Consider the following 58,922-nt stretch of genomic DNA (forward strand, 5'->3'; position numbering starts at 1 on the left):
CCTGTCCTTCTTGACTGGGACTGGGTATGTCTGTGTGTTCCTAGCACATCCTGAGTTCAAAAAAACCAGGTCAGGGGCCCAGAAAGGAGATGGTGGACAAGGGGTGGAGAAGTGGCTCCCTCTTTGCAGGCTGTCAGCACCAACAATACCGCACATGTTGAAGATGTTTCCAGAATTTCAGTTTGGGAAGATGAGAAAATTCTGGGGATGGATGTTGGTGACAGTTGCACAACGTGAATGTACTTAAAGCCACTGACCTGTCTGATTGAAAATGGTGAAAAAGGTAAATTTTATGTTATGCATATTTTATAATTTTATTTTTAGGTTATTTCTTGTCTTGTTTTTTCTTTCTTTTTTTTGTGTGTGGAAGAGACAGAGAGAGTCAGAGGGACAAATAGGGACAGATAGGAATGGAGAGAGGTGAGAAACATCAATTCTTCATTGCAATTCCTTAGTTGTTGTTCATTGATTAATTTCTCATATGTGCCTTGACCAGGGGGCTTCAGCAGACCGAGTAACCCCTTGCTCGAGCCAGTGACCTTAGGTCCAAGCTGGTGAGCTTTGCTCACACCAGATGAGCCCACGCTCAAGCCAGCGACCTCGGGGCCTTGAACCTGGGTCGTCCACATCCCAGTCCGACGCTCTATCCACTGCGCCACCGCCTGGTCAGGCTTTTCTCTTTCTTTCTTTCTTTCTTTCTTTCTTTCTTTCTTTCTTTCTTTCTTTTTTTCTTTCTTTCTTTCTTTCTTTCTTTATTTATTTCTTAACTAATTTAAAAAATATTTTACAGTTTTAAAAAATAATGTTTCATAAGAAATAATATCATCTGGAAAGTTTCAAAATATAAAATAAGGGGAGAAAAGAAAACCTACTTAACAAGGAAGCAAGTCTTTTTTAAAATTTTTATTTATTTATTTATTTTTGACAGATACAGAGAGAGTCAGAGAGAGGGACAGATAGGGACAGACAGACAGGGAGGGAGAGAGATGAGAAGCATCAATTCTTCGTTGCAGCTCCTTAGTTGTTCAGTGACTGCTTTCTCATATGTGCCTTGACCAGGGGGCTACAGCAGAGCGAGTGACCCCTTGCTCAAGTCAGTGACCTTTGGACTCAAGCCAGCGACCCCTCACTCAGGCTGGTGAACCCGTGCTCAAGCTGGATGCTCAAGCCGGCAACCTCGAGGTTTCGAACCTGGGTCCTCTGTGTCCCAGTATGACACTCTATCCACTGCGCCATTGCCTGGTCAGGCTCACTGGTTGATTCTTGTGTGTGCCCTGACCAGGGATCAAATCCACAACCTTGGCGTATCAGAAAGATGCTCTAACTTGGCCTGGCTACCCCGTCTCAGTTTGGTGAACAGAATAAATTTAAAAAATAAAATTCAAAGTTCCTGCTCAATGTAACACCCTCTAACACACTAACACTTGTTCCCTCTGGATTATTGGGGACATTTGTTTCCTCTTCAGCTCTGTTTTTAAATGTTTTGCTATACTAATGTGGGAAACTAAGTTGGTTGTTAAATGCAAAATACATCATGGAAAAATGAATACAAAAGGCCTGAGAACCATTTAAAACTCAAAGGATAAAAGATGCATAGCAGTTGGGAGCCATCTTACAAAACATAAAAATGACTGTATCCCCCCCTACTCCCCACCCCCTCCACCCTCCCCATGCACTTCAGTTGTGGAAAATAGGCCTGGAAACTTCTGGGAGCAAACAGCATGAACTTGAAACAGCAGGAATATGCAAGAAATAGGGCTGAGAAGCTTTGCATGTTCATTTTATATTCTTCCAGGGGTGCATGAATTGGTTACAATGATACTAAGTTTTTAACCAATGTTTAAAAATTATTAGCATTGGTATTATATATGTGTATATATATCCCTGGCCAGATAGCTCGGTTGTTTGGAACATAATATCCAGACATGCCTGTGGTGGCACACTGGATAAAGAATTAACCTGGAATGCTGAGGTTGCTGGTTCAAAACCCTGGGCTTGCCTGGTCAAGGCACATACAAGAAGCAACTACTAAAAAAAAAAAAAAAAAAAGAAGAAGAAGAAAAAGCAACTACTATGAATTGACGCTTCCCACTCCTCTCTTCCTTTCTCTGCTCTCTCTCTCCTTCCCCTTTTTCTAAATAAAATCAATAACAAACCAACAAACAAAACTTGAAATCCAAAAAAACCCAAACCTGAAATCCTGAGACACAGCCTGACCAGGCAGTGGTGCAGTGGATAGAGAGTCGAACTGGGATGCAGAGGACCAAGGTTCAAGACCCCGAGGTCGCCAGCTTGAGCGTGGGCTCATCCGGCTTGAGCAAAAAGCTCACCAGCTAGGACCCAAGGTCGCTGGCTCGAGCAAGGGGTTACTCGGTCTGCTGAAGGCCTGCGGTCAAGGCACATATGAGAAAGCAATCAATGAACAACTATACTAAGGTGTCACAGTGAAAAACTAATGATTGATGCTTCTCATCTCTCTCCATTCCTGTCTGTCCCTATCTATCCCTTTCTCTGACTCTCTCTGTCTCTGTAAAAAAATTTTAAAAAGCTCACCAGCTTGGACTCAAGGTCGCTGGCTCGAGCAAGGGGTTACTCAGTCCGCTGAAGGCCCACGGTCAAGGCACATATGAGAAAGCAATCAGTGAACAACTAAGGTGTCGCAAGGAAAAACTGATGATGGATGCTTCTCATCTCTCTTTGTTCCTGTCCGTCTGTCCCTATCTATCCCTCTCTCTGACTGTTCCTGTAAAAAAAAAAAAAAAAATCCTGAGACACAAAGGTTGTGGGTTCAATGCCCATCAGGGCACATATCGGAACAGGTCAATGTTTCTGTCTCTCTTTCTCTACCTTCCTCTTGTTCTAAAATCAATGAATTAAATTTTTAAAAAAGTTAAATGTGTAGACCCTGCCTGGTTGCCTCAGCGGTAGAACATCGGCCCAGCATGTGATTCCCAGTCAGGACACACAGGAGAAGTGCCCATCTGCTTCTCCAACCTTCTCCCTCTCCTTCCTCTCTGTTTCTTTCTTCCCCTCCTGCAGCCAAAGCTCCACTGGAGCAAAGTTGGCCCAGGCGCTGAGGATGGCTCGTGGCCTCGCCTGAGGTGCTAGAATGGCTCCAGCCGCAACGGAGCAATGCCCCAGATGGGCAGAGCATCGCCCCCTGGTGGGCATGCCGGATGGATCCTGATCGGGTGTATGTGGGAGTCTGTCTGACTGCCTTTCCGCTTCTTACTTCAGAAAAAAATACCAAAAAAAAGTTAAATGTGTATATATAAATATGTATATGGTATACATATATAGACAGACATGTACATATACACATACCTACATTTACATGTCCACTCATTTTCCACACAAGATAGACATAGGAAATATAAAAGGAAGGCCTCTGATATTAAAGGTGGTTATTGCTGACTTGCAGGGGGCAGAGTTTACAGGTAATTTTTAGTTTTATTTAGTTATCTAATTGTGTACAATGGGAATTTAGCATACATACATTTTAAACTCAGTAAGAAAAATATGTATAAATGCCTCAGGAACAAAAAGAAATCTTCTACCCTGGCCTGATAGCTCAGTTGGTTAGAGAATTGTCCCCATACACCAAGGTTGTGGGTTCCATCCCCGGTAAGGTCAGATACAAAAATCAACCAAGGAGCCTGACCAGGCAGTGGCGCAGTGGATAGAGCGTCGGACTGGGATGCAGAGGACCCAGGTTCGAGACTACGAGCTTGCCAGCTTGAGCACGGGCTCATCTGGTTTGAGCAAAGCTCACCAGCTTGGACCTAAGGTCGCTGGCTCGAGCAAGGGGTTACTCGGTCTGCTGAACGCCCGCGGTCAAGGCATGTATGAGAAAACAATCAATGAACAACTAAGGTGTCGCAAGGAAAAACTGATGATTGATGCTTCTCATCTCTTTCTGTTCCTGTCTATCTGTTCCTATCTATCCCTCTCTCTGTCTCTGTAAAAAAAAACACAAAAAACCAAGGAATGCATAAATCAGTGGAACAACAAATCAATGTTTCTTTCTATCTCTCTCTCAAATCAATAATAATTTTTTAAAAAGTCCTCCTTCACAGATAATAGCAAATGTTGGAGAGGCTGTGGAGAAAAAGGAACCCTCATACACTGTTGGTGGGAATGTAAAGTAGTACAACCATTATGGAAGAAAGTATGGTGGTTCCTCAAAAAACTGAAAATAGAATTACCTTATGACCCAGCAATCCCTCTACTGGGTATATACCCCAAAAACTCAGAAACATTGATATGTAAAGACACATGCAGCCCCATGTTTATTGCAGCATTGTTCACAGTGGCCAGGACATGGAAACAACCAAAAAGCCCGTCAATAGATGACTGGATAAAGAAGATGTGGCACATATACACTATGGAATACTACTCAGCCATAAGAAATGATGACATCGGAACATTTACAGCAAAATGGTGGGATCTTGATAACATGATACGAAGCGAAATAAGTAAATCAGAAAAAAACAGGAACTGCATTATTCCATACGTAGGTGGGACATAAAAGTGAAACTAAGAGACATTGATAAGAGTGTGGTGGTTACAGGGGGGAGGGGGGAATGGGAGAGGGAAAGGGGGAGGGGGAGGGGCACAAAGAAAACTAGATAGAAGGTGACAGAGGACAATCTGACTTTGGGTGATGGGTATGCAACATAATTGAACGACAAGATAACCTGGACTTGTTATCTTTGAATATATGTATCCTGATTTATTGGTGTCACCCCATTAAAAAAATAAAATTATTATAAAAAAAAAAAAGTCCTCCTTCAGAAAGATCTCTATCCCCAACAGCAGTCACCCATGCCCCTCCCCAGACCCCAACAGCCACTTATCCACTTCCTTTCTCTGTGGGATTGCCTGTCCTGGACATGTCACATAAAGGGAATCAAATACTGTGTGGCCTTTTGTGTCTGCTATCTCTCACTGTCTTGTTTTCAAGGTTCATCTATGTTGGAGTGTATGTACTTGTAAAGCCAGCAGGCAGGGCCGGGGCCACTATCACAGCCGCCTGGCCCATGCAGGTTCGCATTGGATTCGGACAGTCGGTAAAGAAACCATGGAGCCAAAAACTGGTGGGCCATAGCCTTTAATCCTAGCTTGCACCCGGCGGGCAAGTAAAAAAAATACACACTGGGCTCCAAAACCCAGTCACACTCAGTGCTCACAAAGCCACTGACTTATCCGAGTTTCCTAGAATCAAAGGTTTCTAGCTCACCAGCCTTCTTCTCCTCAGTTCCCCATCTCCTTCCTTATCCCAGACACAAACTCTACACAAACTGGCATCTCACTCAGCTCTCCGCCATCTTGGCTGCTTTTCCTGGCCTCCTCCACGTGGCCTCCTCCCGCTGCTGGCTCTATTCTCTCTGCTCTCTCATGCTAACCTCAGGAACCAAGAACCAAACTCCCGCTCCGTTCCCATTTTATAGTGTAGAAATCCAAAACCTTAATCCAATATACATAATAGGGAAGTCTCTTAATACAAAGTCACTTCTCTGAGGCATGATAGGATTGTACCACCTTACACCAAAAAGGGTAGGAAAGGCTTAATCCCAAAACCAAGCCCCAGGCTACAAGGATTCTGCCTGCCTTTAGCCCACCCCAACACACATTAATATCACCTGGGCAACGGCCTCTTTAACAAAGTGAGCATAATACATTTTATCTGCCCAACAGTACTTCACTCTTTTTCACAGCCAAGTAATATTCCAATGCATGGACTGACCACATTCATCCATTGATAGACATCCATTGTTCTCACCTTGTGGCTGTTGTGAACCATGCTGTTGTGAACGTTGGGTAGTTTTATGTGGATGTGTGTTTTGATTTCTCTTGGAAGATGAAATTGCTGGGTCAAACAGTGAACTACATGTTTACCCTTTGGAGGAACTGCCATTGTGGAAAACAGTTTCCCAGCCCAGTAGCTGTGGACTAGGGATTCAACCTCTCCAAATCTTTGTCCACCCCTATGACCAACATGCGAACAGTGGCTATTCTATGGGTATAAGGTGCCATATCACTGTGGGTTTGGCCAGCATTTTCTCCATGGCTCATGGTATTGAGCATCTCCTCATGGTCCTGTAGGTCATTTGTCCACCTTCTCTGCAGAAATGTCTATTCAGAACTACAAAGAAACTTGGAGCCAGTGGCCACAGCCCCTTATCCTTCCTCCTACCCTCCCAGGCTGCTATGAGCAGAAACTCCTCTTTGGATTAGCACCTAAGCAGCCTCCACCCCTTGGCCCATCAAAACAAGAACAAATTGATGACACAGTGTCTCCATTCCGAGAAAAGGTGGTTTCTGTGGAGCCAGGGCACCAAATGCTTGTGTGTTCAGACTGGGATGAGGGACTGACCCCAGGTGGATTGTCAGGAGCCTCAACATGGCAGGTGGCTCTGAGGCCATCCAAACCGGCTGACTGAGACTCGAGATTAAGTGTCTGTTCCTGTTATAAACTATTGATGCCGGCAATCTCACCACCATGAGGCTGGCTATCTTGGGTTTCATATGTTATCTGTTATGAAAAGCAAGGCTGCTCCTTCCTTACGTCTTGAAGTCTTATTTCCCTGCCGGTGACACATTCTTTCCTCTGTGCCTGGATCTTTCCAGAATTAGCTTCTAACCAGGATTCCAGGTCCTCCCACAGTGTGGTCTAATTTCTGGGGGGTTATCTGCAGAGAACTGAGGGTTTTAAACTCAGCTGACACTGGGCCAGTCACTCTCTGTGGGTGGCCATCCAATGGTGGGATGTTGAGTAGCATCCCTGGTGCCCACCCAATCCGTGCCAGAGCACCCTCCAGTGTGACAAACACAGATGTCCTCAGACATCGCCCAGTATCCAACGGGGCAAAAAGAATCTCCCAGTGAGAACAGTTGCTTTATTGTATGTAGTAAAGGTTCCGCTGCAGTGACTGGGATGGGGCTAGGGTCCCTACTCCCTGGTGAGTGAGGACTGGGGTCTGTGCACCTGCCCTGGTCAGGACACACTGGGTAGCCCAGAGCCCCTGCTTGGCCCCATCTTGGCCAGTGTTCATGGCCCCATGACCCTGTGGACAGGCGGGTAGTCGAGTGAACAGATGGTCATGGGATCATTTACAGCCCAGCTCACGTTCCCTCTCCCTATCAAGACATCTTCCTTTTCATAAATTTTGCAAGGGCCATGGAAGCAAGCCAACTTTCCTGTCAACAGGGGAAGCTGCCAGCCCGGGCGGGACAACCACTGTCTACCCACCTGGCCACACTTCTTGAAAGCAGAATGAGTTTCCTGTGGCTGCCATGACCAAGAACTATGAATTGGGTGACTTAAAATAATATACATTTACTCTCTCCATGTTCAGGCCAGAAATCTGGGACCAAGGTGGTAGCAGGCTGGTTCTTTCTGGAGTTGTGAGTGGGTATCTTGCTAGTGTTGCCGGTAACCTCGGTGTCCTGGATGGGTGACCTCATCACTCCAGCCTCTGCCTCCCTTGTCATGTGATCTCCCCATTTGTGTGCAAATTTCCCTCTTCTTATAAGGACACCAGTCATTAGGGCCACCCAACTCCAGTGTGACCCCATCTTAACTAATTACACCTGCACAGACCCTATTTCCAAGCAAGGTCCCATTCACATGGATGCTGGGAGTCAGAACATGGACATGTCCTTCGGGACCTGACTCAACCCATGACAGGGCCCTTGTGGTTCTCTCCTCCACGCTTGGCTTAGCTCTCCAGTGGCCAGCCCGCCCCCCTCAAATTAAATGAGGCTCTTCAGCAAGGCTGCCCTAACCCGTCCCAGCCCCTTCCTACTTTACTCTCTGGCCATTTCCTGCAGTGCCCATTGCAGTCGCCTGCTGATGTTTGTTGCCCTCAGTTTTATGTTTATTATCCATCTTCCCTGAGGCCTAGCCCAGTGCCCAGCAGGAGCCCTAACATGACCTTGGGCCATTTGGGCCCATGGTCTGTGTCTCCACTACGACCACTTGAAACACCTCTGGCCCACCCCTCTTCATAGGCTGCACATGGCAACCCCCTCCTAAGAGAACAGTTTGGGGAGGGACTTCCCAATGGAGAAGGCTGATCAGCATAGTGGCCAGGAGATCAGGGTCAGTGTCAGCCCTGAGGAGTCATAGGGACAAGGGCCCTGAAGACTGTATGGCAAGTGTCAGTTCTTCATTCTTTCTCATGCCCAAGTAATATTCCACTGTGAGGATGGACCACATTGTGCTTGTCCATTCATCCGTCCACACTCAGGTTCTTTCCACTTTTGGGCTGCTGTGAACATGCTTGTACAAGTGTTTATGTGAATGTGAGTTTTATTTCTCTTGAGCACATACCTAGGAGAAGTCTCACTCGGTCAGATGGTCACTCTACAATACATGAACCCTCTGTTGGACAAGTCAGATTAATAGCCCCCAGGAAAGCAGAGCAGCCTGAGTCAAACCCTGCGGGCATCCTACAGGCTGAGAGGCTCAGGCAGTGGACTCAACCTCTCTGGGCAGGAAAAAGAAAGTAATAGTACTTTACACTCAGAGGATTAAAGAGTTAAAACTGGGAGACTCCCAACACTAGCTGAGCTCCCAGCAAGTGTGGATCAGGCTGGGGGTGGGGTGGCATTAGAGGTGGAAACCAGGTCTAGCTCAGGGACAGGGCCCAGGGAGAGGGTGGGTTCCTGGGGGGAGGGGCAAGCCAGGCTGGTTTGCGTGGATAAGGGCTAGGGAGTTTGTAGATGGCCTGAGGGCCTAGGGCTGGGCCAGGGGAAAGGCTGAGCCCAGGATGTTGGGTCTAGGATAAGACCCTTAGAGGTGACCATGACAATTCAAGGGAAGCACCTTGAGGATCCTCCTCCCCAGACAGGGTCCTGCTGGCTGGACAGTGCCTGGCAGGGATGGTAGAGGAAGAGGCCTGGGGCTAACTGGAGGATGGGGACTGGCTCAAAGTCTTGGAGCTGGGAGTCTGCTATTCCATGATGGACCTAGGCTAGAGGCAGATTCAGAATATTCTTAGGCCAGAGGGAGTTTCAGAAAGTCCAGGAGTGGCTCCAGGTCACCCAGCTGGGGTGGGGGGAGGGGCTTCAGTGTGGAGGGGCTGGGAGTAGCCTCTTTGATCCCACCTCCCAACTCTCCAGCTCAGCTAAAAGAAATGTGGAAAAAAGGTCAAAGATAATGTAAAGCCTTCAAAAGGAGGGGAGGTGTGGAGTTACTTGTCCAAGGCCTGGAACCCCCTCACATGGCTTTTGTAATCAAGGCAATGAATAAACAAACGTGACTAGATCCAAAACTATTAAGCTATCTCCATTCACAGGAAGGTAAGTCCATGGGAGGAAAAGAAGGACCGGCCTAGACCTGTCCCTGTTTGACAAAGGGATAAACTGAGGCACTATCCCCCCAAATCCCATCTGATGTGAGGAGAGGACTGAGGCCCTGAAGGTCCCTCCCACCAGAGCCCAGGATACCAGCCCTCCACCCCCATCTGGCTCCCACCCACCTCCCTTGCTCCTGCCATGGAGTATCATTTTCAAAATTATCAAACAATTGCAAGGTGAGCACGTGGGCAGGCACTCTCATCCTGAATCATTCATGAGGGAAGCAGCTGGCAGGCAAGATTAGGATGGGAGAAAGCAGGAGAAGAAAAAGGAAGACAAAACCAGGAGGCTGGCCTGTCCCTAAATAAATGAGGGGCAAGGATCTGTCAATACCGAGCTCTAAGCCTTGTTGACCATGAAGCCCCTGGGGAGCCTGCTGCAATCATGAAGGCCTTGCCAGCAGCCTTTTGTCTTTTGTCCAAGTTTCAGATGGCGTCATGGGCTGACTGGGGGGCCCCAAAACATTATATTCACATTCCTAATTCCTGAGCCTGTAAGCATGACCTTATTTAGAAAAAGGGTTTTTGCAGGTATTAAGGGTTTGAAGCTAGATCTTCCTGGTAGGACTTAACTCCAATAAATGTCCCTTTTAGAGACACACAGAAAAGGGACAGAGAGGATAAGGGAGAAAATGGCATGTGATCACAAATTCAGAGACTAAAGTGATGTGCCTACAACTGAGACTTAGAGCCCCTAGAAACTGCCGGAGGCAGTATAAGGCTCCTTCCCTGGAGCCTCTGGAGGGCACATGGCCCTGTTGACACCTTGATTTCAGAATGCTTCAGAAGGTGAGAGAATAAAGGAGGGAGTTATATAGGCTTGGGGAACCTCCCAGAAGAGATCAGCCACACAAAGGAGGAGGCCTGTGGCCTGGCCTGTGGTGGCGCAGTGGATAAACCTTTGGCCTGGAATGCCAAGGTTGCCGGTTTGAAACCCTGGGCTGCCCTGGCCAAGGCACATACAACAAGCGAGCAATGAACAACTAACATGAAGCACCTATGAGTTGATACTTCCCAATCCATGCTCCCCTTTCTCTCCTGTCTCTGTAAAATCAATAAATAAAGTTTTTTTTTAAAAAAAAAAAGGAGGAGGCCTGTGTAAAAAAGGTCAGAAACCAGAAAAGTGGCCAGTGGTGTGGGGCCTGTGAGGCTGCAAGGTTGACTTGGGCTTTGTTGGGCAGATAAAATGTATTATGCTCACTTTGTTAAAGAGGCCGTTGCCCAGGTGATATTAATGTGTGTTGGGGTGGGCTAAAGGCAGGCAGAATCCTTGTAGCCTGGGGCTTGGTTTTGGGATTAAGCCTTTCCTACCCTTTTTGGTGTAAGGTGGTACAATCCTATCATGCCTCAGAGAAGTGACTTTGTATTAGAGACTTCCCTATTATGTATATTGGATTAAGGGTTTGGGTTTCTACACTATAAAATGGGAACGGAGCGGGAGTTTGGCTCCTGGTTCCTGAGGTTAGCATGAGAGAGCGGAGAGAGTAGAGCCAGCAGCTAAAGGAGGCCACGTGGAGGAGGCCAGGAGAAGCAGCCAAGATGGCGGAGTGCTGAGTGAGATGCCAGTTTGTGTAGAGTTTGTATCTGGGATAAGGAAGGAAATGGGGAACTGAGGAGAATAAGGTTGGTGAGCTAGAAACCTTTGATTCTAGGAAACTCGGATAAGTCAGTGGCTTTGTGAGCACTGAGTGTGACTGGGTTTTGGAGCCCAGTGTGTATTTTTACTTGCCCGCCGGGTGCAAGGTAAGATTAAAGACTATGGCCCACCAGCTTTTGGCTCCGCTGTTTCTTTACCGACTGTCCGAATCCAATGCGAACCTGCATGGGCCAGGCGGCTGTGATAGTGGCCCCGGCCGTGCCTGCTGGCTTTACAGGCTTGGTCTCTGAGCAAGACAGGTGCCTTAGGAAGGCCATGCTCAGAAGTGGGTTATAATACAATTCTGATGGTATAGACCTCCACCAATGTCAGCTGCCCCTCTTCTCCCTGGGGCTGTGACACTCACATGTCTCCTTCCCTCCCCCCTGCTGTCAAAAGTGGGAGAGGTGGGCTACCCTGGCACTGGTCACCAACAGATGAGCAGCTGGTCCTGATGGTACCTAAATCAGACCTTGGATGGGAGTCCAGGAGGTAGCAAATCCACGAATCCACCTGGACAGTGCTGATTAGTGATTCTGGGGCTTCAGATATCCCCGGGTGGGAAGAGGACCAAGGACCATAGGGCAAGAGGCTCTGCAAAAATCAGCGGCTGTCCCTAATCTGTGGCAGCCCTCTGGATCCAAGACTCCTGGGCCGTGTCCAGGGCTGCCAGGCCCTGATAGTGCTGTTGCCAGGACTACGGCACTTGCTGGTGAAATGAAACTAACCCGAGAGGCACGGAAAAGAGAAATGTATTGCTTTCCCCTCTCTAGGCTGGTTCCAATTAAAAATCCCTTTTTTCAGCACAGACACAATATAGCAAACTATAATCACAACAGCTTCCTCTGTTCATTGAACTTCTACTCCGCAATGGGAATCTTACAGAGCCTGCAATGCCCACTGACTCTTGGTGCTTCCAGCAAAGAGCTGGGGGACTCAACCTACACGCAGTCTTTCTGGCTCTGGTCTCTCAGATCTCAAGTGAACCACCCCTCCATCCAGCTGGCCCTGGTTTTCCTTCACCTCTCCAAGGGGCAACGCTGTCACCCACAACCTTGTTCAACTCTTGGAATCAGCGTTCCTTGGAAAACATTTAGGGTGTTTTTCCTGCTGCTGGGATGTAGACACACCCGGTTCTGAATGTCCCATGATGATAGGATTCTGCTCTCTGCGCCCTGGATTGTTTCCCCATGTGCAGGGTGGATGACGTCTCCAGTGCGCCTCACCCCGGCGTCATTTTCCTAGTGTGCTAGGTGGGCGGCATCCCTTCTGTGTCCTGGGACTCAGTTTCCTCATATGGAGGGTGAGAGAGGTCACCTTGCGCCCTGGGCCTCAGTTTCCCCATCTCTCCTGCCAAGGAGTCGACTGCACTCGGCCTTCCCAACTCTGAGACAAAGGACGGTCGGGCGATCCCTGACCACATCGCGTCTGCAGACTCACTGACCAGCAGTGGGAATTGAGCAACGGCGCTTCTGGGACGTGTTAAGCGTCCCTTGCCAAGCCCCCCACCCCCACCCCCCAATGCTAACCTGGGAATAATGTCTTAATTTGAATAAGACTTTTCTGCCACGTGCCCACAAACAAGATGGGACCTCATAGGAGTCCTGCCCGACTCCAAGATGGCAACGCACCTTCCTTTACTCTCACGCGGGAGGTGGACGAATACTGCCCGCTGCCCGTTTGCAAGATGGCGGCAGCCTGGGGGAAGCACGTTTCCCGCCGCCTGACTCGCCACGTACCCACTCTCAAGATGTCTTCTTCCGCAAAGCCCCCACACTTGAAGGCGGTTCGATTACTAGCTCAGGCTTTGTCACGTGATCTCCCCTTTTCTGCTTTTCCCCGATGCCAAGAGCCATTTCCGCCTTGAGCTCTGACGGACGGCCATTTTCTCCAGTGGTTGCCTGCCATTCCTCTAGGCTCCACCCCCTCGAGCGCCTCCTAGCCATCGAGAGGCGCTGGCGGGGGCCAGCAGCTATCTCCCCGCCTCCCTGAGCAGCGGGAGCCAATGGGCAGCGCGCGCGAGGGACGTGTTCAGGCGTCTCCGCCATTTTGTGAGTCTATAACTCGGAGCCGTTGGGTTGGTTCCTGCTATTCCGGCGCCTCCACTCCGTCCCCCGCGGGTCTCCTCTGTGTGCAATGGACGGGTGAGTCGTGCTTGCTCGGGCTTCCCGCTTGCCTTCTCGCGCTCCAGCCTTCCTCTGGCAGCCGCCTGGGCCTCGTCGGAACGACGACCAACCTGCCGTTCCACCCCAGGCCTACGGGCAACTACGGGTTCCCTCCCCTTCTCTCGGTCGCTGGGAAAGGCTGCTAGAGGCATGAGACTGCCCACATCTTCTGGGCCAGGGTCGGCCGAGACCAGCCTTTCCCTCCGCCATGCTTGTTTTCGGTCTCCGTCACTGATACCGAACGCACGCGGCGGCCGCGCGGCCCTTCCCGTCGGTCCCCGCCCGCGCCACCTTTCGCTCCTGTGGCCCTTCCGGCTACCCGTACCCCTTTCGCTCCTTGTGTGGCCCTTTCCGCTCCCCGTCCTGCCCCCACGCGCGCGTGCGCAGCTTTTCTCACGCTTTCTCTTGCTCCGGTGCGCGTGCGCGGCCTTTCCCGCCGTGCCGACTCCGCTCTGGGCCTCCCCCGCCCAAGGCCGTCCCGGGCGCGGCCGGGAGACGCCGCCCTCTTTCCCGGAAGGGCGCGGGCCCTCCCCCGCCTCCCACTGGCCCCTCCCCGGGCTTCCCACAAAGACCGGCCGCAATCCCAGTCCAGTCCCAGCCCCAGGGCCTGGGATGCCGAGGAGCCACCCTCGCGTCTTCTTTGTTAACGCTAGCCCAGGATTCTTGTCCGGGAGTTCTTTAACATGCACTGGTTCACCCGGGTCGTGGAACTCCAAGCCCTAGATCCCGCGGAGCGACCCACGTGGGTCGGAACGACCGGACCCTGAGCCTTCGGGCAGTGTAGTCGGCTGGCCGGCCACTTTGAAAGAGGGAAGGGGCCTTGGGTGTACAGGCAATCGGCTCCGGGACGGAGGCGAGAGAACTGGGGCGAGGGGAGGTGGGATAATCCACTTTTCGAATTGAGCTATCCCCGTAGTCTTGTTAAGTAGATTTTAAACTACAGAGACTTAATCATTTTAACGTTGAGATAGAGTGCCAACGCACAAAGCTGTGTTTTGTTAGCCAGAGACATGAGTTTGCCCAGTGTGGAGACACTTCTTGCAAATGTTTTTGGTCTGGGGAAAAATAATAGAATGTTAAAAATGAAACTAACTTTAAACGGTTTTTTCCTCTTGCGAGTTAGCCTAGTTTTCATTTCCCCTTGGAAGGGCTAGGTTTTGATTTTTAAAAAGCCTGAGAATTCTATAGACCAGGGGTCCCCAAACTTTTTACACAGGGGGCCAGTTCACTGTCCCTCAGACCGTTGGAGGGCCGGACTGTAAAAAAAACTATGAACAAATCCCCATGCACACTGCACATATCTTATTTTAAAGTAAAAAAACAAAACGGGAACAAATACAATATTTAAAATAAAGAACAAGTAAATTTAAATCAACAAACTGACCAGTATTTCAATGGGAACTATGCTCCTCTCACTGACCACCAATGAAAGAGATGCCCCTTCCAGAAGTGCTGCGAGGGCCGGATAAATGGCCTCAGGGGGCCGCATGTGGCCCGTGGGCCGTAGTTTGGGGACCCCTGCTATAGACAGTTTTGGTTAACTTTTCATATGTAGCTTTGAAAGCTCTCCTTCCCGAGGTCTGGAGGGAGGCTGGTCGAAATGCCTAGAGGGTCACTCTCTGCCTCTATGCCTTGGGTTTTAAAATGATAGGTTTTTTTTCAGTCTTTAAGAAAAACTGCTGGGGCATGAGGAATACAGTATCAAGTCCACCTCCGGGTTGGGATGGCTCTCCCAGAGAATCCCTTACCAAGCCACTGGGCCTGGGTTGTGGATGCAAACTAGTGGGTACTTAGGGGCCCTGTGGGGAAATCTTAGTGTTTGTGCATGGAAGGGAGCACTTCAAGGAAATATCGATGTAAAGTGGGCAAAAGCCTTTTCTCCATTGTCTAGCCCAGTGCTCCTGTTTTGCTTCCCTAAAGGGATGACTGTTGAGGGAGTGTTTCAATGTTTCACCCTCTAAGTGTGGCTTGGGGACTTAATTCCATTTGCAGCCTCTTTTGGATGATGTGGTGTTACCTAGGCAGCCAGGCCAAACCTGTTCTTTGGAAGGTTTGGGAACCTTTTTAAGAGAGGCCATTAAAGAAATTTATTTAATTAATTTATTTTAAAGACTTTTTTATTGGTTTTACAGAGAGCTTGCAAGAGTATCACAAGTCATAGTTGCTTCACTTTAGTTGTTCATTGTTTGCCTTGTTGCTTGTTGTATATGCTTTGACTAGGTAAGACCAGAGTTTTTAAACTGACCTCAGCGTTCCAGGTCGATGCTCTTGTCTACTATGCCACCACTGGCCATACTGATTGATTTTAGAGAGACAGAGACAAAAGAAAAGCATTCATTCATTGTTTTACTTAGTTGTGCGCTCATTGGTTGCTTCTGGTATGTTCCCTCCCAGGGGATGGAACCTGCAACCAGAGGACTTTCTAACCAACTGGGCTGCCAGGACCAAGAAGGGACATTTTATGTAAAACTTCCTGCTCCTGAGCAGCCCTCCCAAGGAGTAGGAAGCAGTGAGTTGTCCTGGGTTAGCAGAGGGGAAGCTGCATGTTTTTCATTCTTTTGGGTTTTTGGTTTTTCTTGTTTTTGAGTTTTTCCTTGGCTCCATAGGTTTTAAAAACTTTTTGATGTTAGCCCATAATCTTTTCTTACAGTGAAGAGATGAAGGCCTTTCAGTAGAGGTAATGGGTTAGAATGAGCCATTGAGCACTGCAGATGGTAGGACTATAATATAGCTCTTGGAGTCATGCTGTGTCAAAGGTGGGAGTCAGTGCCTTGAACTTTTCTGAGGGCAGAAGCAAAGGGGTAATGGTGTAGGTCAGTGGTCCTCAACCTTTTTTGGGCCATGGACCGGTTTAATGTCAGAAAATATTTTCACGGACCGGCCTTTAGGGTGGGACAGATAAATGCACAAAATAAAATTATGCAACCAGTGTAAGAACTGGTATTTTTAAATGTAATTGTCGAACTTACGAGACAAGCGTCAAGAGTGAGTCTTAGACGGATGTAACAGGGAATCTGGTCATTTAAAAAACTACAACAACGTTCAGACTTAAATATAAATAAAACGGAAATAATGTAAGTTATTGATTCTGTCTCTATGGACCAGTACCAAATGGCCCACGGACCGGTACTGGTCCCCAGCCCAGGGGTTGGGGACCACTGGTGTAGGTGGCTGCTCCAGGCTGCTCCTTTTGCCCATTCTGAGACCATCCTTTCCATGTCTGGGTGAGGGAAACATCTTTGTGTGACATCATGGGAGGCTCTGGTCACAGATCTCTAAGCCAGGTTACCTGGTAGGGGGGGCGTTGCTAAGTTCCTCTCCATGAGTCATTGAGAACTGTTTACATTTGCTATGTAGAAGCCCTTGGAGGATTTTTTTGTTTGTACTGCATCTGTAGTTGAGACCTGCAGACTCTCAGCCCCTCCTCTCAAGTGAGGACCAGGCTTGTGTGCACTCCAAGAAGGAGGCCTCCATGGAGGCCTGGTGCCTTGGGCCTGACTGAACACTCCTGCTTTACTGAGAGACTGCTGGAACCTTAGTAGCCAAGGTTTCTCCTGGCCTTCCTGAGCTGGGCCTGGGGCAGGGAGAAAGTCCAGTCACACTGAGGCAGGTTGATGAGTAACTTGTGTTATTTATTTATTGGGGGGGGGGGTATTTTTCTGAAGCTGGAAATGGGAAGGCAGTCAGACAGACTCCTGCATGCGCCCGACCGGGATCCACCCGGCATGCTTGTGCCCAACACGGGGCGATGCTCTGCCCATCTGGGGCGTCGCTCTGTTGCAACCAGAGCCATTCTAGTGCCTGAGGCAGAGGCCATCCTCAGTGCCCGGGCCAACTTTGCTCCAATGGAGCCTCGGCTGCAGGAGGGGAAGAGAGAGACAGAGAGGAAGGAGAGGGGGAGGGGTGGAGAAGCAGATGGGCGCTTCTCCTGTGTGCCCTGGCTGGGAATCGAACCCAGGACTCCCGCACGCCAGGCTGATACTCTACCACTGAGCCAACTGGCCAGGGCCGCTTGTGTTAATTTCATCTGATTATTTGTCTCTCTGTTGTCTCCTTGCTCTGAGCCAGTCTGCTATTCTTTGAACAGAGTTCCCTTGTTGAGTCCCCTTGTGAAGCTGACCTCAGGGCCTTGTGAGTTGCCTTCTCACTGGCCTTCCTTCCCAGCTTGAAAATATCGTTCTCCAGGCGATTCTAGTTTTTAGAAAGCAGACAACAGCACTTCAGCCTTTAACAACAAGCATCAAGTGTCCCTCCTGGGGCTTTTGGAGGGGGTGTCTTTGTCTGGGGTCCTGCTGGGAGGGAGGGGAGCTGGAGGACAATGATGGCTCCTTTTCAAGTTGAGATTAAATGGATGACAGCTCACTTCCCTGCCCCAAGCTTATTAGTTATCCGAGGACCTCAAATGGGGCCAGGGGTGGGGAGAAATGTGTAGCTAGAGAGGCCCTTCACTGGCGGACCTGTCCTGGGAGCCCAGCTGCTGTAGTACACCTGCTAACGTTCTCCTTTCTTTCTCTCTTTACAGCATTGTCCCAGACATAGCAGTTGGTACAAAGGTAGGCATTGCTGACTCTGCTATCCTGTTAGTTGGTGTGGCCTCTGATCTGGTGCTATGTGGGCCCTTCCCTCCTCTGAACACTAGGGCTTCCTTCAAACAGCAGTGCTCTTGTGGTCTACAGTTTGCAAGGGGCAAAAGGATTGCAGGCTGGTTGTTATTCTTCAGACACTTTTCCTTTGTCCTACTTGCATCCAGTCCATTCTAGTGTCTGCATTTCCAGCAATGTGGGTTGGGTGGTCCTTCGGTGGTAAATGCATGTTGGGCTTTAGTTTGGGACGCTTCCTCCTTGCCCTGGAGAGAGTCCTAGGATGTGTGATTGGAACTGAGGATATCTGCCCAATGTTCTAAGTATAAGTACTCTTGGTTTGATATAGAAAAAGTCGAAATCTAATTGTACAAGCAGTTTGTGGGGTGGCTGGTGGGGTAGGAGGGTGCAGAGGGGCTACCTTTGATGCCATCACGGTTCAAATACTTTTTGGGTTGAAAACCCCAGTGGTTTTTTTCTTTTGAAATAAAGGAAAATAGAGGTGTTACAATTCCTTTATGTGCTCTTCCTACCTAGTACTTGGACATTTAAGCTGTAGAAAGGGCAGAGTTGGCAGCTGCTGTCTCCACAGGGTGTTGGGGCCATGGTAGTCTTCCCCTCCCTTCAGGTGAGGACCAGGCTTGTGTGAACCTCAAAAAGGAGGCCTCCATGGAGGGCCTGGTGCCCTGGTGGAGACTGGGACCTGGGGAGTCCACTGCAGGTGGCTTGGTCAGTGGGCTGGTTTCGGTTTTTCCAGGTGGAATCTTGTCTCCACTCCCTCTGTCCTGATCATCTTGCAGATAAAACCTGTTTATTCAGTGGTGGGAGGAGGGAAAGAGACTTTCATCTGAAGCGTTTTTTAACCACAGAAAATGTCTGGCCTGACTTGGCCCATTTCTAGCTGGAGCAGCTCTGCCTGGGGCTGTCCTTGAAGTGGCCCCTCTGGCTAACTCCACCTGACTGGCCCCAGGGGACTTGTTTTCAGACTCAGACCTGCACAGGACAAACCCCGACGCTCTCAGGGAGGCACCACTTGGCTCTACCACCACAGCTTGGTACCTGTACCCCAGCCCACCAGGAGGGCAGCACAGTTGGGTTCTGGGCACCACTGACAATCACCCCAGCTTGAGAACAAACTTTGCCTTAAGTTAGAGGTGTCCAGAGGTCAGTGATGCTAAGCTATTGCTTAAAAAACAAAGGTTCCCCCTACACGCTGTTTGTTGGAGCAGGCATTCCTTGTTCCCCGCAGGAAGCACACAGCTTGGGCTTTTCTAGTAGATGCTCAATTGAAAAGCGCTATGGGGTCTCCCCAAGTGTCTACTCTGAAAAGAACCATCCGCTGGATGGTCTCTCTAAAGGCAGTTGGACTGTTCTCTTAGTTTCACTCTGGTCATGACCTCACTATGGCTGTGCCCAAGTCAGAAGGCCTTTGGGAAATCTCAGCATCTGATCTGGCCTGTGTCCCTCCACAGTTTTTCCCTTAAGGGTTTCTGCCCCAGTGGGCAGTCCCCTTCTGAGCTGCTTGGTCACTGCCTGCACCAGGGTGTCCCTGTGCTTTCTGTGGAGGGGCTACTTAGCTGACCAGGCCTGTATTCCGAGGGAAAGGGCTTGGAGAAGTGCATAGACGAGTAATCACAGTTTGCCTCATAGATGATGTGGGAGCAACAGGCCATCTCCCATGGGAACGCAATGAGAGCCAAGAATGCTGCCACTCAAAAGCCCTGCCTGGCGCTGGTCTGAGCAGTCAAGATGCCCTTTTTTATGGTTGTGCAGTCAGGACATGGAAGCCACATGGTACCTGGCTTGTGTCCAGCGCTGGGGGAGGCACCTTTATGAGCCTAAAGGGGGACGGGCATGGGTCAGAGTTCCCGGTTAGAAATAGGAAGCGACTATCCTGTGGCTTACACAGGTGGAATTCACCCACCTTTGGTGTCATCGGGATATTCTGGGGCTGGGGTGTACTCTGCTTGGTGGCTTTGTCCACACCAAGACTTGTGTGCCTATAGTGCTGAGCTCTGAAGCACCAGGTGTCCACTCAGGGAGACAACTGAGTCAGCCGCAAGACATTTCACTTTGTATTAGACCCCAGCCCTCAGAGACCAACAGTCTAACCACTTATTTCTTCCCTTGAAGCACTGTGGGTTTGAGCAGCCCCCATTATAAGCCATGCACTATGGGCCTGGGTCTGCATTGTAATTGTGGGTGCTGGCCCAATCACAGGTTCAGAATGTGGGGGACACATGCCCACAGCAGGGAGCTAGTGGTGGTATAGCCATTCCTGATCTCCTCAAAGAGCAGTTTGTATATCTACCTGGCTCCCTTTAGTAGGTCTTGACAGCCACCTGTGGCAGGGCAAAGGTTCTGAGGGCTTCTAGGGCACCTCAGCTCTGCCGGGGGAAGACTGGTGGCCACATGGTAGTCCTGTGATGGTTGTACTTGTTCGAGTAACAACTAAGTTGGCAGTTTGGAGGCAGGGCAAAGATAAGGTGTACTTGGGAAACGCGGTTTGAAAGAGAGGGCAAGGCTGTAAAGGCCCAGGTGAGCTGGTCTCTTGTCCCTGTTGTTGGCTTGACGGGAGCTGAGGTTGAGGGCCCGGGACAGTCTGCCCTGGTTGCCAGTTTTGGTCCTGGTCTTATTGGTGAAGCCCTGCCATAGCTCTGTCTACCCCATAGGAGTAATCAAATTGTTTCTGGGGAAAAAAACAGGTCAGAAGTGACAGGAACCCACCTGCAGACATGCAGTGCTTGAGCTGTTCTCGGCCCCCATTTTCTTGGTCATTGTGCAGTCACTGGAGAATGTCACCGACTGATGGAGAGGTAGAGTTTCTAGTCAGTGAGTGATGAGGCTGCAGCTCAGGTGTCCTTACACAGCTGGAAAATAGGCCAAGGGAGTAGCTGCAGTGTGACAAGGGGACTTTGTTCTCAAGTTTGCAAGTAGCTTTGTGATAGCTAAAGACGGTCCACCAGTCTCAGGGTGGCTAGCTGGTTCTGCCATTGGAGCACCTGACCTGAGGCCTGATCACAGACCCCAGAAGGGTCCCCCATTACCAGGAGATGAGAGTGATTTGCAAGTCTCCTTTGGTGACAGCCTCCACTTTGGAAAAGCAGCCACATCTGGGGATTCAGGAAGACCACGAGGCCATCTTGAGGCGGGACAGGCACAGTGCAGGGCAGTCTCTTCAAATCTGAGCAGCGGGATATTCTGGGAGGAAAGGGTCTATAGCCATGTGCCAGGCCACCTCCAGCCCCATTCTAGTGCGCCCTCTCTTCCAGCGGGGATCGGACGAGCTCTTCTCTGCCTGTGTTACAAACGGACCCTTTATCATGAGCAGCAACTCGGCCTCCGCAGGTAACTGCTGACCAGAGGCCTTTGTGCCTGCCCTGGGGGTTTCTTCTTTGTGCCCAAGTGTGCTCTATGCTACAGGACACTGGGTGAACTGATTTTGGCTGTAATTTAGAGCCCCAGTTCACACACAGCCACACTTCCTGGGAGTTGGCATGGGGGTAGGACATACCAGATGTGGAGATCACTCTGCTTGGCCCCACCTGGGAGGGGTGAGTTTTGCTGTGTGGGAACCTGGAAGGTGCTCTGACAAACCACCACTCTTCTCAGCAAACGGAAATGACAGCAAGAAGTTCAAAGGTGACAACAGAAGTGCAGGTGTGCCCTCCAGAGTAATCCACATCCGGAAGCTCCCCAGCGATGTCACCGAGGGCGAGGTCATTTCCCTGGGCCTGCCCTTTGGGAAGGTCACCAACCTCTTGATGCTGAAAGGGAAAAACCAGGTGTGTGAGCCCATTCTAGGAAGGGCTCTGGGCTGCAACAGGGGTGGGATGTAGGGCTTATCCAGGGGCCTGGGCCTGGCTTACCTCCCCACCCCTGCCAGGCCTTCATTGAGATGAACACAGAGGAAGCAGCCAACACCATGGTGAACTATTACACTTCAGTGACACCTGTGCTTCGTGGCCAGCCCATCTACATCCAGTTTTCCAATCACAAGGAGCTTAAGACCGACAGCTCACCTAATCAGGCCGTACGTTATCCCCTTGACCCCTTTGGAGTGGGGCAGGGCTCTTGGTGTGGGCCTAGGGGCAGTGGGACTGACAGCTGTCCCCTCCCCTTTCCCCACAGCGGGCCCAGGCAGCCTTGCAGGCAGTGAACTCAGTTCAGTCAGGGAACCTGGCGCTGGCTGCCTCGGCTGCTGCTGTGGATGCTGGGATGGCGATGGCTGGCCAGAGCCCGGTGCTCAGGATCATTGTGGAGAACCTTTTCTACCCAGTCACCCTGGACGTGCTTCACCAGGTGAAGTGGGATCCAGGGTACCCAAATTTTCATCCAGTCCTGGACAGAGGCTGACTTTCCTTTTTCTGGCAGATATTCTCCAAGTTTGGCACAGTTCTTAAAATCATCACTTTCACCAAGAACAACCAGTTCCAGGCACTGCTGCAGTATGCCGAACCCGTGAGCGCCCAGCATGCCAAGCTGGTGAGTGGGTCCCTAAGGATGCCTGCCTGGGCTGCCCACCCCTCCCCTTGCAAGCCTCAGGACCCCAGCCACTCACAGCCTTTCCCTGCAGTCACTGGACGGACAGAACATCTACAACGCTTGCTGCACACTCCGCATTGACTTTTCCAAGCTTACCAGCCTCAACGTTAAGTATAACAACGACAAGAGCCGAGACTACACCCGTCCTGACCTGCCTTCTGGTGACAGCCAGCCTTCACTGGACCAGACCATGGCCGCGGCTTTTGGTAAGATGTCCGGCAAGGTGCCCAGTATTGCTGTGGTAGGCAAGGATGCGTAGCTCAGTCTCAGTGCCCAGGCCCTAGGAGTACCATGATGCCCGCCCTGCGCCCAGGGAGGTTGGCTCCCGTCACTCCTTACATGGCAATAGCACCCAACACAGGTGGACATTGGACCTGCCTGCTGGGTGTGGGGTGCGCCGGCTCGGCTCACTCGGCTCTGGTGGCGGAGGTTGTGGGTGCGATGATTAGTGTCTCATTTGTTTCTAGGTGCACCTGGTATAATGTCAGCCTCTCCGTATGCAGGAGCTGGTTTCCCTCCCACCTTTGCCATTCCTCAAGCTGCAGGTACTCAAACACTTGGTCTTGGTCCCCACAGCTGACTGTGCATGTCCACACACCTTTCAGTAGCTCTGCTGACACATGAGCTGAAGGGCGCAGTCATGGGGGGAGCCCACCTTCCTGGGCGCGGGCCTCTGGGTTCCCTGAGGATCCTGGACAGGGTAGTCGTAGGACAGGGCCACACAGAGAATCCTCTAACCGCACAGTCTCTGGTCTGATTCCTTCAAGCACCTCCCGGGCAAGGACGTGTGCACACAGTGGTTGGAGGGATGAGTCCCTAGTAGGTGAATTTAAGTGTCCTGGTAAGCAGAGTGGCATGAGCTGGGCGGGCACACCTGAGCGTCCCTCCTGGGGGCTGGGCGCCTGACCATGTGACAGTCATGAGCCTGCTGTGTCCTGCCTAGTGTGCCATCTGCATGGTGATGGGCACCTGCATGCACACAAGGTCAAGGCTCAATTTTGCATTCATGGAGCTGGAGCTTTTGTGCTGTATGGGCTGGGCGCATGTAGCCGGGTCCAACCCCAGTGCAATCTGCTGTGAGGAGGATGAGGGAGCCAGCAGGCAACGTGGCCAGGATAGGCCGAGTGCAGGAGCCTCCTGTGTGTGTCCTTTTGCATGAAGATGGGCAGGATTTCGCTCCCCTCTTGGTGAAGATGGCACTGTTGCTTATCTCTTTACCACCTCTTTCTGCAGGCCTCTCTGTTCCCAATGTGCATGGAGCACTGGCTCCTCTGGCCATTCCATCAGCAGCAGCAGCAGCCGCCGCAGCGGGCCGAATTGCTATTCCAGGCCTGGGAGGGGCTGGAAATTCTGTCCTGCTGGTCAGCAACCTCAACCCCGAGGTACGTGGCTCTTCCAGGTTGTTCTTCCGGAGGCTCAAGCAGGGAAGTTGTGCTCTCAGGTCTTAGTGCAGACTGTCAGCAGGTTGCGCTCTTGTAACTCCTGGAGCTCGTACACAGGCTAGTCCTTTTACAGCCGCACTCTGCGCTCGCTGCATCCTCCCCTCCCTTCCCACTATGCTGGGAGCTCTGTCCCCTAATGTCCTGGTTTACATGTCCAATTCTATAGTGTTGAGAGTTGAAATAGTTTTCGATACATGAAAGCAATCATAAAATTTCAAACCAAACACTCCTCTGTCTAAAGAGGTCTCTGGACACCTCTGCTCAGGAGGGCCATGGTCTGTGCTGCCCCCACAAGTCCGAGTACCAGTATCTGGAATAGCCAACCTACACTTGTCTCTGGGCTAAGTTTGGCTCAGAGAGAACTTGGGTGAGATCAAGGTTCAAAATATTTAACTCTTGAAAGATGGGATTAATGTTCAATTAGCATTTTCAGACTTTTCTCATCTGTCTGACCACTCCTGTGATCTCTTGGCCTGGGGCGGCCGGTGCCTTGTCTGAGTTAGATGCTCTAGAAGCCTCACTAACAGACTCCACCCCTCGTGCTTGTGTGAGCGTTTATACTTTCCCCGCAGCAGTCAGCAGGAGACAGGTTCCAGGGGAACTGAACCCAGCAAGGGGCTCAGCAGGAGCAGGGCAAGGCCCAGGGGCAGCAACGTCTCCTGCTCACTGTGCGGACAGGTGCTTTCCTGCCTGCTCCACGAGGTGGACCTGTGACTAGTAATGTGTGTAGATCTGACTGATGGAACACTGCGGATTTTCTTATGTATTTACTGACCTGTGTTTTTTGCTACTTTTTTTCTTTTCTCCCCTTCCCCTTTCCCAATTTTTTTTCTGATCCGGAATTTCTTTGCCAACTGACTGCACGGTACTTCTGCTTCCTGTTGTTGCTTGAAACAAAACAAAACCATAAATAAATAAAAACAAAATTCCCCCTCAAACCCTGCTCTCCGGAAACCAACCTGCCCTTGAATATTAACATCCTGACAACTTCATCATCCATCAACCTGCACGCCTGCGGGGCTGCCTCCTCGTGGTGGACGATGGCAACTCGCTCCTTGACCTCTCCCTTTCCCTGTCCCTCCGCTGCCTTGCTCTGCTGTCCTCTAAAGAGAGTCACACCCCAAAGCCTCTTTATTCTTTTCGGTATGTTATCATTCACACTTTTATTATCTTGTTTTCATTTAATTGAGGTTATTTTGACACCCTAAGATGTACTATGAGTTTGCAGTTCTGCCTCATTACTGGTTTGCCTTCGGTTTTTGTGTATTTATTTGGATTTCGTAGACACGCATGGTTTATTGCCCTGCATGCTTTCGCAGAGTTAAGCGTGTTGGTAGCATGTAAAGTGATGGCTTTTTGGCAATTGACCTTTCCTGGATTTTATGACTTTTTTGCTGAAGGTAGTTCTCCTGGTAACATCCCTGTGACTAGACGCAGGTTCCCAGAGGCAGAATAGCAAACCTTCGGGAAGAGCCAGCCCTGTGAGGGTGTGTGGGTCATGGGGGCTGGTGGGGGAGGCGGCAGCAGATCCCAGGCTCAGGGCCCTGTACCCACGCTTTTGAAGGCGTGTATGGCGATGTGCAGCGGGTGAAGATTTTGTTCAATAAGAAGGAGAATGCCCTGGTGCAGATGGCAGACGGGAGCCAAGCCCAGCTGGGTAAGGGGTGTTGGCCTGGGGTAGGGGTGGGGAACCAGGTGTGTGCCTTGGGGCCTTGGGTCACATGGGTCCCCCATTTCTAGCCATGAGCCACCTCAACGGGCACAAGCTGCATGGGAAGCCAGTGCGCATCACACTCTCCAAGCACCAGAACGTGCAGCTGCCCCGTGAGGGCCAAGAGGACCAGGGCCTTACCAAGGACTATGGGAACTCACCCTTGCACCGCTTCAAAAAACCAGGCTCCAAGAATTTCCAAAACATTTTCCCACCTTCAGCCACCCTCCACCTCTCCAACATCCCGTATGTGTCACATGGATGGGTCAGGGTGGGGGCCTCCTTGGAACCCTATGCTTTTAGTAGGTTGTTCTGCTATAAGCTGCATCAGTCCTTCCTGAGACTTGTGAACCAAAGGAGGGGAAGGGGGAAGGCATTTTTTACACACCTGTTAAGTACCCTATAACTGAGTTTATAAAAGACCTTGGGCCTTCGCCACCTCTCAAAATTACTGTCCTCAAGGGAGTGGCTGTGGTCTTGGCCTTCCACTAGAGGACCTGTGGCTCAGATGTCTTCTCTCCTTGCAGGCCCTCCATATCTGAGGAAGACCTCAAGATCCTTTTTTCTAGCAATGGCGGAGTTGTCAAGGGGTTCAAGTTCTTCCAGTGAGCATAAAACCCTCTCCACACCCATCTTCCTTTCCCCACCCACCCACCCCTCATTTCCTCTTTTCTCCTCTACTTCATGTTGTTCCTGTCTCCTCACATCCCATAGGAAGGACCGCAAGATGGCGCTGATCCAGATGGGTTCAGTGGAAGAGGCCATCCAGGCTCTTATCGACCTGCACAACCATGATCTGGGTGAAAACCACCACCTGCGGGTGTCCTTCTCCAAGTCCACCATTTAGGCCCAGCCACCAAGGACCAGCCTGCCGGGAGGTCCCGGCAACAACTTCCATCATTCCAGAAAATAGCCACTTTAAAAGCAGCTGAAGTGACCTTAAAAGACCAGAGATTTTATTTTTTTAAAGAGAAATCAGTTTACCTGTTTTTAAAAAAATTAAATCTAATTTACCTTGCTCACCTTGGGGAGATGCTCGGGTGCCACCCCTGGGCTCCGGGTGACACATGGACAGCATATGCCTGCTCTCCTCCCTGGTCCCTTGCCTGTGCCTTCTGCAGGGTGGGCGTTCCCTAACCTCCACTTGGCTTTCTTGTGCCTTAAAACCCACTGCTCTGGCAGGGCCTTCTTGTGGTAGCAAATGCATAGGGATTTGGGGACTGAGGGGACAGCCTCCCACAGGGATCATGTGTGTGGCAGGAGGCTGCCAGCTGCAGGGTCTGCTGATGCCCCAATTCTTCATTTAATCAAGTGTGTGATTTTCCCCACCCCTGGCTTGAGGTGCCCCTAATAGGGCCAAGACCCCCCCAAGGGTGCGTTCCTGGCGCTTCTTCAGCTTGGAGCTTTGTTTAAATGTAAATCTCTGTATTGTGCTTTGATGCAGTTGCAGATATCTGTGCCTAGCAATATTTCCAGTTGACCAAATATTCTAATCTTCATTTATATGCAAAAGAAATAGTTTTAAGTAACCTTTTATATAGCAAGATGATAAAAATGGTATGAGTGTAATCTAAATTTCTTCCTTATATGACCTTGTATACTGTACTTTTTATTTTATTGCTTGTAATTAAGTTGCAGGGCAGGATCTAGTTTTCCAGGGCAGACACAGTGGGGGCCACTGAGGAGCCTGGGTTCTTCCTCAAAAGCCCAGGCCTGAGACCTCCAGATGCCTTACACTTATACCTGTTCTCTGTCTGGGAGGACAAGGGCTCTTAAAACTTTCAGGGTTTCTTTATTTCCTGCAAATTTGGACCAAAGTTTTTTTGTTTTTTGTCTGCCTCTAATGCTGGGACCTCTTAAGGTGGGACAACAGCCCTCGAGTCTTAACTATCTATCTCCTTTACCTTGTGTAGTCCTGCACTCATGGGTCCAAGGGGCTTCCCTGTGCACAGGCCTGGACCCCTGAGTGTTCGTATTGGGGTAGGGACAAGGGTTTAAATATTTATAATTTTTTATACCTGTTATAAGACATGAGAGGCAGCAAAGGCAGTTTTTTATGGTGACACAGATGTATATTTTGATACCAGCAATTACAGGCTCAGTATTGTAATGTGGAGCATGGCACATTCCACTCCCTGCCTGATGGCTTGTAATGTGGAGAGAACTGAATTAAAGCAATTTTTATAACAACTCTGCCTTTTCCACAGGCTTTCTGTTCACATTGTAGAAGGCAGTTTGGCCAGTCTGTACTGGACTTGGAATAAATTCTGTATCCTGCACTCATTTCCCTCTTTATTGGGCTTGCTTGTCTTCACTGCTGTTTTCTCTTCTGGGTAACCTCCAGATGGTGGGGGCTGTAGGCCAGTGCAAGTCCCATGAGCATTGGCATCAAGTTTTGTGGACCAAAAAGCCCTACTTTGGAATCCCACCTTTCCCTGTCCAAGTAGGGTGGCTTTCCTTGGGAAGTCTGCATGTGTCTGGAATAGGCCAACTAAGCAAGAGGGGAACAGATGGGAAGGAAGAGAGATTAGAAGCATGAACTAGGTGGTGGCACCTTTGCTTGCCTTTTTTTTTTTTTTGGTGTTAGGGACAGACAGGAAGGGAGAGAGATGAGAAGCATCAATTCTTGTACCTTAGTTCATTGCTTTCTCTTGTGTATCGACCAGGGGGCTATAACAGACCCCTTGCTCAAGCCAGGGACCTTGGGCTCAAGCTGATGAGCCCTGCTTGAGCCAGATGAGCGTGCAGTGACCTTGGGGTTTTAAACCTGGGTCCTCCACATCCCGGTCCAGTGCTCCATCCACTGTACCACTGCCTGGTCAGGCTAATTGCTTTCTTATACATGCCTTGACCAGAGGCTTCAGCTGAGCCACTGACCCTGTGGTCATGTCTATGATCCTATAGTACTCAAGCAGCCAAGCCCACACTCAAGCCAGTGACCTCAGGGTTTTGAACCTGGGTCCTTGGCATCCCAGGCTGATGCTATTCACTGCACCATCATCTAGTCAGGCACTGCAGTCCCCTTTTTAGGTGTGCTAGACAGGACCTGTTACTTTCTCTGTACTTAATTATTTTGCTCATGGGCTTGTACCGCCATCAAACAGGATCCCTGTGTCACCTTTGTGGTGGAATCCTCAGGCCAGAATGACAACGGCAGGGAATCCAGTGTCAACCTTTTATTGTCCGGTTGCAAAACACTTCTGCTCAGCCCTCATTTCCCAGCACCTTCATAATGTTGCCCCCCACCCCAGCCTACAGAGCCCCTAGGTGCTTTCAGTCCTTAAATCTGCGGGCTGCCTGCATCTTGTGGTAATAGCTCTCAGCCTCTGACTCACAAGAATCCTCCTTCTCACCCAGCACCAGGCCAACTGCTTTGCGCCGCAGTGTTGATTCCCGGCTGGCTGGCCCCAGAGACCCATCAGCGGCACTGAGTGGGGGCAGCCCCTCCCCTGTGGTCAGGTTGACTGTGGCTACAGCACTGAACCGTTGCTCCTCCGGGTCCACATCACTTACAGATGAGCCAGGGGACACACCGAGTGGCTTAGGCCCACCACGAAAGCCATGACCTATGTCCCCTAGCTCATAACCACCCTCACCCTCTGATCCCTTGGTCCCACTGCCAGCAGCTTTCCACTCCCAGGGCCCATTACCAGCAGACAGGTGGACCACGGGGTGGTGGGGTGCATGTGCATCAATGGTGATGATGCTGGCTGAGTCGCGGTCTGATGGTGACCTGTACTGTGAGGAGTCAGAACTGGAGCTGGAGGACAAGGCTGTCTCAGCCACCTTGGAGCCTGGTCCACCTGGTGCCTTGGACATGGCAATCACCTGCAGTAGCCGGGGTGGGTTGGCCATGCGGGGCTGGGTTGAGGCTGTAGCCACAGTGGCCCCACTCTTCTCAGCCATCATGAGCCACTTGGCCCGCACAGCCACGCTGCCCTTGGGGGAAAGGCCAGCTGCTGCCTGTGCCCCCTCCTCTGGGATGTGCACTAGGGGCTGTGGCCCGGCCCTCGGTGGGAGAATGACCCGAGGCCCAAGGCCTGGTCTTGCCTGGACTGTGGGGTAGAGTGAGGGTGGAGCTGGGCCCTCTTCCTCCCCCTCCTCCTCCTCCTCCTCCTCCTCTTCCTCCTCTGCCATGGGCTCTGTGGGCACCAGCATGTGCCCCAGGCTGGCCTCATCAGGCAGCCCCATGCCACAGCCTTCCAGTGATTTCTGCTTCCACTCGCTGATGAGCTGCTTAGAGCGTGAGGCATCAAGCGGCACGTGGATGGTCATGTGGCGGCGGGCAGGGTCATCAAGTGAGGGCGTGCTGACACGGGGCAGTGTGTGGCTGAAAGTCACCATGTTCTCCTTGCCCATGGGGCTGCGTGGGGCCAGTAGGTCCACATCCACACTGGCCCGCTTCAGGCTGCCCAGTGAGGCCTTCTCACGGGCCACAGGCCCAGGCATACCCTCCAGCCGCCCTGGAGGGCCCAGCTCGTCAGTGCTTACGGACTTGTTCTGCTGGTACACGGAGTCATGGCCCCGCTGAGTCAGTGCCCGCAGCGCATCTTTAGCAGGAGTTGGGGCTGTGGGCTTCTCTGTGGGTGGGGCCTGGAAGTTGCCCACAGCGTGGCAGGCCTGGGGGTGAGATGCAGGGTGGCTGTGAGGCCCACGGTGGGAGATCAGAGTCCCCACTAGGCAGAGGCTTGGTGTAAGGGCCCCCAGAGGGGTAGTCTGAAGGGAAAGTCTATCTTAGAGCAAATTACCACCTAAGGTCACTCACACTACACAAAGGGCAACTGTGAGTGGGTCAGGCCTTGGGGCCTGTGCCTCCACACCTCAGACCCCCTTGGTGGCCAGCCTTCCCCCTCAGACCTAACAGCCACCAGCCTCCTGCATCAGACACTCACAAGGTAGGCGGCGATGCCAGCACCGATGAGGAAACCTGCATAGACGTCCACAGGGTGACTGCGGTACTGCGTGATCTGGGTGAGACCACAGACACCTGCTGCGATGGCAAAAGCGAACACCAGGCTGGGCTTGAGCAGCTTGGTCGTGTCAGAGATGACGGAGTTGAAGTACATCTGGGGACAAAGCAGCTGTCAGGGCTGGGGCCAGGGCAGCTGGGACAGAGGTGGGAGGGACAAAGGCGGGTTGGTCAGTGTGAGCGGGGCTGGGCCTGGGGTAGGGTGGACTGTAGGGTGGGCAGGTACTGAGCCCGAGACTCACCGACACGTAGACAGCAGCGAAGGCTGACAGTGTGGCATGCTGAGATGGGAAGGTCTTCCTGTAAGAAGCATCCATGTGAGCTCCACTGTATCCAAGACCCTCCTGTGCCTCAGTTTCCATACTGAATGGGACAGGGGTTGGGGCCTGCTCACCTTGCAGACAGGATGGCATGGGTGTCATGGCCAGAGCAGATATCCTGTGTGATGTAGGGGTTGGCATCGCACGAGGTGCCCAGCAGCGTGTAATTGGGCTTGCAGACAGTCAGGAAGAAGGGGGCGTGGTAGCCCGTGGCCAGTTGGATGACATCGGTTACCAGGGCTGTGGCACACAGGCCGAACACGTGGACGCCTGTAGGTGAAAAGGTCAGGGCTGGTGCAGGAGCTAGTGGCCAGACCCACCCACTCTGGGAGTAGATCAGGGAGAGGGTGTGGGGGGGTGCTGTCCAGCAACTCACCCACAAAGCGTACAGTGCGCCGCAGGAAGGAGTTAAAGTTGCAGCCGCCTGCATTGATGCTGCCCTCAGCCCCACCTGGGCCACCTCCGCGGCCCCAGAGCCGAGACTGCAGACAGTACAGCATGCCCTCGCCCACCATGATCTGCCAACAGGGGGGGGGTGCTTAGCTGGATCCTGGCCCCAGGTTGCCAACAGGATGGCCAAGACCCCTGGACTCTGAGACTTACTGAGGCCGCAGGGGCAGCAAAGGCCAAGCTGAGCAGCATAAGCAGAGGGATGAGCTCCTCATTCGTCTCCACGTAGGGCATGGAAAGTGTGCGGTCATAGCACTGGAAACCCACCTTGGCCGGCTTGAAGAGGTCAGTCAGCTCCAGGAAGTAGAGGGACACGATGGAGGATGCCACAATGGGCAGCTGCAGGGAGACAGCTGGCTAGTCACACCCACTTACTGACTTACCCATCCCTGAGTTCAGTCCCATCCATTGATTCACCAACTCATCCACCTATCCATGCTACAGTTCATGCAATCATCAGATCATCCATCATGCAGTGACCCACCCATCCAATTGTGTAGCATCCATCGTCCATCCATCCACCATAGCCATTCTTGCACCCATTAATCCATTCATCAATCTGTGATTTATCCATCCATTATTTATCCATGCTTCCTTCCTTCCATCCATCATCCACCCACCCACCCACTTCATTCATCCACTCATTTCTTCCCTCCAGCCACTTCTGCCATCTAACAACTTAGAAATACCAAATGTTCCTGTCTCTGGGATTTTTCTCTTAAAGATGGAATGATGCCCATAACATGCCTCTGGTGCCCCAGTCCTCCTCAGAGAGGCCCTCCCTGACCACCCATCTCTCTATTCATTGCACTGCTTTATTTCCTCTAGGCCTCATACCCTACGTGCCAACCTGCCACTCAGCCCTGAGAACATGGACATCTAGCCCATGGCAGGTGCTGAATGAATGAACGAACGAATGAATTCATTGAGTCACTGATTCATGCAACAAGGCGTATCCGCTGCACAACCTTATCATGTGTCCCACACAAGCTGGGTACATAGCATACATGATGGTCCTGCATGCTTATGACACCCATGAGGTACAGAAAGTAAGACTGAATTTGGGAAAGGTGAGCTGTTCTTGATCACATCGCAGGTGTGGTGCCCAGAGGAAGATCACTCACTCCTTTATATGAGCCACAAACAGCTGCTGAGCACAGATTCTGGCAATCTTTTTGAGGAAGCAAATCCTCATAGTGGTTCAATGCCTCCCATCCTGGTCCAAAGATCTCAAACACCCACAGGGGACAGACAAAGGTGGCACTGTGGGAGCTGGAGAGTATGTAAATGTCTAAGGGGGGCTGGCTGCCTCGGGAAGCCCCCACCTCCATTTTACAGATAGGGAAACTGAGGCATAGATGAAGCGCACGAGAAGCTCCCACCTTAAATCCTGCCTTGTATGGTGCCTTACTTAAGAGGGGCCTCAGCCATCCATCCAGCCCTGGAGAGGGTACAGCTTTGTGGTCAGGACTGGGACAGAGGGAGGGACCCAGCTGAGGGCTCTCAGAAGGGAAATGCCAAAGTTGAATTTGTAGGAGCAGGTCTCATGCCCAACGAGCATTTATTGAGTGCCTGTTGGCATGTCAAGTGGGGGAGAGTTGGGCTACATGGAGGCTAAAAGTCAGTGACGGACTTCCAGGGATGAACAAAGGTCACCTGTGCCATCATCATCAGCACTTCCTGTGTGCTAGGTGGCTGCACTTACTATCTTTTACTTTTTAAACACTCATTAAGCTTTCACTATGTGTCTGGCCTATTATCTCAGAGGTTAGGGAAAGTGTACCAGCCTCTACAATCAGCACAGGTGGGATTTGAGCTCAGATACTCAGGCTTAAGAGCCAAAGTGCTAAAGGAAGACACTGCATTTACCCAAGCTGTTTGGAAACCCAGGACACCCTTTTGCCCCTTGAACTTCTCATCCTGCAGAACCCAACTTCTCTGATCCCCATCCCCAGGCACAGCCCCACTCCCAGGCACAGCCCCACCCCCAAGTACCTTAGCTGTGCCCCCACCCGAGCTGTGCTGCTCCTGTACCTCAGCATAGGGTGTCCCGAGGGCGATTAGAACTAAGGCCTCTGCCGGGCCCCCCCTCACCTCAACGAAGTAGAAGCAGGGCAGAAGCGTCATGCTGTCCTTCGGGCTTTTATTCTTCTCCTTGGTCGAGATCATGGTGTCGTGGGTGCCACAGGCCGTGGTTAGAAGGAATAAAGCTGCACTGGAGAAGGGGGAGGGGGTGCAGACCGAGTCCGGGGGACCCGGTACCCGGCGACAGCGGGGTTGGGGTGGGCAAGGATGAAAAAGAACCGCCCAAGGAAACTGAGGCGAGGGGAGAAAGGTGTCCCGGCGGCCTCCCCCGCGCACTGTGGCCCTGCCAAACAATCGGCTGCTGGCACACCCACACCCCAAATAGAGGTCTGAGAAGGAGGGCGGGGCCGGCCTGGTTAACGGGTCTCAGTCCGGGGCCGTCTCCGCACCAGTGTGGGGGCCTCCGGGATATGAAAGGGTCCGGGGCCTCGGCTCTTAGGCCCCTCACCTGGCGCGCGGGTGCTCGGAGGGCGGAGCTGGCTGCCGCGGCAGCCGGCTGAGCGCGGAGCACAAAGCACGGTCCCTCCTCCGTGGGGGCGGAGGGGAGATAAGAAGGGAGAGCAGAGGGGCGGGGGGAGGCGGAGGGGACCCCGCCCGGCCCCGAGACCCTGCACCCGCGGCAGCCTAAATGCGGCGCAAAGGGCGGGGGCTCTTTGTCTCGGCGCGTCGGGGGCGCCGCGCGCGGTGGTGTCCTGTCCAGGCCTCCGGGTGCGGTCCCCGCCTCCTAGGCGCCTGCCTCCTCCGTCTCTGGGTCTCAGGGGTCCCAGTGTCAGGTGGGGGAGAGCTAGGCCGAGGTCTGCGGTCTTCTCCCCTCCCGGGATAGGCCTCGGGAGTTCCATAGGTGCTGGGTACGGAGGCGAGGGTCTGGGTTCCTGGGTCTCGCTATCTCTGCGTCTCTCCGACGCCTCCACCCCGCGTCTCAGCCCCCTTCCCTGGTGCCCGCCGCTGGCCCGCATGCGTTTCCATGGCGAGCTCCCTGGGCTCGGAGCGATCGGGAGACAAAGAAGCTGGGCCGGGGCCAGGGCCTGCCCTCCCCCCAACCCGGACTCCCTCCATCCCACCCACCTTTGCCCCTGCTCTCCCTGGGATCCACGCTCAGATGAGCGGGTTTAGGCCCCTAACTAGGTCCACCGCTGGCCAGGGCTCAGGGCCCAGTACCCCGGGATGCTGGGGTGGTGGGTAGGGCCCTCACGGTGAATTTTTTGACGCGAAATTAGATAGTTCTTGCTGTTTGTAGTCATTAATTACCTCCTTACCACACACAGCCCTGTAGGGTGGGGACTACCTGAGCCCTCATTTACAAATGGGGAAACCGAGGCACGGGGAACGTAAAAGTCACTGACCAAGGACACCAGACCCCAGACGGCAGGATATTATTCAGTTCATTTGTTCACCATCTCTTTAACATATACTACATAACTGGCCCTGAACAGTCACTGGGGAGACCCCTGGGAACCAGGACAAACCTGGACAGTCAACCCTGTGCTTAAGTGTTGAGGGCAAGGGCTGCGTTATTGAGCTTGCCTCTGGTCTTTATTCCTGGTCAGCTGTTCACACTCCACCAAGGCCGTCCAATGCTTCAGGCAGACCAAGCCTGCCTGCCACCACAGGCCTTGTGGTGGACCGGCCTCAGTTTTTGTTTTATTTGTTCTGTTTTGTTTATTAAGTGAGAAGTGGGGAGGCAGAGAGACAGACTCTCACATATGCCTCAACTAGGATCCACCCGGCAAGCCCCCAAATGGGGCATGCTATGCCCATCTGGGGCCCTTACCTGTTGCTGGGCAACTAGCATTTTAGAGCCTGAGGTGAGGCCATGGTGCCATCCTCAGCACCCGGGGCCAACTTGGGGCCAACTTCTGGGGCCAACTTGCTTGAATGAGCCATGGTTGCGGGAAAAGGGGAGAGAGAGAGAGAGAGAGAGAGAGAGAGAGAGAGAGAGAGCGCTCAAGAGAGAAAACGGAAAGGGGAGTGGTGGAGAAACAGTCACTTCTGTGTGCCCTAACCAGGAATTGAATCCTGGACTTCCACACACCTGGCTGACCCTCTATTGCTGACCAGCCTCAGTTTTTCCAGCTTGAAGAACATAGTGTTTAGAGATGACTACAAACAGCCAGCCCTTGGGAAGCAGGAGGAGAAGGAGAAGATGGGGCAATCACTCTTGGGCACCTCCTAGGGGGCAGAAGCATGAAGAGGTGCCCTGGAGGAACTTGTTGATAGCTTGAGGGTCCCAGAGAGGATTCTGGAGGTGGGGTATCAGGTCAAGGGTGTGGAGGGGGCATTCTTTTTCCCATCTAATTCCTGGAGGTAAAGATGGGACAGACCGATGGTGGTGGCACACTGCCTAGCTGGAGCCTGCACTTGAGTCTGGGGTACTAGGGAGCCACGGGAGAGGTTAGAACAGGCAAGAGGGGTTGAGCATTTTAGGTGCTGCTCTGAGACTCATAATTCTATTAACTCACTTGATATCACAGCTTTATGGGAAGGGAGGGCTGTTCATGTCCCCATTGTACAGATGGGGAAACTGAGGCACAGAACAGGTAGTTTATTACCAAACTCAAGGGGTTTGCCACTTGGGGAGCTCTATGAAAAAAATGAGACATGGTTGTCACAAGTTAGTTTTATTTACATGTAGCAAGAAAAAGAGACAGCTGATTCATATCCAAAGCTCTGTGTCCCCAAAGAGAGGCTTAGCAATTGCTTATATTTGCTATTATGGTCATTACACCTTGATTTCTTCTTTGCAGTTGGCTACACTTAACAGGTTGGGTTCCTGTCATCTTATCTTGTTTACAGCTGCTACAAAATACTGTGCTACATTTTAACATTTAGCAAAAATAATATTTAGTAAGGGTGGCCCAGACCTTAAGGCCCTTGGCCTATCTAACAATTCCCCGCTGGAGATTTTTCACTGCTTATTGGAATAGTGATGAGGGTCATACTTCTGTAACTTTGGACTGAGTATGTCTTTGAGTTAGAGGAGGGAAATTCTCTGGCTGCCTAGCTTATGAAAGTCTTGGGATCCTGTAGGTTCTGGTGTTCCTGAAAACAGGAGTGCATAAAGAGCATTACTCTAAGGGAAGATATGCACCATAAGAGGTAAGGCAAAAGCAGGGGGAAAGTCAAGGAGATCAAAATCCTGCCACTCAAAGTCACAGTCTGGTGGGGATTCAATGAGCAAGATGGAACAAAGTGTCAGCAAGGACAAAGATGCCAGCAAGGGCAAATTTTGAGCTGCTAGGTTGATTATCTAGGACCTAGCACAGGTAGGATCTGAGCAGGATATGACTATGCCAAAAGGGTGATTTCGGTGGATGAAATGCAGTAATTCCAGAGGGGAAGGGCTACTAGATATGACCATTCTACATAATATCCCATCAGTGTCCCATGGTTTCCATGGTTTCTTCCTTTCTTTTCTTTCTTTATTTTTTCTTTCTTTCTTTATTTATTTTGTGACAGAGACAAAGAGAAGGACAGATAGGGACAGACAGACAGCAAGGGAGAGAGATGAGAAGCATCAATTCTTCGTTGCAGCACGTTAGTTGTTCATTGATTGCTTTCTCATATGTGCCTTGACCAGGGGGCTCCAGCAGAGCCAGTGACTCCTTGCTCAAGCCAACGACCTTGGGCTTTAAGCCAGACCTTTGGACTCAAGCCAGCAACCATGGGGTCATGTCTATGATCCCATGCTCAAGCCAGTGAACCTGTGCTCAAGCTGGTGAGCCCATGCTCAAGCCAGTGTCCTCGGGGCTTAGAACCTGAGTCTTCTGCATCCCAGTCTGACACTCTATCCACTGTGCAACAGCCTGGTCAGGCATCCCATAGTTTCTTAAGCACTGAGATGCTTGCTATGTGGCCAAGTGAAAAGCTGCACCTCATAAAGAACCTTTGCCTAGGGAAGCAGGACAGCCTGGGAGGATGACCTGACACAGCCTTCTTTTTTTTTTTTTTTAATTTATTTTTTATTTTTTTATTTTTTACAGAGACAGAGAGTGAGTCAGAGAGAAGGATAGACAGGGACAGACAGACAGGAATGGACAGATATGAGAAGCATCAATCATTAGTTTTTCATTGCACGTTGCAACACCTTAGTTGTTCATTGATTGCTTTCTTACATGTGCCTTGACTGCAGGCCTTCAGCAGACTGAGTAACCCCTTGCTGGAGCCAGCAACCTTGGGTTCAAGCTAGTAGGATTTTTGCTCAAACCAGATGAGCCCGTGCTCAAGCTGGTGACCTCCTCTGCATCCCAGTCTGATGCTCCATCCACTGCGCCCCTGCCTGGTCAGGCATGACACAGCCTTCTGAATCAGCTATCTTGGGATAGTGCACCACAGAAAAGCCCCCCACCCCACCTCATGATAGCAGGCGACATTCTGGGGATTACAAACTCTGTGTGTGTGTGTATGTACACATAAGGTCAAACATGTGAGGCCATGCTGTTCAGGCCCACACAGCACCAGGCCCCTCTATAATCAGACATCCTATTACACAGCATCCCCTAGTTAGCCAGCTATACAGCTGCAGTTCAGATGGAGAAACTGAGGCACAGAGCAGGCAGTTTATTACCAAACTCAAGGGGTTTGCCACTTGAGGAGCTCTATGAAAAAAATGAGACATGGTTGTCACAAGTTAGTTTTATTTACATGCAGCAAGAAAAAGAGACAGCTGATTCATATCCAAAGCTCTGCGTCCCCAAAGAGAGGCTTAGTTATTGCTTATATTTGCTATTATGGTCATTACACCTTGATTTCTTCTTTGCAGTTGGCTACACTTATCAGGTTGGGTTCCTGTCATGCTTATCCTGTTTACAGCTGCTACAAAATACTGTGCTACATTTTAACATTTAGCAAAAATAACATTTAGTAAGGGTGGCCCAGACCTTAAGGCCCTTGGCCTATCTAACAATTCCCCCCGGGAGACAGGGATGAAGTACAGTCACTCGCTCCCTCTTTGTCACCCAAGTCCACTGCCCAGTAGATGCTGGAATAAGCCCTGAGCAGATCACCTGAGGTCTATAGAACCCCCAGTTTCCATCTTTAACAGACTGACTCCTCCAATCCTTGTCCACAGTTTAAAACATTAGGAGCTCAAGACTCAAAGTGAAGACAGGAAACAGCTCTGGGCACAGGTTGTAATGAAACATGAGGAAAAAGTAAAGCGAGTCAGCAATGTCATCAAGAGCTGCTCACAGGAGGCAGTGCCAGGCCTCACCTCTTCTCTCTGGAGGCTGATGCCCACATTTGCAGTCACTTCCTCCTGTAGTTACAGGCACTTGCTCCTCTCAGCCCTCTGGCTTCTGGACTATTAGAGAAAATGGGCTGATCAGGCCTCCCCAAGGCTTGCCCCCATGTCCCACAGATGGGCTGTGACAGGCAAAGGACAGGCCCAAGATGCCTGGTTTAAGAGCTTGGCTCACATGCTACAATTCAGACCTAATCTGCTAAGAGGAAGGTTAAGGGCAGTGTGACCTCCCTGGACCTATCTCCCTTCTAGTGCAGCATTCTGTTCCTAAACTTACATGGCTGCCTCTGGCTGTGACAAAACACTGGGCTACTCCACCTAGGGCAAGTGCCTGGGTCAGCCCATTCCCTTGCCAGTCAGCAGACTGACAAAGCCATTGGGGCCTATGCCCAGGCTGACTGATAGCCACTCCTCAAGGAAGGGACACAACTTAAGCACCTCGTGCCTGACCAGGTGATAGTGCAGTGAATAGAACGTAGGCCTGGGATGCGGAGGACCCAGGTTTGAAACATCGAGGTCGCTGGCTTGAGCAAGGGGTCACTGGCTCGGCTAGAGTCCCCAGTCAAGGCACATGTGAGAAAGCAATCTGTCTGTCTCTCTCACTAAAAACAAAAAGAAAGAAAAGGAAAAAAGAAGCACCTCATCCTGCCTGTGGATACAGAGTGAGCTCTCTCACCTCAACCTATCTCACCCACAGCTACCCCACAACTTTGGAGAAGAGAGGGAGAGTTAAGGGGCTGCTGCTCAGAAAAGAAGCTGAGGTCTTATGAGTCTCCTGGATTTAAATGGGCTGACAGAGGGAATATGTAATTGTAACCTGCCCAGAGTCAGTGATCTCAAAACCATCCTTGCAGATGACTAGACAGGAAACAAGTAAATTACTTCTTTTTATTTTCTAAATTATTTATTTATTTATTTATTCATTTTAGGGGGGGGGGAGAGAGAGAGAGGGAGAGAGAGAGAGAAGGGGGAGGAGCAGCAAGCATCAACCCCCATATGTGCCTTGACCAGGCAAGCCAGGGTTTTAATTTTTTTAATTTTTTATTTTTTTGTACTTTTCTGAAGCTGGAACCGGGGAGAAACAGTCAGACAGACTCCCGCATGCGCCTGACCGGGATTCACCCGGCACGACCACCAGGGGCGACGCTCTGCCCACCAGGGGGCGATGCTCTGCCCCTCCGGGGCGTCGCTCTGCCGCGACCAGAGCCACTCCAGCGCCTGGGGTAGAGGCCAAGGAGCCATCCCCAGCGCCCGGGCCATCTTTGCTCCAATGGAGCCTTGGCTGCGGGAGGGGAAGAGAGAGACAGAGAGGAAGGAGGGGGTGGGGGTGGAGAAGCAGATGGGCGCTTCTCCTATGTGCCCTGGCCGGGAATCGAACCCGGGTCCCCCGCACGCCAGGCCGAAGCTCTACCGCTGAGCCAACCGGCCAGGGCCCAAGCCAGGGTTTTGAATCGGCAACCTCAGTGTTTCCAGGTTGACACTTTATCCACTGCGCCACCACAGGTCAGGTGTAAATTACTTCTTAAAACCAATCTAGGCCCTGGCCAGTTTGGCCCAGCGTATGGATGTCCCGGTTCAATTCCCAATCAGGGCACAGAGGAGAAGCACCCATTTGCTTCTTCACCTCTCCCCCTCTCGCTTCCCTCTCTTCTCCTCTGGCAGTCATGGCTTGATTGGAGCAAGTTGGACCCAGGTGCTGAGGATGGCTCCATGGCCTCTACCTCAGGCACTAAGAAGAGCTCAGCTACAGAGCAATGCCCCAGATGGGCAAAGCATCGCCCCCTAGTGGGCTTGCCAGATGGATGCCAGTTGGGGCACATGCAGGAGTCTGTCTCTGCCTTCCGTCCCCTCACTGAATAAAAAAACCCCAAAAAACAAAAAACTCTGCCCCTCTCTAAAAACAACAGCAGCAGCCTGACCTGTGGTGGCAAAGTGTCAACCTGGAACACTGAGGTTGATGGTTTGAAACCCTGGCCTTGCCTGGTCAAGGTGCACATGGGAGTTGATGCTTTCTGCTCCTCCCCCGTTCTCTCTCTCTCTCTCTCTCTCCTCTCTAAAATGAATAAATAAAAATCTAAAAAATAGCCTGACCAGGCGGTGGCACAGTGGGTAGAGCGTCGGACTGGGATGCAGAGGACCCAGGTTCGAGACCCCTAGGTCGCCAGCTTGAGCGTGGGCTCATCTGGTTGAGCAAAAGCCCACCAACTTGAACCCAAGGTCGCTGGCTCGAGCAAGGGGTTACTCAGTCTGCTGAAGGCCTGCGGTCAAGGCACGTATGAGAAAGCAATCAATGAACAACTAAGGTGTTGCAACGTGCAATGAAAAACTAATGATTGATGCTTCTCATCTCTCTTTGTTCCTGTCTGTCTGTCCCTGTCTGTCTCTCTCTCTGACTCACTCTCTGTCTCTGTAAAAAAAAAAAAATCTAAAAAATAAAAAAAGTAAAACCAGAACAACAGTAAGAAAAGTCTTCCCCTTTCTTCATAGCTTTATTAACACTGGGTATTATGATTTTTAAAATTTTTTTTGCTAGTTGTGATGGTGGGGGCAGTACCTCATTTTATCTGCATTTCCTGGGCAATAAGCCCTTTACCTTCAAGGCCTTGTTTTATCTTCTCAACCACCTTTGTGGTTGGAATTACTGATTAATCTTTTTCTGTGGTGCAGGAACCAGAGGCCTAGAGAGGTCAAGTGACTTGGCTAGGATCCCACAGCAGGTTACTGCCTAAGCTAGAACTTGAATCCAAACCACTTTATAGACCATAATTCATTTTGCTGCCACTCTGGCTCCCATCTGGGTCCCATAAAGCTCCAGTCTTCAGTTCTTACCTGTCCTGACTTGATTTCCCTCCCCAGCTGGAGGGTGAGGCCAACCTTACCAATAATGTGGTGCTGGTACCACTGGCACAGCAGAACACCATGGTGGAAGCTGACACCAGATTGCTGGTAGCAGGCTGGAGGATCCAATGGCATAGGGGACTCTCCCCAATTTACCGAAGGTCCTCAACATCACTGTGACTTCCTTGGACCAATGTCACCCCAACAGTGTGTGCACTGATGTCCTTACCTGCTGGGGTGACATCTACCAGGTATGGGCTGGGTACAACCTGGCATGGACTCTCCATGGCTGGTGGAGGGCTTTTGAGAGATAATGAGTTCCCCATGGTGGGAATGAGCAAGTTCAGGACGAGCATCCTGCAGTTGAGTGGAACTAGATGATCAAACATTTGAGCATTTTAGCAGCATAAGAACATATGGGGTTGGAACGAGGTTTGGGGATTGAGGGGAAAGGCTCATGTTGTGGGGGCAGCCACCAGCTCAGTGGTCCTGCAGGGGGAGTAGAGTGGGGAGATGGGCCTCCTGGTGCCCTGACTGGTCTGCCACCCATCCAAGGTTATGGGGGCACCCTCATCTGTAATGGTCTGGCACACCTGGTACATGGTATGGCCTCTTTCTCGATGGAGCCCTGTGGCAGGGGCCCTAACTTCTTTGTTCGTGTGGCACTCTTCCAAGACTGGATCAATTCTGTTCTAAACCCCTGGCTGGACTGGCACTGGCCTGAGAAGTCCCCAGATGAGCCCATGGAGGGGCCTGTGACCTCCCACTTCCGGGCCTGTCTCCCATCACACACCCCAGCTTGTACAGTTATGACTCTAATAAAGAAGTCATCCCCATTACCTCTGCACCTGATCTCTGCTTTGCCAGGTTGTCGGGCTGGGGTAAGGAGGTAATGAGCACTGACTAGCAGAGTGGCCCTTCACTCTGAGTGGCCTCCACTCACTGAATTCACAGTCTTGAGAATCAGAGGCTGTCATTATCTCCACCTTACAGAGGGAGCACTGAGGCTCAGAGAGGTTGGTTGACTCATCTGAGGTCACACAGCTAAGTGTGGAATATGAACCCAAACCTGTAAGATTCTAGGCCCCCTTACCCACCTCTCATTTTGGTTGGAATATATTGTGCAGCAAAGTCAAAAGGCACATGAGACACTGGCCAAAGACTGTTTGTCACTTGACTCATAGAAGGCTTATGTGCCTTATATAGAAAAAGCAAAACATAACTATTAAATAATAAATACAATTATATGAAAATTAACAAATAGAATTATATAACAATCTATTAAATTGAAATTTTTATTAAAATAAAATTTTAGCCCTGGCCGGTTGGATCAGCAGTAGAGTGTCAACCCGGCGTGTGGAAGTCCCAGGTTCAATTCCTGGCCAGGGCACACAAGAGAAGCGCCCTTCTGCTTCTCCACCCTACCCCCTCTCTTTCTCTCTATCTCTTCTCCTCCCGCAGCCAACGCTCCACTGGAACAAAGTTGGCCCCCGGTGCTGAGGATGGCTCCATGGCCTCCACCTCAGGTGCTAGAATGGCTCCGATTGCAGTGGAGCAACACCCCAGAGGGGCTGAGCATCGCCCCCTGGTGGGTATGCCAGGTGGATCCCGGTAGGGCACATGCTGGAGTCTGTCTGTGTGCCTCCCCACCCCTCTGCTTCTCACTTCAGAAAAATACAAAAAAAAAAAAAAATTAAACAACTCATTATTATTTATTATATATCACTATATATTTAAATATAATAAAATATAATTATGACTAATATGAAGAGCACCTAACATCAATAAGAAAGGAACAAGCCCTGGCCGGATGGCTTAGTGGTAGAGCATCGGCCTGGCGTGCAGGAGTCCCAGGTTCGATTCCCAGCCAGGGCACACAGGAGAAGCGCCCATCGGTTTCTCCACCCCTCCCCCTCTCCTTCCTCTCTGTCTCTCTCTTCCCTTCCCGCAGCCGAGGCTCCACTGGAGCAAAGTTGGCCCGGGTGCTGAGGATGGTTCCATGGCCTCTGCCTCAGGCGCTAGAATGGCTCTGGTCACAACAGAGCAATGCCGCAGATGGGCTGAGCATCGCCCCCTGGTGGCATGCCGGGTGGATCCCAGTCGGGTGCATGCGGGAGTCTGTCTGACTGCCTCCCCGTTTCCAACTTCAGAAAAATACAAAAAAAAAAAAAAAAAAGAAAGGAACAACAACCTAGTAGTTAAAAAAAAAATGAGTAAAGGATGTTAGCAGTTCATAGCAAAGAGACACAAATGAATCTTGACCATCTGGTAACATCTTTATCTTCATTCATTATACTAGAAATATGAACAAACTTTCTCAAAGATACCATTTCTTTCAACCTATGGGATGTGCGCAAGTCCTGGAGTTTGATAACTCTGTGGGTGTCTGCCTCGGTGAGTGGATAACTGGGACACCAGTAGCAGGAGTGGACCTGGGCCATCAGAGGCGGCAGTGCCACCCTGGGAGTTTGCCCCACCTGTCACTTTGCATCATGCAGATGACAAGGGTACATAGATAGTTTCTGTCACAATGTCTAGAAGGAAAAGAGACTGAACACAACCCAGTGTCCTCAGGAGGAGACCAGAAAATACACAAAGTCTGGTTCACCCACCTGGGGAATATTACACAGCTCTTTAAAAGGTGGAGGCACCTGTTCACAGACCCATGGGGCCTTCACAGGACAGTTAAGATATGGATGACATAAGGGCAGAACAATGTGTGCATATGTGTGAGTGACACATTCTCATTTGCTGGTCAGAGAACTGAGAAGCCCAAGAGAATCGGTCAGTTTACTTAGGTATGGCAGAGCCAAGGATGCAATGAGACCTTCCAATCTTCCTGGGGGGAACTTTTTACACATCTTATAGATAGTTGAACCATGCAAGGGTAGAAGTTAAACTTAAAAATGGACAGTAAGCCTAACCAGGCGGTGGCGCAGTGGATAGAGCGTCGGACTGGGATGTGGAAGACCCAGGTTCAAGACCCTGAGGTCGCCAGCTTGAGCGAGGGCTCATTTGGTTTGAGCAAAAAGCTCACTAGCTTGAGCCCAACTTTGCTGGCTCAAGCAAGGAGTTACTCGGTCTGCTGAAGGCCCGTGGTCAAGACCCATAAAAAACAAACAAAAAAACTAAAAATGGACAGTAAGCCTGACTGGGCGGTGGCGCAGTCGATAGAGCATCAGACTGGGACACAGAGGACCCAGGTTCGAGACCCTGAGGTCGCTTGCTTGAGTGCCGGCTCATCTGGTTTGAGCAAAGCTCAACATCTTGGACCCAAGGTTGCTGGCTTGAGCAAGGGGTTACTCGGTCTGCTGAAGGCCCGTGGTCAAGGCACATATGAGAAAGCAATCAATGAACAACTAAATGCGCAATGAAAAACTAATGATTGATGCTTCTTATCTCTCCGTTCCTATCTGTTTGTCCCTGTCTATCCCTCTCTCTCTGACTCTCTCTGTCTCTGAAAAAAATAAAATAAAATAAAAATGGACAGTAAGTTGCCTGACCAGGTGGTGGCGCAGTGGATGAAGCATTGACATGGGATGCTGAGGACCCAGGTTTGAAACCCCATGGTCCCTGGCTTGAGCCCAAAGTCACTGGCATAAACCCAAGGTCACTGGCTTGAGCAAGGGGTCACTGGCTCAGCTGGAGCTCCCTGGTCAAGGCAAATATGAGAAGCAATCAATGAACAACTAAAGTGCCACAACTATGAGTTGATACTTCTCATCTCTCTCTATTCCTGTCTTTCTCGCTAAAAAAAAAATAAAAATAAATAAAAATAAAATAAATAAAAATTAACAGTAAGTTAAAGCAGTATACCTGTTTATGCTAGAGGGAGCCCATTTTGAGTGTTGCACTTTTATCAGATGGGGACCAGGCCAGGAACAGGTCTACCTCAGGCCAGCCGGTAGTGTGTGGGTTCTTTTATTTGCTTTTTTCTTTATCTTAAAGATTTTATTTACTGATTTTAGAGAGAGGAGAAAGAGAAAGAGAAAGGGGTGGAGGAAGAGCAGAAAGCATCAACTAGTAGTTACCACTCGTATGTGCCTTGGTGGGCAAGCCTGGGGTTTCAAACCACCAACCTTGGCACTTTAGGTCAATGCTTTATTCACTATACAACCACAGGTCAGGGCGTGGGTTCTTGACTTCACACAGGAAGGATGTCACAACACAAGTCCAGGTGATTTTGAGAGTACATTTCTTAAAGCTGGGGACAGTGAAACAAAGGAAGGAATTAGGGTAGAAGAAACAACAGGAGAGAGCCTAGGTGGTTATCTGCTTTAGCTCCCTAGAAACGTTATAGGAAAGGAGTGAAGATGAGGCTGCTGTTAGCTCACTGGAAAATAAAGGTCACAGTGACAGAAGGGAGCCAAGGTGAGGCTGCTCTTTAGCTCACTGGAAAGTCAGAAAAGAGGACCTTGGAGACAGGGTCAGGGGATAAGCCCAAGAAGAGCTACCGCTGCCTGCTGCTCCCCTGGTTGCAAGTCTCATGGGGACCCTTAGAGTTTAGGAGGAAGGAAGTAAAAAGTTTATTTCCAAGAAGGAGCATGGGTGTGCTCTAGAGCAGGCTGCACTGGGTCTCTGTCTTGAGGGTTTTTTTATCTCTTTTCTGCAGATGAGATTCTTAGGGGAGGGTTTGAGCAAAATATTCATCAGCTTTTCAGGTGCACCCTTCAACATGTTGATTCACCAAAATGGGTGTCTAGGGAAGTCTGGGATTATTCTTTGGTTGGCCTTACTGTTTTACTTTTATCTTGGGTCTGTCTGGCTCTAATTGGGTTTTTGTTATTTATTTCCCTGACTTCATCCATCCTTGGATTTGGCTGGCACAAATGGCATTAACTGGATCTCTGTCTTCTATCTCTCTGACCAGGGTGATTTAAGCTATTTATTTTCTGGTCAGAGAGAAGAGGTATAAACTACTTGTTCTCAAGTGTCTTTGGTTAGGGAAGATAACATTTTGTGATTCACTGGCTGCTTATAAGTTGGTCCAATTGTTAGGCCTTATTTAATTATCTTGTCTCAGTTTCTCCATTCTACTTGCCCAGGAATTTTCCTAGCTTCTTACAATCCTGCCTCAGCACTACATTTTAGGTGAGCATTAATGTTGCTAATCCAAATTGCTAGAGGTAATCCTCAATTGTGGAATGTGCCACAAATCACCCTGGGTTCCAGGCTTGTAGATAGGCATCTGTGCCAGGCCCACAAAGGCCTTGAACCTTTGGTCAGTACAGATGGGGCATCTAGCTGCGTGTGGGGGGGGCTCTGTGGGACCCCACAGCACCTTGCCTCAAGCGTGGGTGCCTCCCAAAACTGCCTGCTGCTCCCAGGAGCCCCTAATACTCACCCAGACTGACCGACCACTAAGTTTATTTGTGTTGCTGTTAACTCACTTCATAAATGGGAAGATTGAGGCTTAGAGGGTGTTAGAGGCTCCGGAACCTAGCTCAGTCCAGGGGCCATGGCCAGAGCTTAGAGGGGTCAAGTGACTGCCTGCTCAATGTTCATATGGGGAAACTGATGCCCAAGGGATGTTGGGGTCTAAGGGCACACAGTTTCCCAGTTCAGAGATCCCTACCCTGACACACTCAAGAAAATAGTATTTTTCTTTCTTATGGAGAGGAGAGGAAAAAGATAGAGACACTACGGGCTGGGCCTCCTGCTCCCTCTCTTTTTCTCCATGCTCGGGTCCTGGTGACTCAATAGACCTGGGTCCCCGCCCCTGCGGCCGTTGCCTGTTGTGCCACCCACAGTTGGAATGGGAAGGGGCCAAGGCAACAGTTTCCAGCCCCCACTTCCCCTCTACCTGCCAGCTGGACCCCCAGAGGCCCCAGAGCGTTTCCTCCTGTTACACCCTTCCAGGATCTCACAGTCCCAGCTTTTGCCCCAACTGAGAGCTTTCCCATCCCCCATTCCCTCTGCCTCCAGGTAGCCCCCACTCCTGCACTTACCTGCCTGTCCCCAGTCCTCGGTGGTGTGATACACGCCTGGAGCACAGCACTTGGAGAGGACAACCCTGGGTCCCTCTAGGGAGGCTCCCCCTTGGTGGGTGAGTTATCTAACAGGGTGTGTGTGTGTGTGTGTGTGTGTGTGTGTGTGTGTGTCTTTTTCTTTTTCTTTTTTGGTTTAAGCTTTATTGAAACGTACTCTATAAACCACACTTCTTGCCTATTTAACAATTCAGTGACATTTAGTGCATTTACAATGTTGTGTAACCACGACCTCTATCTAGTTCCAGAACACTCCATCACTCCAAAAAGAAACCCCCGTCCTCATCAACAGTCACTCTCCCAGCCCCTGGCAACCACTAACCCACTTCCTGTCTATGAATGTGCCCATTCTGGACATTTCTTATAAATAGATTCACACAGTATTTGTCTTTTTGTGTCTGGTTTCTCTCATGGGCATCCTGTTTTCAAGGTTCATCCACATTGTAGTGAGTGCCAATGCCTCGTTCCTTTTTAACCCCTTGGGTCAGGGGATTCATTGACCCCAGGAGACACAGAGTTCAGTGAGCTCTGACTACTGAAGTCCTGGAAGGCTGCACACATTTAAATATATAGCCTGAATGGGATAGAGAGGGGAAGTGACTCACAAATGCTGGGGTCACCCTGGTTTATACCGTCTGACTATACGGATTTATTCTGGTGTCTACTGTGAGCTGAGAGTGAACTCAAAATTTTCCCAAATAATTAAGTAGGGTTTCTTCACCGTTTACACTGAAGTGGGTAGAGCAGGTCATCTCAATGGGAGTCATCCTGGGCATGGTGGGGGGTTGAGGATTATCCCTGGCCCCACACACTCTATACCAGGAGCATCCCAGTCCTGACAACCACAGATATCCCTAGGCAGTGTCCCCTGGGGGATCAATCACCTGGGTAAGAACTCCCTTCTTCTTAAAGGGAACAGTGAATTCTTATGAGCCTTACCCACCTTTTCTGGTCCTTTTCTGTCCCCATGAGTGGGACCCCTAGCACCTGGACACGCTGGCCACAGTCCCCTTTGCTCAGGCCACAGGGACCCCATGGGGAGAGGCATGGAGAGTGGTGTGTATGCCTCTCTGAAGGCTGTGTCATGCTGGCCCTTGTCCAGGAGACCCAGGCATGGGGTGGGCGAAAGGTAGCTTCTCATACTTGCAGGGGAGTCAGGACCCTGAGTCCAGTGCTCCCTGTACTCCTTGAGTGTGGTTTGACTCCCCCAACCCCTGTGGCCCCAAAGTTGAAAGGAGGAAGTAAGGAGACCCAGTCCAGGCATGGGGCAACCACAACGGCCTCTAGGCATTGGGCTATAAGAGGAGGTGGGCAGGCAGGGAGACCCAGAGCCCCAACACAGCCATGACTTGCAGCCACCAACCTTTCGGCCCTGCCCTGGCCCTCGTCTTGCTGGCCATGCTTCTGGGAGGTGAGTGGGGCCATCTCTTTGTCCATCTAGGCTCTGATGATTCTGGGAAATATCTACCCACAACGGCTAGCCCAATGCCCTGTCCTCACTGAACAGATGGGGAGACTGAGGCAGGACTCATTTACTGCTTGGGATAAATCCCTCAAAGTGAGAGAGGGGGAACTCGAGGATACTTGACTCAGTTTCTCCATCTATAAAATGGACAAATCCCGGTGTTTCCCTCCCACAGAGGTGGGTGGGAATGGGCACAGCAGAAACAGATGATGGCCACTGATGCCCCATATTCTCAGGTACAGCATGGGCTTCAGAGATCGTGGGTGGGCGGGAAGCCAAGCCCCACTCGCGGCCCTACATGGCATCACTGCAGATAGTAGATGAGCACTTCTGTGGGGGCACCTTGATCCACCCACGCTTCGTGCTGACCGCTGCTCACTGCTTGCAGAACATGTGAGTGCCCACGTGGACTTGCCCTAGGTCTGAGGGGGGGAAGCAAGATAGTGCCATGGATCTGAGCAGGCAGATGACCCTGCCCTAGAGCTGAAGGAAGAAGTGATCCTACCCTGGGCCTGAGGGGAAAAGTGACCCTAACCTAGGTCTGAGGGGGGAGGTAGCCTGGCCTTTGGTCTGAGGAGGGTGTCACCAAGAAAGCTGCACTCTGGGCCCCAGGATGCCCATGGAGGCAGTGAAGTGGTTGAACGTGGGGCCAAACGATAAGCACCCTGACCCCTCAGGCCCCTGGCTCTGGTGAAGGTGGTGCTCGGGGCCCACAACCTGCAGAACACCGAACCAAGCCAACAGCGGTTCTCCGTCACTCGCCTGTTCACCAACAACTATGACCCAGAGAAGCAGCTCAACGACATCCTCCTCCTGCAGGTGGGTGGGTGGGGCCCACAGTGCCCGTAGGACCTCTTCATTTATCTTTAGCAAACATGTATTGAGCACTTACTGTATGTCAGGCCCCAGTGCATGCTGGGACATAGCCTGGTACACTGTAGGCCTGGTGAAGAGAGAGTCATTTAGACCATAGCTCCACAATGGCTACCTTACCTGCCTCCCTTCCTTTGCCCTGAGCATACCCCCTGCCCAGTACCCATGCACCCAACATCTAACCCCCCAGTCTTAGTACCAACCTTACCTTCTCAGCAAGAGATCCTTTCACTCAAGTGGAAAGGCAGCCATCTCTTCCAATTCACAGTTCACCATCTTACCTATTCCCTTGACTATATGTTTGTCGTCCTCTTCCCAGCCTCTCCTTGAAAGATTAGCTCCCTGAGGGCAGAGGTAGTATCCCCTGGGGCTTAGCAGAAGACCGAACATACAGTTGGCACTCAATATATGCTTTGTAAGTGAATGAATGCCACAGTGACAAATGCTACAAAGGGGGGGGGGGCATGGTATCAGAGAATGTAAAACTGAGCCCTGGTGGGGTTTGGAATGTCAATCAGAGCAGGCTCCCTGGAAGAGGTGACCCCTGAGGTAGAACCTGAGAGTGAGTGGAAGGGGACCGAGCACAGGCCTAAAAGAGGCTCTTTGGGGTGGTCAAGACATGAGTGAATATGAGAAGAGGGTGGTATGGGGTCCAAAGACAGGGTCTCACTGTCCATCTCTACTCCACCTCACTCTACCCCAGCTGGACCACCCCGCCAACCTCACTACCCAGGTCGCAGTGGCCCAGCTCCCCCAGCAGGACCAGCTACTGGCCCACGGCACCCAGTGCCTGGCCATGGGCTGGGGTCGCCTTGGCACCAGTGAACCAGTACCCAACCTTCTGCAAGAGCTGAATGTCACCGTGGTCACCTTCCTGTGTCGGCCCCAGAATGTGTGCACCTTTGTTCCCCGTCGTAAAGCTGGCATCTGCTTTGTATGTACTGGTCTGGCTCCCAGTGCCCCTAACTACCTTTGGATGGCTAAAGGGACCTCCTGAGAGACTGGGGTTGCCCTGGTGCAGAGAGGACTCCAGGAATTGTCCATAGGAGGGAGGGTGGGTTGACAGCTGCAGGTCAAATCCACCTCCTCCTCACTGAGAGGCTGCAGGATGTGCTTTGGTCTCCCCATCTGGAAGAGAGGCACACCCATTGTGAGGGTTCAGCAGTAATTTGTGGAATAGCCTCAGTTCCCACAGGCATAGGGGGGGGCATTCATGTCATACCCAGTGGCTTTTGTGAGTCTAGGGACTTTCCTACCCTGAATCCCCTTCTTAGACACTAGGGAGGTGTGGGTGACTAGCCCAACCTCTTTCCAGGGGTCCAGATATACAGCAGGAGGTCAGTAAATGCCTGCTCTCCTCCAAGGTGGCTTCATCTCCCTCTCTCATCCATATGTCTAAAAAAAATTCCAGACAGGAAACATTTTACCAGTAAATGTCATTAAGCTGCCACCAGCTACCCTTTCCCTGACAGCCATATCCTGAGTGAATGCTAACCTGTTCCCACCCTTCCCAGGGGGACTCTGGAGGGCCCTTGATCTGTGACGGTGTCCTCCAGGCTGTGGACTCCTTCGTGATCCAGGAGTGTGCCACCCGCCAATACCCTGACTTCTTCGCTCGCGTTGCACTCTATGTGGACTGGATTCAGTCTGTGCTGAGAAGTGTGGAGGATGAGGGCAGTCCCTGAGCCACTACCTCCAGATCTCCAGTCCAGGGCTGAGACCAGAGAATAAACCTTAATGGGGGAAAGGGGGCTGGTGTCCAGCCTCATGGTGATGTCAATAAAAATTGAAACCCTCCTTTGGCTCTTGTTTGTCCTTCCCATATGGGGAGACATGGGGGAGAATGGCCAAGAGTCTCCAGCACCCAAGTCCTCAGACCCCAGACTCTGGATGAAGTTTCGAGCAGAAGCCTAGAAGCCATTGAAGGGCTCAGGTCACAGTAGGTCCCACTACCCCGGTGTCCATAAACGTGGGTTCTAATCCAGCCCTGCCAATATATGGCCCTGGGCAAGCTAATCTGTGTTTCAGTTTCCTCGTTTAGAATGGGAGCCACCACAGACATTTCCCAAAACAGACCAAGGAGTCTCATTGGTCTTAAGCAATGGGGTCATTATGTCCAGCTCTGTGTCTCCAGCTCGGGGGATGCTGGAAGATAGGCTGTCATAACATGGAGTACCCAGGGTCTGTGAGGCTCCTGATCCAGCCAGGGGCAGGCAGAATGCTATTAGGGAGACTTCCTGGAGAAGAAGGCAATGCCTGATCAGGAACATGAGGAGAGGAGCCCTCAGAGGCACATAGAGTATAGAGGAACAGGAAGGTATGCAGTGTGGCTAGAATAGAGTCAAGGGAGTGGGGAAGGGAAGTTCAGGAATGTGGTGGGACTGGAGCATGCAGGGCCACAGATATAAATTAGAGTGGGTCTAGAGGAGAAGCCTGCAGCCCCAAAGAAGAGGTCATTGGCCAGCGAGTGAGTAGCCATGGGACTGAGGCTCAGAGAAAGACAAACTGCTCATGGGACATACTGGAACTGGAAGGCAGCTCTCTCCTTACTGATTTATTTATTGTTTTTTTTTATTTATTCATTTTTAGAGAGGAGAGAGAGAGACAGTGAGAGAGAGAGAGAGAGAGAGAGGAGAGAGAGACAGAGAGAGAGAAGGGGGGAGGAGCCGGAAGCATCAACTCCCATATGTGCCTTGACCAGGCAAGCCCAGGATTTCGAACCGGCGACCTCAGCATTTCCAGGTTGACGCTTTAACCACTGCACCACCACAGGTCAGGATCCTTACTGATTTATTATACCACCACCTGGTGTCAGCAAACAAATTCAACTAAGAGTGAGAACTCCCAGGGCTGCCCACTTCTGCAACTCTTTTACACCTCACCCCAGGGGAAGTGCTATGACTGGTTTACAGCAGCAGCACCAGGAACAAGTGTGTGCTAAGACAGGGGACATGGCTGAATCCTGGGAAATGTACACTGGTAAGTGTCAAGGAGATGCTGGGTATTCCCTGAATTTCCTAGGGATCTAAGACAAGGAAGTGGTTTATATAAAAACTGCTCAGTGTTGGGGATAAAAGAGATTTGCTAGGGAACAGAAAGACCCACAGAAACACAACCAGGGGTGTCTTCTGTTTTCTATGGGTTTGCATGTTAAAGATGACCCAGGGAAACTCTGCACAGCAAAGATCAGACCCAATAGTGGGAGCTGAGGACCGGGCCTGGGAGACTCTGGGCAGATTCAGAAAATGACAAACTCACAGGAATAATAAGCAGAATGATCAGCACACGCAATTTGAGAGGCCTCAGGAAGGGAGAGATTCAGTGGGAAGTGGGGGGGGGTCGTCTATGCTGCTGGGGGCCTCAGCTGGTTGGGCCCCTTCCTACAGCTCATAGGTCTCCTGGCCTCCAACAGTGCAGAAAGACATGCAAATCATTGTTTTGTCCCTGCAGTGTAACTTAGGTCTATAAAGTGTCCATGTCTCACTTGGAAGACTCATTGCTTATTACATAGGTATCGTCAGTATCACCACTACTCTGTGAATTAAAAGCCTAGCATTTGCCTCCCAGACTGTACCAGTTAGGCACTCACCTGACCTCCTGGAGGTGGTTAATGGTTAATAAGCTCTCCAGAACATCACTCTCTTATCTAAGAGCTTTACAAATGTTCATTCATTTACTCCTTGGGATAGTGCTATATGAAGGAGCCTATTATTATAACTTCCCTTTTACACACTAGGAAACTGAAGCATAGGTTAAGTCAGTGGCCTAAAGTTATGTAGTGAGCAAGTGGCCAGGCCAGGATGTGAACCCAGAGTTGATACGCTTGACCACCTTGAGATGTGTGAACCTAGTATACAGATTTTGTTCAACAAATGCATCTTTGGTTAAGTAGGGTCTCCCTGCCTGAGCCACACATCCCCCAAGACATGGCTTCTTCCACTCACTCCAATATTCAGACTGGAAACAAGGCTGTGTCTACACAGTATGTGCTTACTAAGTGCTCTCTGGTAAATTTAACGCAATGGGGTGGGGACCTTGCCAAGTAAGGAGGGGGCAGGACTGGTTGATGTGCATCTGATGAAGGGAGGGATGAAGGACAGACACTGAGCACCTACTGTGTGTCAACCTCTGGGAAAGCAAGGTTATTTATCATCCTCAATGATGAGATATAGGGTTCACTTGCCTATGGTCAAACATGAAAGGGGGCCCAGGGACAAATGGAACTCCAGCCCTTGCTAAGGGTGTCCTTGGTAGCCCCACCCACCTGTTCCTGCAGATGGGTCCGTTGGTTCCCTCCCCTGAACCTTGCTCCAGGTCAGAAGAACGTTGCTTCTTGCAACAGCCTTGGCTACAGCCGTTGCAGTTGGAGCATTCTGGGGGAGGTGGGAAGAGGTACAGGGCCATGGGGTGGAGGCTGGGCCCTGGGGGCCCCCTGCTCCATTGTTTGGCTTGAGTTCTTCCAGAGCCCCAGGCAGCAGCTCTCAGGCTTCAATAGACATTGGGGTGGTGAATACACAGTGCAGTGTAGATGATGTGTAGTGGAATTGTGCTTCTGAAATCTGTATAAGTTTTTTTAAAGATTTCTTTTTTTTAATTTTTTAAATTCATTTTAGAGAGGAGAGAGAGAGAGAGAGAGAGAGAGGGAAAGAGAGAGGACAGAGAGAGAAGACAGGGAGGAGCTGGAAGCATCAACTCCTATATGTGCCTTGACCAGGCAAGCCCAGGGTTTCAAACCAGCGACCTCAGCATTTCCAGATCTATGCTTTATCCACTGCACCACCACAGGTCAGGCTGAAATCTGTATAATTTTGTTGATCAGTTTGTCACCCCAACAAATTCAGTTTTTTTTAAAAAGCGTCAATGGGACATGCATGGTCCGGCCCCCAAGCTGGGCAGGATTCCTTTCCCAAGCCAGAAGGAGGTTCTGTGAAGCTCGGGGTTTGGGGGTAAGAGGGATTCTTTCCCAGAACCTCTGCTGGTGACCAGAGACTAATGGAGTCCTAGGTGGGAATGAGTTCCCCATTGTGAGCAACAACCAAAGGGAAGTTAGAAGGCCAGGCCCAGAGAGAAACACCTAAGACTCAGGGAGGTGTGCAACAAATCACCATCCAGCTGTGAATTGTGGCGACCTAGGTTCAAAACCCAGCTTGCTCACCATGTTGCTATGTAGAAACTCACAGGGGAAGCCTCATTGTGCCTCAGTTTGCTCATCTCAAAGGAGACTCAGCAGCCCCCATCACCACTGTAAAATGTCAGGACAGTGCTGGGTGTACCAGCATTATTACAGTGCCCTGAGTAAACTGAGGCATGCACAGGAACCCAGCCAGCATCCTTTGGGCCTAGGGGTGCCGGATTTAGCAAAAATAGAGGACATTCAGTTAAATTTGAATGTCAGATAAACAATTATTAACTTTTTAGATAAGTACAATATTTGGGACATAGTTATACTTAAAAAATGTTCAAACAAAAACTCATAGCCTGACCAGGCGGTGGCGCAGTGGATAGAGCGTTGGACTGGGATGCAGAGGACCCAGGTTCAAGACCCCGCGGTCGCCAGCTTGAGCGCGGGCTCACCAGGTTTGAGCAAAGCTCACCAGCTTGGACCCAAGGTCGCTGGCCTGAGCAAGGGGTTACTTGGTCTGCTGAAGGCCCGCGGTCAAGGCACATATGAGAAAGCAATCAATGAACAACTAAGGTGTAGCAATGAAAAACTGATGATTGATGCTTCTCATCTCTCTCTGTTCCTGTCTGTCCTTATCTATCCCTCTCTCTGACTCTCTCTCTGTCTCTGTTTAAAAAAAACAACAAAAAAACCCTCATAGACACAGACATCAGTATGGTGATTACGAAAGGGTAGGGGGTGGGAAGTACTAAAAGGTAAAGGGGGTCAAATATATGGTGACAGAAGAAGATTTGGCTTTGGGTAGTGGGCACACAATGTAATATACAGATCATGTATCATAGAATTGTAGACGTGAAACCTATATAATTTTATTAACCAATGTCACCCCAACAAATTTAATTAAAAAGAAAAACAATTATTTCTCTGACTTTCAAATCTGTGTCCTGAATTTTATCTGGAACCAACTCAGGCCTCTTGCACCCCTGCACACACACTGCCCGCTGTTCTTCCCACCATCACCCTCATCCATTCCTGGGGGTGGAGAAAGGAAGTGGGGACAACTGGTCCTGCCATGGGGCAATGCAACGGCCCCTGGGCTTCAGGCTATAAGAGGGCCAGGTGGGCACAGGGGACAGAGACACTGGAGCCCCCGCCCAACCATGAGGAAAAGCTGCAGACTCTCCAGCCCTGCCTTTGCCTCCATCATACTGACCATGCTGCTGGGTGGTGAGTGGGGCACCATGTCTGCCCGTCCAGCTGTTTCTGGGCATCCATCTTGTCTCTTGATTGTGCCCTAAACCCAAGTGGCCCCTTATCCTCATGGGAGGGGGCAGCTAGGATGGGGAGATCCATTTCCAGAGGAAGAGACTGAGGTTCAGAGTGGTGAGGAGCCCGGAGCCCGGAGTTGGAACCCTGGGGGCGGGTATCATTGGGCACATTCTGAGGACTCCCAAGTCAAATTAAGTCCATATCTAGCTGTTCCCTGGCAGGCAGTGATGACAGGACCCCCGTTCTGCTCAGTGCTTCAGTTTGCTCATTAGGCAAAAAACACATGAAGAGCTCTGACGCATGAGTTCTTGGTAGCAGTTCAAGGACTAACTGGCCCAGCATGGTGGGGTTCCTCCATGGTACTCACCCTCCAACCCCTGAATGTCCTCAGGCCCTGTGCTGGCCTTCGAGATCGTGGGTGGCCGGCAGGCCCAGCCCCATGCATGGCCTTTCATGGTGTCCCTACAACAGCGTGGAAGCCACTTCTGTGGTGGCACCTTGGTGGCGCCGAACTTTGTCATGTCAGCGGCGCATTGTGTGGATAGCATGTGAGTGACGCCAGAGCACACCTTCCCTCTTCAGACCCTGTTTCCACGTCTGTCAAAGTGGAGGGAAGGTGGAAGGAGTGTGGGGAGAGGTTGGGGAGTGGGGAGTGAGACCAAGACCTGGGCTCCTCCCAGGGGGCCACCATTAATGTACCTTTTCTATCAGGCCCAAGTGCAGGCATTCAGCCAAGGGGCCCAAAGGTTAGCCCTGGGTGGTGAGGCGCTTTGTGGGTATGGGGCTCAGATTGGCTGAGTTCTGGGGTCGCTTCGCCACCCTCAAACCCTGGAGCCACCTCAAATCACCTCCTGCACACACTTTGCCACAGAAACTTCCGGAGGGTGCAGGTGGTGCTCGGGGCACACAACCTGAGGGAGCAGGAACCCACCCGGCAGTTATTTGGCGTACAACAAGTCTTTACAAATGACTTTGACTCCCAGAGGCTGCGGAATGACATCGCGATTCTGCAGGTGTGGGGCGATTCCGCAGGTGTGGGCTGGCTGGGCAGGGGAGGGACGCCCAGGGTGGGGAAGGAATGTCAAGCAAGTACAAAGGCCTGGGAGCTTGGGGCTTAGGGAGTGTACAGAAGGGGCTATAGACTGGGGATCACATCTGCCTCTAACTGGTAGGGCATCTGTGTCTCAGTCTAACTGTGTAACCTGGGGAAATAAGCCCCTCCATTTGTTGAGCAAATGAACAAGAGGATGCAGAAAGCTCAGAGTAGTTGTCCCTCAACAGACTGTTGTGATTATTTGTGCCCCATGGCCCAAGGGCAGGGAAAGTCCTTATCTTTGTGAAATGGAGCAAAATTCCTCACATTCAGAGTGGTGGGAGGCTGGAGGGAGAAACCCTCCCTAATGCTTGCAGAGCTATGAGTATTCCCTGTAATGTTCTGGAACTTTGGGTTTTGTTGTCATTGGTGTTGCCCATAGTTTGGTGTATTGAATACCTACTGTTTACTGCACTCAAGATATGTCCAGGGTTGCCCTGAGCAACTGTGGTTGCTCCTACTTCAGAGATGGGGAAACTGAGGCTCAGGGTGAGGAGCATCTTATAAAATTCCAAAACCACCAAGGGGTCTCAGATTAAGAAACAGGTCTAGAGAGGAGAGAATTGGTGCTCACTGTCCCTTGTGACTCTTTGGTACTTTGTCCTGCACATCACAGCTCAACGGATCAGCCACCATCAACACCAATGTGCAGGTGGCCAGGCTGCCTGAGCAGGACCAAGGCGTGAGCAATGGGGTGAGGTGCCTAGCTATGGGCTGGGGCCGGCTGGGCACCAACCAGCGACCTCCCAGAGTCCTGCAGGAGCTCAATGTGACTGTGGTGACCTCCCTCTGCCCACGCACCAACGTGTGTACACTGGTGCCACGCCGGCGGGCTGGCATCTGCTTTGTAAGTACCTGTGATGCCCCTCACACCCCCCCACCTGGGCTGCAGCAACCAGGCTGCAAAGCTGGACTCCAGGGAGAACTTCTCAACCCTGAAGGGAGGTGGGTAGGGGGGCCCTGGAAGACTAGCTTCATAACCTCACCTGGCTTTGCACTCAGGGCGACTCTGGTGGGCCCTTGGTCTGCAACGGGCTGATCCATGGGATCGACTCCTTCATCAGAGGAGGCTGTGGCTCTGGCTTCTACCCAGATGCCTTTGCCCCCGTCGCACAGTTCGCAAACTGGATCAACTCCATAATCCGCCGCCATGATGACCACCCTTGTCATCACCCCAAGGACCCTGCAAGTAGGACCTGCTAGAAGTCAGGCTGCTCTGATCACCCCACCTCACCTGCCCCTGGCTAGGCCCATCCCATGCTGCATTATGTAGCATCTGGTACAATAAAAACTCTCTCTGCTTTGTAGAATATGTCTGGGTGTTTGTTGGTTATGCAATTAGAGATTGTAAGTAGTCTGGAGAGTGTCTTGGGTATCTCACAAGTATGCCGTCACCAGGTGGCAGCAAAACCAAGGCACTAGGGTAAGAAGTTCCTTCCCCACCTGCCACAAAAGGATGCCATTTGCCATTTGTAAAGCCAGTAGCCACGGCCACCATCACAGCCGCCTGGCCCGTGCAGGTTCACATTAGATTTAGACAGACAGTAATGAAACAACGGAGCCAAGAACTGGTAGGCCATTAGCTCTAATCCTAGCTTGCACCCGGTGGGCAAGCAATACACACAGTGGGAAGTCACTTCCCTTTCCATTCAGGGCTCCCAAAGCCACTGACTTATCTGAGTTTCCTAGAATTAAAGGTTTCTAGCTCACCAGCCTTATTCACCTCTATTTCCCATCTCCTTCTCTCTACACAATCTCTGCACAAATTGGC

General features: G+C 51.0%; 4 protein-coding genes across 5 annotated transcripts; 3 read left to right on the forward strand and 1 right to left on the reverse strand.

Annotated features, from left to right (window-relative positions):
* The first annotated feature begins 13,000 nt into the window (after window positions 1–13,000).
* On the forward strand, window positions 13,001–27,724 carry PTBP1 (polypyrimidine tract binding protein 1). 2 transcript variants are annotated; one of them, XM_066341677.1, is made up of 15 exons: window positions 13,001–13,142; window positions 17,686–17,716; window positions 21,016–21,091; window positions 21,356–21,528; window positions 21,630–21,776; window positions 21,875–22,045; window positions 22,118–22,228; window positions 22,320–22,494; window positions 22,756–22,833; window positions 23,522–23,670; window positions 24,840–24,873; window positions 25,295–25,387; window positions 25,471–25,687; window positions 25,969–26,046; window positions 26,156–27,724. In XM_066341677.1, the coding sequence occupies exons 1-15, from the start codon at window positions 13,135–13,137 to the stop codon at window positions 26,286–26,288; spliced, it is 1,674 nt and encodes a 557-aa protein (XP_066197774.1). In that variant the 5' UTR covers window positions 13,001–13,134; the 3' UTR covers window positions 26,289–27,724. The 2 variants fall into 2 exon arrangements, with proteins under 2 accessions (XP_066197774.1, XP_066197779.1); XM_066341682.1 differs by lacking the exon at window positions 22,756–22,833.
* An 806-nt stretch (window positions 27,725–28,530) lies between these two features.
* Window positions 28,531–33,630, reverse strand: PLPPR3 (phospholipid phosphatase related 3). Its single transcript, XM_066341656.1, has 7 exons — window positions 33,275–33,630; window positions 31,334–31,519; window positions 31,107–31,248; window positions 30,805–31,000; window positions 30,653–30,710; window positions 30,334–30,507; window positions 28,531–30,061 (listed from the first exon to the last, which is right to left on the reverse strand). Exons 1-7 carry the CDS (start codon window positions 33,347–33,349, stop codon window positions 28,715–28,717), a joined length of 2,178 nt encoding a protein of 725 aa, XP_066197753.1. The 5' UTR covers window positions 33,350–33,630; the 3' UTR covers window positions 28,531–28,714.
* Window positions 33,631–48,642: 15,012 nt separating this feature from the next.
* LOC136389186 (myeloblastin-like) lies at window positions 48,643–51,458 on the forward strand. Its single transcript, XM_066360970.1, has 5 exons — window positions 48,643–48,740; window positions 49,031–49,187; window positions 49,472–49,613; window positions 50,371–50,601; window positions 51,182–51,458. The coding sequence occupies exons 1-5, from the start codon at window positions 48,674–48,676 to the stop codon at window positions 51,350–51,352; spliced, it is 768 nt and encodes a 255-aa protein (XP_066217067.1). The 5' UTR covers window positions 48,643–48,673; the 3' UTR covers window positions 51,353–51,458.
* A 4,471-nt stretch (window positions 51,459–55,929) lies between these two features.
* Window positions 55,930–58,461, forward strand: LOC136376016 (neutrophil elastase-like). The gene is made up of 5 exons (XM_066341782.1): window positions 55,930–56,016; window positions 56,450–56,606; window positions 56,930–57,071; window positions 57,768–57,998; window positions 58,154–58,461. The coding sequence occupies exons 1-5, from the start codon at window positions 55,950–55,952 to the stop codon at window positions 58,352–58,354; spliced, it is 798 nt and encodes a 265-aa protein (XP_066197879.1). The 5' UTR covers window positions 55,930–55,949; the 3' UTR covers window positions 58,355–58,461.
* The last annotated feature ends 461 nt before the right edge of the window (window positions 58,462–58,922 follow it).

Source organism: Saccopteryx leptura, chromosome 1 (assembly GCF_036850995.1).
Source record: "Saccopteryx leptura isolate mSacLep1 chromosome 1, mSacLep1_pri_phased_curated, whole genome shotgun sequence".
Classification (NCBI taxonomy): domain Eukaryota; kingdom Metazoa; phylum Chordata; class Mammalia; order Chiroptera; family Emballonuridae; genus Saccopteryx; species Saccopteryx leptura.

Excerpts from the sequence above, each read along its gene's own strand:
- LOC136389186 (XM_066360970.1), top strand. The coding sequence starts at position 48,674 with ATGACTTGCAGCCACCAACCTTTCGGCCCTGCCCTGGCCCTCGTCTTG. Across the intron at positions 48,741-49,030 it reads GCTGGCCATGCTTCTGGGAG|GTACAGCATGGGCTTCAGAG; the intron begins GTGAGTGGGGCC and ends CCATATTCTCAG. Across the intron at positions 49,614-50,370 it reads ACGACATCCTCCTCCTGCAG|CTGGACCACCCCGCCAACCT; the intron begins GTGGGTGGGTGG and ends ACTCTACCCCAG.
- PLPPR3 (XM_066341656.1), bottom strand. The coding sequence starts at position 33,349 with ATGATCTCGACCAAGGAGAAGAATAAAAGCCCGAAGGACAGCATGACG. Across the intron at positions 31,249-31,333 it reads TTGCTGCCCCTGCGGCCTCA|ATCATGGTGGGCGAGGGCAT; the intron begins GTAAGTCTCAGA and ends CCCTGTTGGCAG. Across the intron at positions 31,001-31,106 it reads GCGCACTGTACGCTTTGTGG|GCGTCCACGTGTTCGGCCTG; the intron begins GTGAGTTGCTGG and ends TTTCACCTACAG.
- PTBP1 (XM_066341677.1), top strand. Across the intron at positions 24,874-25,294 it reads AAGCCTCTTTATTCTTTTCG|GCGTGTATGGCGATGTGCAG; the intron begins GTATGTTATCAT and ends ACGCTTTTGAAG. Across the intron at positions 26,047-26,155 it reads AAGGGGTTCAAGTTCTTCCA|GAAGGACCGCAAGATGGCGC; the intron begins GTGAGCATAAAA and ends CACATCCCATAG.
- LOC136376016 (XM_066341782.1), top strand. The coding sequence starts at position 55,950 with ATGAGGAAAAGCTGCAGACTCTCCAGCCCTGCCTTTGCCTCCATCATA. Across the intron at positions 56,607-56,929 it reads GCGCATTGTGTGGATAGCAT|AAACTTCCGGAGGGTGCAGG; the intron begins GTGAGTGACGCC and ends ACTTTGCCACAG. Across the intron at positions 57,999-58,153 it reads GGCGGGCTGGCATCTGCTTT|GGCGACTCTGGTGGGCCCTT; the intron begins GTAAGTACCTGT and ends CTTTGCACTCAG.